The following is a 72,089-nucleotide window of genomic DNA, read 5'->3' as shown; positions in this document are numbered from 1 at the left end:
TCACACGACGGAAGGCATATTCTGTTACATGAAAATGCCTTTTGGTTTGAAGAATGCAGGAGCAACATATCAACGACTTATTGATATGGCGTTTAAGGATCAAATTGGACGTAATTTGGAAGCTTATGTTGATGACATTGTCATCAAAAGTCATACTGAAGAGAAGATGTTGCGAGATATACAAGAGACTTTTGCATCTCTACGAAAAATCAATATGAAATTAAATCCCATGAAGTGCACGTTTGGTGTGAAAGAGGGAAAATTCTTAGGTCATATTGTCACAGAATGTGGTATTAAAGCTAATCCTAAGAAAATTCAAGCAATTGAAGACATGAAGTCACCAACTAGCAAGAAAGATGTTCAACGGTTGCATGGATGTCTAGCAGCATTAACAAGATTCTTGTCTAGAGCAGCTGAAAAGTCGCTTCCATTCATGAAAGTGTTAAAAGGCTGTTTAACTAAAAACGATTTTGTGTAGACGGCGGAAGCTGAAAATGCATTTCAAGAGGTTAAGCAGTTGCTAAAAATGTTACCTACATTAACAGCACCAAAAGAAGGGGAAACCTTAATTTTGTACTTAGCTGTCTCAAAAGAAGCGATAAGTTCTGTCTTAATCGCAGAACGGAACGGCGTGCAAATGCCTATTTATTTTGTTAGCAAAGTGTTGCAGCTTAGTGAAACAAATTATCCACCACTTCACCGCATGGTTTATGCCCTTGTGCATACTGCACAGCGTTTACGAAGATATTTTCAAGGTCATCCTATCTTAGTGTTAACAGATCAACCGTTGAAGCAAATACTCTGGCGTCCAGAGTCATCTGGCCGTTTAGCAAAATGGGCCATCGAGTTGGGGGAGTATGAAATCCATTTTGCTCCCCGGAATGCAGTTAAAGGACAAATTTTGGCAGATTTCCTCTTGGAAACAAATGAAAAAGTATAGTATGACAACAAAATGGCACCACAACAGCATGTGTGGGAGTTATACACTGATGGAGCATCCAGTGAAGAGGGAACAGGGGCAGGACTAGTTTTAACAAGTCCATACAGAGAAGAGTAAACTTATGCATTGAAATTTTGTTTTTATGCTTCAAACAATGAAGCAGAATATGAGGCATTACTCTCCGGCCTCCGCATAGCGGCAGAAATGGGCATAACAAATTTACGAGCATATGTTGATTCTCAAATCATTGCCCAGCAGGTTAATGAAACGTTTGATGCAAGGGATACATCCATTAGACAATATGTAAAGTTGGTGGACGCAATTTCAAAGAAATTTGATAACCTTGAAGTCGTGCAAATACCTCGAAATAAGAACAAAAAGGCTGATCTCTTGAGCAAGTTAGCTACTTTAACATTTGATCATTTGCACAAACGAGTGTTGGTTGAAGAACTTAAGGAGAAATCAATACATGAAAAACCAATTATGGCAATTGATAATGCTAAAAACGAACATATATTTCATAGCATTATTCCTCAAGAAAGACAAGCTTTTAGTTGCAATTGTTCTATTTAAAAGTGATATTCGTTTAAATAATAAAAGGTGAAGACAAAAGACAGATTCGACGAATTGAAGACGCAAACAACCAAAAAGCACAAAAGTACAAAATACAATCAAAGAGGTTCCAATTATTGATAAGAAACGTCTCGAAATTACAAGAGTACAAGATTCAAAACGCAAAGTACAAAATATAAAATTGTACGCAAGGACGTTCAAAAATCCGGAACCGGGACATGAGTCAACTCTCAACGCTCGACGCAACGGACTAAAAATTACAAGTCAACTATGCACATAAATATAATATAATATTTAAATAATTCTTATAATTATTTATATATTATATAATATATTATAAACCGTCGGCAAGAAAGACTCCAAACTTGTGTGAGCTGTAAAAGAAAACTCCGCGAGTTGCGGAGTTTGCAGTGCAAAAACTACGCGAGTCGCGGAGCCCCTAATTTTGAAACTGCCTATAAAGCTCGCGCATTCTGATCGTAAAAAACATCCAATATATCCATCTCTCTATCTATATCGTAATATTTATATTTATAATTTATATTTTAATTTTAATTTTAATTTTAATCCTAATAATAAGGGTATGTTAGCAAATGTTGTAAGGGTGTAAGTCGAAATTCTGTCCGTGTAACGCTACGCTATTTTTAATCATTGTAAGTTATGTTCAACCTTTTTACATTAATGTCTCGTAGCTAAGTTATTATTATGCTTATTTAATCCGAAGTAATCATGATGTTGGGCTAATTACTAAAATTGGGTAATTGGGCTTTGTACCATAATTGGGGTTTGGACAAAAGAACGACACTTGTGGAAATTAGACTATGGGCTATTAATGGGCTTTATATTTGTTTAACTAAATGATAGTTTGTTAATGTTAATATAAAGATTTACAATTGGGCGTCCCTATAAATTACCATATACACTCGATCGGACACGATGGGCGGGGTATTTATATGTACGAATAATCGTTTATTTAACCGGACACGGGAATGGATTAATAGCCACTAAAATAATTAAAACAGGGGTGAAATTATGTAAAAGGACACTTGGCATAATTGATAACAAAATATTAAAACCTTGGATTACACTCAGTCGACATCCTGGTGTAATTATTAAACAAAGTATTAAAATCTTGTTACAGTTTAAGTCCCCAATTAGTTGGAATATTTAACTTCGGGTATAAGGATAATTTGACGAGGACACTCGCACTTTATATTTATGACTGATGGACTGTTATGGACAAAAACCAGACGGACATATTAAATAATCCAGGACAAAGGACAATTAACCCATGGGCATAAAACTAAAATCAACACGTCAAACATCATGATTACGGAAGTTTAAATAAGCATAATTCTTTTATTTCATATTTAATTTCCTTTATTTTATATTTAATTGCACTTCTAATTATAGCACTTTTATTTATTGTTATTATATTTAATTGCACTTTTAATTATCGTACTTTTTAATTATCGCAAGTTTATTTTATCGCACTTTTATTATTCACAATTTCATTATCGTTATTTACTTTACGCTTTAAATTAAGTCTTGTATTTATTTATTATTTTATATTTGGTTTTAACAGCGACTAAAGTTTTAAAATCGACAAACCGGTCATTAAACGGTAAAAACCCCCCTTTATAATAATAATATTACTTATATATATATATTTGTATTTTTATAAAAGTAAACTAATATAGCGTTAAGCTTTGTTTAAAGATTTTCCCTGTGGAACGAACCGGACTTACTAAAAACTACACTACTGTACGATTAGGTACACTGCCTATAAGTGTTGTAGCAAGGTTTAAGTATATCCATTCTATAAATAAATAAATATCTTGTGTAAAATTGTATCGTATTTAATAGTATTTCCTGCTGAAATTTAAAGCTATTTTTTATACACCTCGCATAACCATCAAGTTATTTTTGGCGCCGCTGCCGGGGATTAATCTAGCTTAAAAGCCGGAAGCGCAACGCTAATTAAAAAAAAAACGTCGAATAAAAAAAACTGTACCTGAGTTGAATTCTGGAACCCCGCGACTCGCGGAGCCACTCTTACACCGACAGAAACCCTAATTTAGCATTTATTACGGTTAATTATTAATTATTATTATTATTAACCCTAATTATTATTATTATTATAATTAGTTTTATTTTAAGTTTTACTTTTTATTTAATTTATATTTTAGTTAAATTAGTTTAATTAAATTGTAAAATTAATAGTTTTAATAAATAATTAATATAAAAATAATATTTTTATAAAAATTGTACTTTTTACAACTTTTTATATATTTTTATATTTTGTCCCTTTTATTCGTTTTAGCGTAATATTTGTATTTTTAGCTCATATTTAGTTTTAAACTTAGTTTTTGCCATAGTTATTTTTACTTCTAGATTTTTAGGCTTTACCGTAGAATTCCTTAAGTGCTTTTTCTTTAGACTAAGGTTTAGGTACTTTAGAATTTTGCGACGCCTTTTTAAGTTTTAGTTTCTTTTTAAGTTATTTCCATTTGGGATTTAGTTTTTCCTGTAAGCTTTAATATTTTTAGACGACTTTTTCCTATGTATCAATTATCATTCCAATTAGTAATCTCAATTTGCGATTATAATTTTAAGTTAGTTGTAGTAATAAGGTTAGGTTAGTCAAGTGTTTTTAAGTTTTATAAGTTTCTTTTATTTTTCCGTCACCTTTTATTTTTCAACCATTTTTCTTTTTCAACCTTTTTCGACACGCTCTTTTTCTTTCTTATTTATCGCTATTCTAGTTTTTAGGACATAGATTTTTATTCTACTTCTTATCTAAATTTCTTAAAATTATGAAAATTTATTTTAAGTGGTTAAATTGATAGACATCAAAATTTTCTGGTTCGTAGTAATAGTTGGATTTGTACGTGGACCGGGTTATTGGAGCCAAACAGTCCTCAATTATATTGAGACCAAACGAATCCTGCCCCTCTGCTGCATCTTTTGGCTATTCGAAACGTGGGCAAAATCAGAAAAGTCTATTGATTGGATAACTTATTATAATTTTTCTTTCCTTTTAAAAACTAATAGGATATTCAGTGAATGCACCGAGCAAGACGTTCATCACCTGTAACTAGATCAAGACATCTAGCTAATATTGTCACCGTTGATAATCCATTTTTTGAACCCGACCTCACAATTGAGAATCCGGAGAATATTCAGGAACGATTCGTAGATCCTGAACCACTAAACTTTCCTCCGGAACCACCAATCATTCAAACAGAGATTGTTGAGGAACGAACCATTAAATCAGAATCCTCTAGTGATTCCGATTTAATAAATTCAATTATGGAAGTAACAGAACCTTTAAGTATGGAAGACCGAATGAGAGCTAAACGCACTGGCCAAGGTCATGCAATTACTCATCCAGACATTAATACGCCAGATTATGAAATCAAAGGACAAATTCTACACATGGTGACTAATCAATGCCAATTTAGTGGTGCACCGAAGGAAGATCCAAATGAACATCTACGTACCTTTAATAGGATCTGCACACTATTTAAAATCCGAGAAGTGGAGGATGAACAGATATATCTCATGTTATTTCCCTGGACTTTAAAGGGAGAAGCCAAAGATTGGTTGGAATCGTTACCTGAAGGGGCGATTGATACATGGGACGTTTTAGTTGAAAAATTTCTTAAACAATTCTTTCCTGCATCTAAAGCCGTAAGACTTCAAGGAGAAATTGTTACGTTTACACAGAAACCAAATGAAACTCTATATGAGGCGTGGACAAGATTTGGAAAGTTGTTAAGAGGATGTCCGCAACATGGTTTAGACACCTGTCAAATAGTACAAATATTCTACCAAGGATGCGACATCACTACAAGGAAAGACATAGATATAGCAGCTGGTGGTTCTATTATGAAGAAAACCGAAACTGATGCTTACAAAATTATTGATGACACTGCTTCCCACTCACATGAGTGGCACTAAGAAAAAGATATCGTTAGATCATCTAAAGCAGCTAGAGCCGATTCTAGCCATGACTTAGATTCCATTTCCGCAAAGATAGATGCTGTCGAGAGACGAATGGAAAAGATGTGAGCAGTGTGGAGGACCACATTTGACAAAAGATTCTCTCAGTATTGAATTAACAATGGAACAAAGAGAGAATATTTCATACATAAACCAAAGGCCTGGAAATAATTATCAGAATAATTATCAACCGCCAAGACCGATTTACAATCAAAACCAGAACTATAACCGAAATATTCCATACAACAATCAAAAGGTCCTAGCAATCAACAAGTATCCAATAATACTTACAACCAACAAAGACCTAATTTTCAAAACAAACCACCACAACAAACCGATGATAAAAAGCCGAATTTAGAAGATATGATGACGAAGCTAGTTGAAACTCAAACGCAGTTTTTCACATCTCAGAAACAAACCAATGAACAAAATGCTCAAGCATTTAGAAATCAACAAGCTTCTATTCAAAATCTGGAACAAGAAGTAAGTAACCTAGCAAGGTTAATAGGTGAATGAAAACCGGGAAGTCTACCTAGTGATACAAATGCTAACCCCCGGAATGAAATAGCTAAAGCCATTACCACAAGAAGTGGTACAACACTTAAACCACCTGAAATACCTGTAACTTCTGATGAAGCTATTCCTACTCCACAAGAACCACAACCTAATCAAGATAAGGAAAAAGAACCGGTAGTTGAAAAGGTTAATGAAGATAACACAGTTAAGGATAAACCTTATGTTAGACCATACCAACCACCACTTCCTTACCCGAGTAAAATGAAGAAAGAGAAACTTGAAGCCGAGCAATCCAAATTCTTGGATATGTTTAAACAGATAAATGTAAATCTTCCTTTCATTGATGTGATTTCAGGAATGCCTAGATATGCTAAATTCTTGAAAGATCTAATCTCAAATAGAAAGAAAATGGAAGAACTCTCGGCTGTTACTATGAATGCTAATTGTTCAGCAGTGCTGTTGAATAAGATACCAGAAAAATTATCTGATCCAGGAAGTTTCACAATTCCATGTTTTCTGGGTAGTCTTAGTTCAATAGAAGCATTGGCAGACTTAGGTGCTAGTATAAATCTAATGCCGTATTCACTATACACTAAACTAGACCTTGGAGAATTGAAACCAACTAGAATAAGCATACAACTAGCCGATAGATCAATAAAATATCCTAGAGGGATAATGGAGAATATGCTAGTTAAAGTTGGTACTTTAGTATTTCCAGTAGATTTTGTTGTTCTGGACATGAAAGAAGATTCTCAAGTTCCTCTCATATTAGGAAGACCATTCTTAAACACGGCTAAAGCAATGATAGACGTGTTCGGTAAGAAATTGACCCTAAGTATAGAGGACGAGAGTGTTACCTTTTCAGTTGATAGAGCAATGCAACAACCACAATCTGCAGATGATACATGTTATTATATTCAAACTATAGATGCACATGCAGAATTATTAGAAGAATTTCCAGAATTACAAGGAACAGGAGAATGTTCTTTAGGAGAAGGTAATGAACCAATTGATGAAGCTGAAATGTTAGCTACACTTATAGCTAATGGATATGAACCAACAATAGAAGAAATTCAAATGCTAAAAGAAGAAGACAGATATCGATACAAATCATCGATAGAAGAACCACCGAAATTAGAGTTAAAGCCACTTCCAAACCATTTGGAATACTCTTATTTACATGGTGAATCTGAATTACCTGTAATAATATCGTCTTCTCTTACTGAAAATGAGAAATCACAACTCATTTCTGTGTTGAAAGCTCATAAACCAGCCATTGCATGGAAGATTCATGATATTAAAGGAATAAGTCCTTCGTATTGCACACATAAAATCCTTATGGAAGAAGGTCATAAAACGTACGTGCAACGCCAACGAAGACTAAATCCTAATATGCAAGATGTAGTTAAGAAAGAGATTATTAAACTGCTAGATGCAGGTCTAATTTATCCAATCTCTGATAGTACATGGGTAAGCCCAGTTCAATGCGTGCCTAAGAAGGGTGGCATGACTGTCATTACAAATGAGAAAAATGAGCTTATTCCTACTAGGACCGTAACAGGATGGCGTGTGTGTATTGATTATATAAAATTAAATGACGCCACCAGAAAAGATCACTTTCCCTTACCTTTCATTGATCAAATGTTGAAAAGATTAGCCGAAAATAGTTACTATTGTTTTCTAGATGGATTTTCCGGATATTTTCAAATTCCAATAGCACCCGAAGATCAAGAGAAAACCACATTCACGTGCCCTTATGGTACTTTTGCTTACAAACGCATGCCATTTGGACTTTGTAACGCCCCTGCAACCTTTCAAAGGTGTATGATGGTTATTTTTCACGACATGATAGAAGAATGCATGGAAGTTTTCATGGATGACTTTTCAGTCTTCGGTGATACATTTGAATCATGTCTAGTTAATCTGGAATGAATGCTTATTAGATGCAAACAATCAAATCTAGTACTTAATTGGGAGAAATGCCATTTCATGGTTAAAGAGGGCATCGTTCTTGGACATAAAATTTCAAAAGAAGGAATTGAAGTGGATAGAGCTAAAGTAGATGTAATTGCTAAACTTCCACATCCCACCAATGTTAGAGGAGTTAGGAGTTTTCTAGGGCATGCCGGTTTTTACCGACGTTTCATAAAAGATTTTTCTAAAATTGCCACTCCTATGAATAAACTCCTAGAAAAGGATGCTCCTTTCATCTTTTCAGATGAGTGTATCAAATCTTTTAATATTCTTAAAGAGAAACTCACTAATGCGCCGATCATGATAACACCAAATTGGAATCTACCATTTGAACTAATGTGCGATGCAAGTGATTTTGCAATGGGAGCCGTTTTAGGACAAAGGATTGAAAAACGATTTCAACCTATATATTATGCTAGTAAGACGTTACAAGGAGCACAAACGAACTATACAACTACTGAAAAAGAACTCCTTGCTATTGTCTTTGCTTTTGACAAATTTCGATCATATCTCGTTCTAGCAAAAACGGTGGTCTATACCGACCATTCTGCTCTTAGATACCTATTTTCGAAACAAGATGCTAAACCAAGATTAATCCGTTGGATCTTACTCTTACAAGAGTTTGATATTGAAATCCGAGATAAAAGAGGAGCAGAAAATCTCGCCGCTGATCATCTTTCTCGTCTTGAAAATCCCGAATTAGAAGTTCTAAATGAATCGGCCATACAAGACAACTTTCCTGATGAATATCTATTGAAGATAGATTATAAAGAAATTCCATGGTTTTCAGACTATGCAAACTACTTAGTTTGTGGATTCCTTGAAAAAGGATTATCGTACCAAAGACGAAAGAAATTCTTCAGTGATATAAAACACTATTTTTGGGAAGATCCACATCTGTTTAAAAGTTGTCCCGATGGAATAATACGCCGATGTGTATTTGGAGATGAAACTAGTAAAATTTTAAACCATTGTCACACAGGACCAACAGGAGGGCATTATGGGCCTCAACTAACAGCAAGAAAAGTTTATGATGCTGGATTCTATTGGCCTACAATTTACAAAGACTCACACCTTCTTTGCAAATCCGGTGATGCTTGTCAAAGGGCCGGAAAAATAAGTCAACGTGATGAAATACCACAAAATGTCATCCAAGTATGTGAAGTATTTGACATTTGGGGTATTGACTTTATGGGTCCATTTCCAAAATCTCATAATAATCTATATATACTCGTAGCCATTGATTATGTATCTAAATGGGCGGAAGCACAAGCTCTCCCAACTAACGATGCACGAGTTGTAGTCAACTTTTTAAAACGTCCTTTTGCAAGGTTTGGAACACCGAAAGCTTTAATAAGTGATCGGGGTACTCATTTCTGTAATAATCAACTTGAGAAAGTTCTTAAAAGATATGGAGTAACTCATAAAATCTCCACCGCATATCATCCACAAACAAGTGGACAAGTTGAAAATACCAACCGAGCTTTAAAACGTATTCTAGAGAAAATCGTAGGATCAAATCCGAAGGAATGGTCCATTAAATTGGAGGATGCACTCTGGGCTTTTAGAACAGCCTACAAAACTCCAATTGGAACCACACCTTTTAGACTTGTTTATGGAAAATCATGTCATCTTCCAGTAGAAATTGAACACAAAGCATTTTGGGCTTTGAAGACATGTAATCTTGATTTACATGAAGCCGGACGTCTACGATTAAGTCAACTAAACGAATTAGAAGAATTAAGACATGAAGCATATGAAAATTCGTTAATCTATAAAGAAAGAACGAAGAAATGGCATGATAAAAGAATCAGAAGTTCAAAAGAATTTAAAGAAGGAGACAGAGTTCTTCTTTTCAATTCACGATTCAAGCTATTTCCTGGAAAATTGAAATCAAGATGGTCTGGACCATTCATAGTCAAAAGAGTTTTCCCATACGGAACGATAGAATTAATAAATTCAAATGGGATTGAATTTAAAGTTAATGGTCACAGAGTTAAACATTACATACATGGTCCGATGGAAGTTGACAACGAAGTTAATCACAATTTCGATACCACAGCTAACTAAGTGTGGGGAGAATCAAGTCTTTAAAGGATAATATGTATTTCTGTTAGAGTTAGATTGTCTGTTTTCGTGTAGTTCTCGAAAATGGAACCCGAATGGTCTTTCCCTAGCAGACCCTAAAGAACTAGTCTTCTCCCCCCATTCTGAATTTTTATTTTTTTAGGTTTTTACAAAATGAAGACTGCCTGTGAACTAAACCATGGTCTAATACTACACGCTTTGATCACTAAACGTAATAATGACACACTACCAAGTGAAATAGTATCAGTAATCAGAGAAAGATTGGACGGAGTTAGAAAAGAATCCAGATGCGAAGATAATAAGTTACAATTTGGTAAAGGAAAATCAAAATCCGCAGCGAAAAGAAGAGCACGACACCTAGAAAGATGTCACAAATGCGGAAAATGGTCACATGGAGGTAAATCTCCAAATAATCAAACCTATACAAACACTAAATTTGTTACTTTATGCAGAGACGGACCGTTCGTATGTTTAGAAGAAAAAACACTGAATGCTCGAGGTTACGCCTATGTAGCCATGGAAAACCAATTAAACCGACTATCTTATGAATGGGATAGATCATATAACTAAGAAATCTATTTCACAGGTAAGTCTGTACAGACTTTTTTTTTTATTTTTAACCTTTTGATAATAAACGCTAATTTGTTCACTATAAAGTATTAAATTGGTATTGAATAAAATTAGGTTTGGCGACCGAAATTATTGATATCATTCAAAAATTTATTACATCACTGCGAAATTTAACGTTTATTCTTAAGGTATAAATATCTTTAATCAATCAACCCAAAATATTTCAAAAATTCGTCATGAGTTAAATTAGGTCTTGGAACCGAAATTACTTTACCGAAAAGAGGGGCGCATATTTTTGATAATATTTGATTGATTAAAGTGGGATAAAAAGCCAAAAAGATTTTTAATTTTATTTTTACCATGTTTTTAAAATTAATATATAAATCTTAAATTAATATTGTAAACTTTGTAAAAACAATATATTTAAAATTGTAAATATTTGAAAAATTAATATAAGTTTGGTGTGAATTTATAATATGAATTTTTAAATTAAGTTTGGTGTGAATTTTTAATTTTTAAAATATGAATTTTTAATTTTATGCATTTCAAATTTTAAGTTTGGTGTGAATTTTTAATATTAATTTTGAATTTTATATTTAAATTGTGTGAATTTAAAAACAAAAATTTACTTTATCTCATTAAGTTAAAAATATGATTTTTAAAATTCGTCGTAAGTTGAAGACTAGGTCTTTAAACCGAAATTGCTTTACCCAAGGGAGGGACGAGAACTTTTATTATCATTATTTTTAATCTTATTGAATTAAAGTAAGCCAAAAACATTAAAAAACCCAAAAAATCTTAGCTTTTAAAACAATCGCTACAAAAAGACAAATTTTAAAATTTTGTCGAAGGATGGACTAGGACATCGATCCGAAATGACCTCGTCCTAAATAACAAGGGAAACAAAATTTCAAAATTAATTACTTAATTGTTTTAATTAATATAAGATGTTATAAAAAATAAAAAAAAATAAAAAACTCCGCGACTCGCGGAGTTTGAAGAGTAAAACCCCACGACTCGCGGAGGGACCAAATTACAGAAAAAAAATAAAGCTGAACGAACAGCTCAAACCACACACCACAAAAACATACAGCGAAAACACTGCGCAAAAACCCGCAAAAACACCCCCAAAATCACAATTTTTAACCGTTAATCATCAAATCTTTTACTAAAATCATGTTGAGAAGGATGCTATCAAGGAATTACTCAAGAAAAACGGTAAATTTCTACACCTAAACACCATTTAATCCGAAAATTAGTGTTCTTGAGCAATTTTTTCCCCAATTTGATTTTGATGCTTTTTAGTGTAATTATGCTTAAATTGTTTATGTATTATGCTTGTATAACCTAGATTGATGCTATTTAACATGATTAGAAGCCTTAAACTTCAAATTTAGAGTAATCTAGGGTTTGTGTTCTTGAGCAATTTGGGGCTTTTTGATATAAACAGGTTATGGCCGATTTTTGTCATGAATTGTTGCTAAATTAAGTAGTGTAACATGTTTAGGTAGTTAAATGATCCAAACTTTGAGCCTAAACATGATTTTGAGAATTAAAGTGGACTTTTTCAAGTCTAAAAATTCATGAACTTGATTTTTGAAAGATAATGCCATTTGAAACATGTTTAATTGCTAGTAATGATTATTTTGACATGTTATTTGAGTTGAATGCTTATGAACTTGGCGAACATTTTCGTACATGCTTATTTGAAAAAGTGTAGATTTGATGAAAATATGAAAATGAGTTTAAGTTTGATATAAATTGATCATGTCATTATAATTATTTTGATTGATGATTTTGCTGACACTAATGCATATTTGGATGCACAAAAATTGTGTTTGATGTGTTTTGCAGACTGAAAAGGGTGAATCTTCATCCCAAACTCGCAATGCTCCTGTTGAGAATGCGGAACAACAAGAGGTGGATAACTACTACAAGCAAGATATACCTCATCCAGTCATGACATTTTCTGATATGCACTTGGAAGATTTGCACCTGAACCTGAGATTTGACAGACATTGGATAGATTATCCAAAATACCAAAGGGGTTTGCATACTCTTCATTTTAAAGTTGTTGAGGTACCGAGGGTCATAGAATGGGGATCATTAGAAGCTGTAGAATTGGCCGGGCCAATTAGGGAATTACTTGCACAGAGGTATGGTAATTCTACTTTTAACGACTGGGTACGTTTATTCACCATGCGTAGACCTGTATATAAAGTATGGTGTGAAGAATTGTTGTGTAGTATAGAATTAAATGATCGGGTAGCTAGTTTAACCGATCGATCTTTTATTAGATTTTTGTTAGGAGGTTCGATGTGCCACATGTCTTTACTAGACATGGCTCAGGCTTTACGTATATATACGCTTGAGGAGTTAGCATCTGCTGATTGTAGAGGGTTGATACTAAATGGTAGAAAGATAGATGAAAATTTTGATACACATGGTGTATGGAGTCAAATGACAAGCCATCACCGATTCAAAGGGGGAAATTACTCTTATTTGGATATAGATAGAGCTGAATTAAGAGTGATTCATAGGTTTTTAGCTAATTCGATTACACAAAGAGGTAAGAACAAGGAAAAGGTAAATGAACAGGATTTGTTTTACCATATGTGTATTCGAGACCCACAAAGCGCTGTAAGTATACCTTATTGTGTGGGTTATTATTTATCAGCTATGGTTAGGGGGATGAGACCGCATAGCATAATAGGAGGTGGTATTTTTATTACTTTGATTGCTGAATATCTCGGTGTGGATATAAGTCGGGGGGGATTATTAGTCGAAGAACCAGAACCCCGCGATATAATAGGTTTAAATGTATACCATGGTGCGAAAGTTTTGAAGAGGCGAAATAAAGCCGCAGTACAATACCATGGTAGACATCCACAGGTTGAGAGAAACCAACAGCAAGGTAATGTAGGAGGGGGAAATGAAATGCAAGAAATGCAAAGGTTTATTGCTTCACAGGAGTACGAAAATGCTAGACAGAGAGCATTTGAATATTGGCAAGTTCATCGAAACCAAATCATAGCTCATTGCCAACATATAGGTAGAAACTATATTCCTACGCTAAAATCCATATTCCCTCCCTGGTCTATAGAGATGCAACCACCGTATCCTACGTATAACCCAGCCGAAGCATTTTATAGCACCTATGGTTATGCATGGAACCCCTATTGGTATCAGTATCATCCCTAGTCTACTTAGTTTTATTTATTTTGTAATTTGTAATGTTGATACGTTTAATACTTATGTTAATATTGTAATAGTTTTTATAATTTTCTAACTTTTATTCTTGGATGTTAATAATTTTTGAATGTGGGGTAATATACCAAACTTCAAAAATATGTATATATGTTTGCAGTTTATCTTATGTACACAACAGGGTAAAACAACGCATTTTCAAAGACTGGCATTAAGTTCAGCAAAAGCAACTAATTTTGACGACAAGATGCAAAATATATGTGAAATAACAACAAGACGGAATGAACAAATGATGTGCACCATTTATCATTCAGCAAACAAACACAAATATGTTTGGAAACTTTGGTAAAATTTAATCATTTTCATACAAATCACCCTCAATAATTTAAATTGTTACAGATTTCTTGCAAATGAGGGCATTGCAAGATCTTAAGTGTGGGAAGGGGTTAAATTCTTTCGGATTTTAAAATTTTTTTCTTAAACACTGGGTTACCATTAAAAATACTAGTAAAGCAGTAGTTGTATTAGAATCTAGTGCTCTCTGATAATAAAGAACAGCCCTAGTCTTATATACTGACTACCCAATTCTAGTAAAATTTTTCAAAATTTTCAATTAAATGAACTCAAAATCATGTTTATACATATTTGTGAACGATAAAACTAGGTTTTAACACCGAAATTATTGTTACCTCAGAAAGGACATAAATTGAGAAACAAACCAAAATGTTAAAATTCATTTAAAATGGAATAGAGGACAATAAAAAGGAAAATAAAAGCCAAGTGTGGGAAAATTCTCCAAGTTATTCAAAACATATATCACATATTTTTGTACAAATAACTGAAAATACTTTTGCTTTGGACTAAACTAAAAAGTTTTACCTGATTTACTGTAAGAAAGATGGATCTACACGATGAATCAATTCCATCATTAAAAGGAAGTAAATTCTTCCGAAAAAGACACGCGCTTCTTGATTTAGGTCAGGAAGTTGTCGTCCAGACCAGCTGTAGGTTGACGAAAAATCTAGAAAAGTCATCACTAAAATCAGCAGGAAATCGACGGACCTCGGCATTAAACAGGGTCGCCAAGTGGTCAGATTTATCCTAACCATGAGAAGGATTTATCTCGTACAATGGGGGGGCACCATGCAAATTAGCTGGATAAGACTAATGAATCAGATCCCCAGAAAGGATAATCTCTTTAAAAGATCAAAAATCAGCTTTTAAGCCTGATATTACTCAATCCTTGAGATTGACCTTAAAGATTGAGAATTACAAACTCATGGAATTCAATGATATCTAAACTCGAGCTTGAATGAGAAAATATTTTGATCAAAATTACAAACCGATTTGTTTTCTGAAAACCTTATTTTCAATGCGTTCATTACCATTGAACGTAAAATCCTAGGAATTCACCTGGAATTCATTAGGTCACCTGAACCAAATCGGGTGTCAACCGTAAGAACGGTGGTTGCATAGTGGTCAAAGACAGGACCTTGTGCCAGACCGAAAAATCATAAGGGTGAGCTTTACTATTGCTCCTACCAAGGATAGTAATTGCGTCCGACACGTTATAGACCATAATTAAAAGCATGTCAGGGGACATTGCCTTAACAGTTGCTTGTTCAACACTTTCCTTTACAACCGGACGGTAGTTTACCGAAAGGTAATATACGGGACAAGTAAACTGGATGTGTTGCTTTCCTAATACAAGGTTAGCAAGTGGGTGACACAAAACTGAAAGTATTGAGCTAAAATTTTCAAATCTGAAACCCACCAAACCCACAAAAATATTTTGCAAACACCGGTAAAGGGTTATTCCGGAAAACTTATCTATGGTAAAAACTAGATTTAATTTTCAAAAGATCAAATGTTTTCATAAAGATCCAATTTCCTTAATGGATCTAAATTTTTATAGTCATGTGAGACTGTAAACCATATCGTTACTACCATTGTTTATACCGCCGTATAGAAATCACTGATGTACAAAGTGTGAAGAATAAAGAAGTGATTCTAGTATTTCAAGACGATATTGCTTGAGGACAAGCAACGCTTAAGTGTGGGAATATTTGATAATGCTAAAAACGAACATATATTTCATAGCATTATTCCTCAAGAAAGACAAACTTTTAGTTGCAATTGTTCTATTTAAAAGTGATATTCGTTTAAATAATAAAAGGTGAAGACAAAAGACAGATTCGACGAATTGAAGACGCAAACGACCAAAAAGCTCAAAAGTACAAAATACAATCAAAGAGGTTCCAATTATTGATAAGAAACATCTCGAAATTACAAGAGTACAAGATTCAAAACGCAAAGTACAAAATATAAAATTGTACGCAAGGACGTTCGAAAATCCGGAACCGGGACATGAGTCAACTCTCAACGCTCGACGTAACGGACTAAAAATTACAAGTCAACTATGCACATAAATATAATATAATATTTAAATAATTCTTATAATTATTTATATATTATATAATATATTATAAATCGTCGGCAAGAAAGGCTCCAAACTTGTGTGAGCTGTAAAAGCAAACTCCGCGAGTTGCGGAGTTTGCAGTGCAAAAACTACGCGAGTCGCGGAGCCCCTAATTTTGAAACTGCCTATAAAGCTCGCGCATTCTGATCGTAAAAAACATCCAATATATCCATCTCTCTATCTATATCGTAATATTTATATTTATAATTTATATTTTAATTTTAATTTTAATTTTAATCCTAATAATAAGGGTATGTTAGCAAATGTTGTAAGGGTGTAAGTCGAAATTCTGTCCGTGTAACGCTACGCTATTTTTAATCATTGTAAGTTATGTTCAACCTTTTTACATTAATGTCTCGTAGCTAAGTTATTATTATGCTTATTTAATCCGAAGTAATCATGATGTTGGGCTAATTACTAAAATTGGGTAATTGGGCTTTGTACCATAATTGGGGTTTGGACAAAAGAACGACACTTGTGGAAATTAGACTATGGGCTATTAATGGGCTTTATATTTTTTTAACTAAATGATAGTTTGTTAATGTTAATATAAAGATTTACAATTGGGCGTCCCTATAAATTACCATATACACTCGATCGGACACGATGGGCGGGGTATTTATATGTACGAATAATCGTTCATTTAACCGGACACGGGAATGGATTAATAGCCACTAGAATAATTAAAACAGGGGTGAAATTATGTAAAAGGACGCTTGGCATAATTGATAACAAAATATTAAAACCTTGGGTTACACTCAGTCGACATCCTGGTGTAATTATTAAACAAAGTATTAAAATCTTGTTACAGTTTAAGTCCCCAATTAGTTGGAATATTTAACTTCGGGTATAAGGATAATTTGACGAGGACACTCGCACTTTATATTTATGACTGATGGACTGTTATGGATAAAAACCAGACGGACATATTAAACAATCCAGGACAAAGGACAATTAACCCATGGGCATAAAACTAAAATCAACACGTCAAACATCATGATTACGGAAGTTTAAATAAGCATAATTCTTTTATTTCATATTTAATTTCCTTTATTTTATATTTAATTGCACTTCTAATTATAGCACTTTTATTTATTATTATTATATTTAATTGCACTTTTAATTATCGTACTTTTTAATTATCGCAAGTTTATTTTATCGCACTTTTATTATTCGCAATTTCATTATCGTTATTTACTTTACGCTTTAAATTAAGTCTTGTATTTATTTATTATTTTATATTTGGTTTTAACTGCGACTAAAGTTTTAAAATCGACAAACCGGTCATTAAACGGTAAAAACCCCCTTTATAATAATAATATTACTTATATATATATATTTGTATTTTTACAAAAGTAAACCAATATAGCGTTAAGCTTTGTTTAAAGATTTTCCCTGTGGAACGTACCGGACTTACTAAAAACTACACTACTGTACGATTAGGTACACTGCCTATAAGTGTTGTAGCAAGGTTTAAGTATATCCATTCTATAAATAAATAAATATCTTGTGTAAAATTGTATCGTATTTAATAGTATTTCCTGCTGAAATTTAAAGCTATTTTACATACACCTCGCATATCTTCTGGAACCCCGCGACTCGCGGAGTTTGCAGCATCAAATACCGCAACTCGCGGAGCCACTCTGACACCGACAGAAACCCTAATTTAGCATTTATTACGGTTAATTATTAATTATTATTATTATTAACCCTAATTATTATTATTATTATTATTAGTTTTATTTTAAGTTTTACCTTTTATTTAATTTATATTTTAGTTAAATTAGTTTAATTAAATTGTAAAATTAATAGTTTTAATAAATAATTAATATAAAAATAATATTTTTATAAAAATTGTACTTTTTACAACTTTTTGTATATTTTTATATTTTGTCCCTTTTAATCGTTTTAGCGTAATATTTGTATTTTTAGCTCATATTTAGTTTTAAACTTAGTTTTTGCCATAGTTATTTTTACTTCTATATTTTTAGGCTTTGCCGTAGAATTCCTTAAGTGCTTTTTCTTTAGACTAAGGTTTAGGTACTTTAGAATTTTGCGACGCCTTTTTAAGTTTTAGTTTCTTTTTAAGTTATTTCCATTTGGGATTTAGTTTTTCCTGTAAGCTTTAATATTTTTAGACGACTTTTTCCTATGTATCAATTATCATTCCAATTAGTAATCTCAATTTGCGATTATAATTTTAAGTAAGTTGTAGTAATAAGGTTAGGTTAGTCAAGTGTTTTTAAGTTTTATAAGTTTCTTTTATTTTTCCATCACCTTTTATTTTTCAACCATTTTTCTTTTTCGACCTTTTTCGACACGCTCTTTTTCTTTCTTATTTCTCGCTATTCTAGTTTTTAGGACATAGATTTTAATTCTACTTCTTATCTAAATTTCTTAAAATTACGAAAATTTATTTTAAGTGGTTAAATTGATAGACATCAAAATTTTCTGGTTCGTAGTAATAGTTGGATTTGTACGTGGACCGGGTTATTGGAGCCAAACAGTCCTCAATTATATTGAGACCAAACGAATCCTGCCCCTCTGCTGCATCTTTTGGCTATTCGAAACGTGGGCAAAATCAGAAAAGTCTATTGATTGGATAACTTATTATAATTTTTCTTTCCTTTTAAAAACTAATAGGATATTCAGTGAATGCACCGAGCAAGACGTTCATCACCTTTTGTACGTTCACCACCTGTAACTAGATCAAGACATCTAGCTAATATTGTCACCGTCGATAATCCATTTTTTGAACCCGACCTCACAATTGAGAATCTGGAGAATATTCAGGAACGATTCGTAGATCCTGAACCACTAAACTTTCCTCCGGAACCACCAATCATTCAAACAGAGATTGTTGAGGAACGAACCATTAAATCAGAATCCTCTAGTGATTCCGTTTCAACAAATTCAATTATGGAAGTAACAGAACCTTTAAGTATGGAAGACCGAATGAGAGCTAAACGCACTGGCCAAGGTCTCGCAATTACTCATCCAGACATTAATGCTCCAGATTATGAAATCAAAGGACAAATTCTACACATGGTGACTAATCAATGCCAATTTAGTGGTGCGCCGAAGGAAGATCCAAATGAACATCTACGTACCTTTAATAGGATCTGCATACTATTTAAAATCCGAGAAGTGGAGGATGAACAGATATATCTCATGTTATTTCCCTGGACTTTAAAGGGAGAAGCCAAAGATTGGTTGGAATCGTTACCTGAAGGGGCGATTGATACATGGGACGTTTTAGTTGAAAAATTTCTTAAACAATTCTTTCCTGCATCTAAAGCCGTAAGACTTCAAGGAGAAATTGTTACGTTTACACAGAAACCGAATGAAACTCTATATGAGGCGTGGACAAGATTTGGAAAGTTGTTAAGAGGATGTCCGCAACATGGTTTAGACACCTGTCAAATAGTACAAATATTCTACCAAGGATGCGACATCACTACAAGGAAAGACATAGATATAGCAGCTAGTGGTTCTATTATGAAGAAAACCAAAACTGATGCTTACAAAATTATTGATGACACTGCTTCCCTCTCACATGAGTGGCACCAAGAAAAAGATATCGTTAGATCATCTAAAGCAGCTAGAGCCGATTCTAGCCATGACTTAGATTCCATTTCCGCAAAGATAGATGCTGTCGAGAGACAAATGGAAAAGATGACTAAAGATATTCACTCAATACGAATTAGTTGTGAGCAGTGTGGAGGACCACATTTGACAAAAGATTGTCTCAGTATTGAATTAACAATGGAACAAAGAGAGAATATTTCATACATAAACCCAAAGCCTGGAAATAATTATCAGAATAATTATCAACCGCCAAGACCGATTTACAATCAAAACCAGAACTATAACCGAAATATTCCATACAACAATCAACAAGGTCCTAGCAATCAACAAGTATCCAATAATACTTACAACCAACAAAGACCTAATTTTCAAAACAAACCACCACAACAAACCGATGATAAAAAGCCGAATTTAGAAGATATGATGACGAAGCTAGTTGAAACTCAAACGCAGTTTTTCACATCTCAGAAACAAACCAATGAACAAAATGCTCAAGCATTTAGAAATCAACAAGCTTCTATTCAAAATCTGGAACAAGAAGTAAGTAACCTAGCAAGGTTAATAGGTGAAAGAAAACCGGGAAGTCTACCTAGTGATACAAATGCTAACCCCCGGAATGAAACCGCTAAAGCCATTACCACAAGAAGTGGTACAACACTTAAACCACCTGAAATACCTGTAACTTCTGATGAAGCTATTCCTACTCCACAAGAACCATAACCTGATCAAGATAAGGAAAAAGAACCGGTAGTTGAAAAGGTTAATGAAGATAACACAGTTAAGGATAAACCTTATGTTAGACCATACCAACCACCACTTCCTTACCCGAGTAAAATGAAGAAAGAGAAACTTGAAGCAGAGCAATCCAAATTCTTGGATATGTTTAAACAGATAAATGTAAATCTTCCTTTCATTGATGTGATTTCAGGAATGCCTAGATATGCTAAATTCTTAAAAGATCTAATCTCAAATAGAAAGAAAATGGAAGAACTCTCGGCTGTTACTATGAATGCTAATTGTTCAGCATTGCTGTTGAATAAGATACTAGAAAAATTATCTGATCCAGGAAGTTTCACAATTCCATATTTTCTGGGTAGTCTTAGTTAAATAGAAGCATTGGCAGACTTAGGTGCTAGTATAAATCTAATGCCGTATTCACTATACACTAAACTAGACCTTGGAGAATTGAAACCAACTAGAATAAGCATACAACTAGCCGATAGATCAATAAAATATCCTAGAGGGATAATGGAGAATATGCTAGTTAAAGTTGGCACTTTAGTATTTCCAGTAGATTTTGTTGTTCTGGACATGGAAGAAGATTCTCAAGTTCCTCTCATATTAGGAAGACCATTCTTAAACACGGCTAAAGCAATGATAGACGTGTTCGGTAAGAAATTGACCCTAAGTATAGAGGACGAGAGTGTTACCTTTTCAGTTGATAGAGCAATGCAACAACCACAATCTGCAGATGATACATGTTATTATATTCAAACTATAGATGCACATGCAGAATTATTAGAAGAATTTCCAGAATTACAAGGAACAGGAGAATGTTCTTTAGGAGAAGGTAATGAACCAATTGATGAAGCTGAAATGTTAGCTACACTTATAGCTAATGGATATGAACCAACAACAGAAGAAATTCAAATGCTAAAAGAAGAAGACAGATATCAATACAAATCATCGATAGAAGAACCACCGAAATTAGAGTTAAAGTCACTTCCAAACCATTTGGAATACGCTTATTTACATGGTGAATCTGAATTACCTGTAATAATATCGTCTTCTCTTACTGAAAATGAGAAATCACAACTCATTTCTGTGTTGAAAGCTCATAAACCAGCCATTGCATGGAAGATTCATGATATTAAAGGAATAAGTCCTTCGTATTGCACACATAAAATCCTTATGGAAGAAGGTCATAAAACGTATGTGCAACGCCAACGAAGACTAAATCCTAATATGCAAGATGTAGTTAAGAAAGAGATTATTAAACTGCTAGATGCAGGTCTAATTTATCCAATCTCTGATAGTCCATGGGTAAGCCCAGTTCAATGCGTGCCTAAGAATGGTGGCATGACTGTCATTACAAATGAGAAAAATGAGCTTATTCCTACTAGGACCGTAACAGGATGGCGTGTGTGTATTGATTATAGAAAATTAAATGACGCCACCAGAAAAGATCACTTTCCCTTACCTTTCATTGATCAAATGTTGGAAAGATTAGCCGGAAATAGTTACTATTATTTTCTAGATGAATTTTCCGGATATTTTCAAATTCCAATAGCACCCGAAGATCAAGAGAAAACCACATTCACGTGCCCTTATGGTACTTTTGCTTACAAACGCATGCCATTTGGACTTTGTAACGCCCCTGCAACCTTTCAAAGGTGTATGATGGCGATTTTTCACGACATGATAGAAGAATGCATGGAAGTTTTCATGGATGACTTTTCAGTCTTCGGTGATACATTTGAATCATGTCTAGTTAATCTGGAACGAATGCTTATTAGATGCGAACAATCAAATCTAGTACTTAATTGGGAGAAATGCCATTTCATGGTTAAAGAGGGCATCGTTCTTGGACATAAAATTTCAAAAGAATGAATTGAAGTGGATAGAGCTAAAGTAGATGTAATTGCTAAACTTCCACATCCCACCAATGTTAGAGGAGTTAGGAGTTTTCTAGGGCATGCCGGTTTTTACCGACGTTTCATAAAAGATTTTTCTAAAATTGCCACTCCTATGAATAAACTCCTAGAAAAGGATGCTCCATTCATCTTTTCAGATGAGTGTATCAAATCTTTTAATATTCTTAAAGAGAAACTCACTAATGCGCCGATCATGATAACACCAAATTGGAATCTACCATTTGAACTAATGTGCGATGCAAGTGATTTTGCAATGGGAGCCGTTTTAGGACAAAGGATTGAAAAACGATTTCAACCTATATATTATGCTAGTAAGACGTTACAAGGAGCACAAACGAACTATACAACTACTGAAAAAGAACTCCTTGCTATTGTCTTTGCTTTTGACAAATTTCGATCATATCTCGTTCTAGCAAAAACGGTGGTCTATACCGACCATTCTGCTCTTAGATACCTATTTTCGAAACAAGATGCTAAACCAAGATTAATCCGTTGGATCTTACTCTTACAAGAGTTTGATATTGAAATCCGAGATAAAAGAGGAGCAGAAAATCTCGCCGCTGATCATCTTTCTCGTCTTGAAAATCCCGAATTAGAAGTTCTAAATGAATCGGCCATACAAGACAACTTTCCTGATGAATATCTATTGAAGATAGATTATAAAGAAATTCCATGGTTTTCAGACTATGCAAACTACTTAGTTTGTGGATTCCTTGAAAAAGGATTATCGTACCAAAGACGAAAGAAATTCTTCAGTGATATAAAACACTATTTTTGGGAAGATCCACATCTGTTTAAAAGTTGTCCCGATGGAATAATACGCTGATGTGTATTTGGAGATGAAACTAGTAAAATTTTAAACCATTGTCACACAGGACCAACAGGAGGGCATTATGGGCCTCAACTAACAGCAAGAAAAGTTTATGATGCTGGATTCTATTGGCCTACAATTTACAAAGACTCACACCTTCTTTGCAAATCCTGTGATGCTTGTCAAAGGGCCGGAAAAATAAGTCAACGTGATGAAATGCCACAAAATGTCATCCAAGTATGTGAAGTATTTGACATTTGGGGTATTGACTTTATGGGTCCATTTCCAAAATCTCATAATAATCTATATATACTCGTAGCCATTGATTATGTATCTAAATGGGCGAAAGCACAAGCTCTCCCAACTAACGATGCACGAGTTGTAGTCAACTTTTTAAAAAGTCTTTTTGCAAGGTTTGGAACATCGAAAGCTTTAATAAGTGATCGGGGTACTCATTTCTGTAATAATCAACTTGAGAAAGTTCTTAAAAGATATGGAGTAACTCATAAAATCTCCACCGTATATCATCCACAAACAAGTGGACAAGTTGAAAATACCAACCGAGCTTTAAAATGTATTCTAGAGAAAACCGTAGGATCAAATCCGAAGGAATGGTCCATTAAATTGGAGGATGCACTCTGGGCTTTTAGAACAGCCTACAAAACTCCAATTGGAACCACACCTTTTAGACTTGTTTATGGAAAAGCATGTCATCTTCCAGTAGAAATTGAACACAAAGCATTTTGGGCTTTGAAGACATGTAATCTTGATTTACATGAAGCCGGACGTCTACGATTAAGTCAACTAAACGAATTAGAAGAATTAAGACATGAAGCATACGAAAATTCGTTAATCTATAAAGAAAGAACGAAGAAATGGCATTATAAAAGAATCAGAAGTTCAAAAGAATTTAAAGAAGGAGACAGAGTTCTTCTTTTCAATTCACGATTCAAGCTATTTCCTGGAAAATTGAAATCAAGATGGTCTGGACCATTCATAGTCAAAAGAGTTTTCCCATACGAAACGATAGAATTAATAAATTCAAATGGGATTGAATTTAAAGTTAATGGTCACAGAGTTAAACATTACATACATGGTCCGATGGAAGTTGACAACGAAGTTAATCACAATTTCGATACCACAGCTAACTAAGTGTAGGGAGAATCAAGTCTTTAAAGGATAATATGTATTTCTGTTAGAGTTAGATTGTCTGTTTTCGTGTAGTTCTCGAAAATGGAACCCGAATGGTCTTTCCCTAGCAGACCCTAAAGAACTAGTCTTCTCCCCCCATTCTGAATTTTTATTTTTTTAGGTTTTTACAAAATGAAGACTGCCTGTGAACTAAACCATGGTCTAATGCTACACGCTTTGATCACTAAACGTAATAATGACACACTACCAAGTGAAATAGTATCAGTAATCAGAGAAAGATTGGACGGAGTTAGAAAAGAATCCAGATGCGAAGATAATAAGTTACAATTTGGTAAAGAAAAATCAAAATCCGCAGCGAAAAGAAGAGCACGACACCTATAAAGATGTCACAAATGCGGAAAATGGTCACATGGAGGTAAATGTTCAAATAATCAAACCTATTCAAACACCGAATTTGTTACTTTATGCAGAGACGGACCGTTCGTATGTTTAGAAGAAAAACACTGAATGCTCGAGGTTACGCCTATGTAGCCATGGAAAACCAATTAAACCGACTATCTTATGAATGGGATAGATCATATAACTAAGAAATCTATTTCACAGGTAAGTCTGTACAGACTTTATTTTTTTTTTATTTTTAACCTTTTGATAATAAACGTTAATTTGTTCGCTATAAAGTATTAAATTGGTATTGAATAAAATTAGGTTTGGCGACCGAAATTATTGATATCATTCAAAAATTTATTACATCATTGCGAAATTTAACGTTTATTCTTAAGGTATAAATATCTTTAATCAATCAACCCAAAATATTTCAAAAATTCGTCATGAGTTAAATTAGGTCTTGGAACCGAAATTACTTTACCGAAAAGAGGGGCTCATATTTTTGATAATATTTGATTGATTAAAGTGGGATAAAAAGCCAAAAAGATTTTTAATTTTATTTTTACCATATTTTTAAAATTAATATATAAATCTTAAATTAATATTGTAAACTTTATAAAAACAATATATTTAAAATTGTAAATATTTGAAAAATTAATATAAGTTTGGTGTGAATTTATAATATGAAATTTTAAATTAAGTTTGGTGTGAATTTTTAATTTTTAAAATATGAATTTTTAATTTTATGCATTTCAAATTTTAAGTTTGGTGTGAATTTTTAATATTAATTTTGAATTTTATATTTAAATTGTGTGAATTTAAAAACAAAAATTTACTTTATCTCATTAAGTTAAAAATATGATTTTTAAAATTCGTCGTAAGTTGAAGACTAGGTCTTTAAACCGAAATTGCTTTACCCAAGGGAGGGACGAGAACTTTTATTATCATTATTTTTAATCTTATTGAATTAAAGTATGCCAAAAACATTAAAAAACCCAAAAAATCTTAGCTTTTAAAACAATCGCTACAAAAAGACAAATTTTAAAATTTTGTCCTTCGACGGACTAGGACATCGATCCGAAACGACCTCGTCCTAAATAACAAGGGAAACAAAATTTTAAAATTAATTACTTAATTGTTTTAATTAATATAAGATGTTATAAAAAAAAACAAAAAAAAAAAAAAACAAACTCCGCGACTCGCGGAGTTTGAAGAGTAAAACCCCGCGACTCGCGGAGGGACAAAATTACAGAAAAAAAAATAAAGCTAAACGAACAGCTCAAACCACACACCACAAAAACATACAGCGAAAACACTGCTCAAAAACCCGCAAAAACACCCCCAAAATCACAATCTTTAACCGTTAATCATCAAATCTTTTACTAAAATCATGTTGAGAAGGATGCTATCAAGGAATTACTCAAGAAAAACGGTAAATTTCTACAACTAAATACCATTTAATCCGAAAATTAGTGTTCTTGAGCAATTTTTTCCCCAATTTGATTTTGATGCTTTTAGTGTAATTATGCTTAAATTGTTTATGTATTATGCTTGTATAACCTAGATTGATGCTATTTAACATGATTAGAAGCCTTAAACTTCAAATTTAGAGTAATCTAGGGTTTGTGTTCTTGAGCAATTTGGGGCTTTTTGATATAAACAGGTTATGGCCGATTTTTGTCATGAATTGTTGCTAAATTAAGTAGTGTAACATGTTTAGGTAGTTAAATGATCCAAACTTTAAGCCTAAACATGATTTTGAGAATTAAAGTGGACTTTTTCAAGTCTAAAAATTCATGAACTTGATTTTTGAAAGATAATGCCATTTGAAGCTTGTTTAATTGCTAGTAGTGATTATTTTGACATGTTATTTGAGTTGAATGCTTATGAACTTGGCGAACATTTTCGTATATGCTTATTTGAAAAAGTGTAGATTTGATGAAAATATGAAAATGAGTTTAAGTTTGATATAAATTAATCATATCATTGTAATTATTTTGATTGATGATTTTGCTGACACTAATGCATATTTGGATGCACAAAAATTGTGTTTGATGTGTTTTGCAGACTGAAAGGGGTGAATCTTCATCCCAAGCTCGCAATGCTCCTGTTGAGAATGCGGAACAACAAGAGGTGGATAACTACTACAAGCAAGATATACCTCATCCAGTCATGACATTTTCTGATATGCACTTGGAAGATTTGCACCCGAACCTGAGATTTGACAGACTTTGGATAGTTTATCCAAAATACCAAAGGAGTTTGCATACTCTTCATTCTAAAGTTGTTGAGGTACCGAGGGTCATAGAATGGGGACCATTAGAAGCTGTAGAATTGGCCGGGCCAATTAGGGAATTACTTGCACAGAGGTATGGTAATTCTACTTTTAACGACTGGGTACGTTTATTCACCATGCGTAGACCTGTATATAAAGTATGGTGTGAAGAATTGTTGTGTAGTATAGAATTAAATGATCGGGTAGCTAGTTTAACCGATCGATCTTTTATTAGATTTTTGTTAGGAGGTTCGATGCGCCACATGTCTTTACTAGACATGGCTCAGGCTTTACGTATATATACGCCTGAGGAGTTAGCATCTGCCGATTGTAGAGGGTTGATACTAAATGGTAGAAAGATAGATGAAAATTTTGATACACATGGTGTATGGAGTCAAATGACAAGCCATCACCGATTCAAAGGGGGAAATTACTCTTATTTGGATATAGATAGAGCTGAATTAAGAGTGATTCATAGGTTTTTAGCTAATTCGATTACACAAAGAGGTAAGAACAAGGAAAAGGTAAATGAACAGGATTTGTTTTACCATATGTGTATTCGAGACCCACAAAGCGCTGTAAGTATACCTTATTGTGTGGGTTATTATTTATCAGCTATGGTTAGGGGGATGAGACCGCATAGCATAATAAGAGGTGGTATTTTTATTACTTTGATTGCTGAATATCTCGGTGTGGATATAAGTCGGGGGGGATTATTAGTCGAAGAACCAGAACCCCGCGATACAATAGGTTTAAATGTATACCATGGTGCAAAAGTTTTTGAAGAGGCGAAATAACGCCGCAGTACAATACCATGATAGACATCCACAGGTTGAGAGAAACCACCAGCAAGGTAATGTAGGAGGGGGAAATGAAATGCAAGAAATGCAAAGGTTTATAGCTTCACAGGAGTACGAAAATGCTAGACAGAGAGCATTTGAAGATTGGCAAGTTCATCAAAACCAAATCATAGCTCATTGCCAACATATAGGTAGAAACTATATTCCTACGCCAAAACCCATATTCCCTCCCTGGTCTATAGAGATGCAACCATCGTATCCTACGTATAACCCAGCCGAAGCATTTTATAGCACCTATGGTTATGCATGGAACCCCTATTGGTATCAGTATCATCCCTAGTCTACTTAGTTTTATTTATTTTGTAATTTGTAATGTTGATACGTTTAATACTTATGTTAATATTGTAATAGTTTTTATAATTTTCTAACTTTTATTCTTAGATGTTAATAATTTTTGAATGTGGGGTAATATACCAAACTTCAAAAATATGTATATATGTTTGCAGTTTATCTTATGTACACAACAGGGTAAAACAACGCATTTTCAAAGACTGGCATTAAGTTCAGCAAAAGCAACTAATTTTGACGACAAGATGCAAAATATATGTGAAATAACAACAAGACGGAATGAACAAATGATGTGCACCATTTATCATTCAGCAAACAAACACAAATATGTTTGGAAACTTTGGTAAAATTTAATCATTTTCACACAAATCACCCTCAATAATTTAAATTGTTACTGATTTCTTGCAAATGAGGGCATTGCAAGATCTTAAGTGTGGGAAGGGGTTAAATTCTTTCGGATTTTAAAATTTTTATCTTAAACACTGGGTTACCATTAAAAATACTAGTAAAGCAGTAGTTGTATTAGAATCTAGTGCTCTCTGATAATAAAGAACAGCCCTAGTCTTATATACTGACTACCCAATTCTAGTAAAATTTTTCAAAATTTTCAATTAAATGAACTCAAAATCATGTTTATAAATATTTATGAACGATAAAACTAGGTTTTAACACCGAAATTATTGTTACCTCGGAAAGGACATAAATTGAGAAACAAACCAAAATGTTAAAATTCATTTAAAATGGAATAGAGGACAATAAAAAGGAAAATAAAAGCCAAGTGTGGGAAAATTCTCTAAGTTATTCAAAACATATATCACATATTTTTGTACAAATAACTGAAAATACTTTTGCTTTGGACTAAACTAAAAAGTTTTACCTGATTTACTGTAAGAAAGATGGATCTACACAATGAATCAATTCCATCATTAAAAGGAAGTAAAGTCTTCTGAAAAAGACACGCGCTTCTTGATTTAGGTCAGGAAGTTGTCGTCCAGACCAGCTGTAGGTTGACGAAAAATCTAGAAAAGTCATCACTAAAATCAGCAGGAAATCCACGGACCTCAGCATTAAACAGGGTCGCCAAGTGGTCAGATTTATCCTAACCATGAGAAGGATTTATCTCGTACAATGGGGGGCACCATGCAAATTAGCTGGATAAGACTAATGAATCAGATCCCCAGAAAGGATAATCTCTTTAAAAGATCAAAAATCAGCTTTTAAGCCTGATATTACTCAATCCTTGAGATTGACCTTAAAGATTGAGAATTACAAACTCATGGAATTCAATGATATCTAAACTCGAGCTTGAACGAGAAAATATTTTGATCAAAATTACAAACCGATTTGTTTTCTGAAAACCCTATTTTCAATGCGTTCATTACCATTAAACGTAAAATCCTAGGAATTCCCCTGGAATTCATTAGGTCACCTGAACCAAATCGGGTGTCAACCGTAAGAACGGTGGTTGCATAGTGGTCAAAGACAGGACCTTGTGCCAGACCAAAAAATCATAAGGGTGAGCTTTACTATTGCTCCTACCAAGGATAGTAATTGCGTCCGACACGTTATAGACCATAATTAAAAGCATGTCAGGGGACATTGCCTTTGGCGTAAACGTTTAACACGTATCTTTATTAGCTCCTTTGGCGTTGTTGTTACCGAAAATCACTTTGCAATCCCTTTCCAAAGAAGCCAATTTTATCACAGTTTCAGCAAATCAATTTCAACTTTTCATTCGAATAAGTCTTATTATAACTTTCATATATACATTTTCCCCTTCATCATCGTACCGGAGAACATCTTATATTCCACCACATCACCAGCAGACGTACCAGCAACCTCGTTGCTCCTTGGTATAAATCGCTCTGAGCAAATCACAAGGACTAAAGTTGTACATAAAGAATCCAGATGATTCTGTTTCTGATGAAATCTTTAGCGAATATCTTGCTTCTGACTCTAAACCTTTACGGACAAATCATCATCATCATCCTTTGTTATTAGAAATTCTAAGATATCATCGTATCTTTCTTTATAAATATCCTCGATATTTCTGAAGATATTTTCATAACTATTCGTATCCGAAATCATTTATCTCTTCGCGATATCAGTGTTACATCAGAAAGGAAACTGTTTTAGTTTCTAAATTCTGAAAAATTCAAATTTAAAATATGAATGTTTTTGAAGTAGTGTTGGGAACTGAAGCATGAGTTAGTATAATATAATGACACTTGATCAACGTGATTATATTACAGTAAGTCATGCTGAGTTTCTAATGAAATGTGATGATTCACAGATCATAACGTCATCATGTGCCATGTTACACGACTCTTACATTCTACTTAATCTCTAAACATATCAAGAACATATCTTCCTGATAGTTATATCTATTCTCTTGAATTCTAGTAATTTAACCAATCAAGATCGTGCTATTACAATTTATCCCTTAGAACATTAGTCATGTTCATTCAAAATTTCATACCTATGAATTTTGGACCATTATTCGCTTGACTAAAAGTTGGGAAGAGAAAACAAAAGTATGAGTTAAGAAAGAAAGAAGGTATGAGCTATTAAAATAAGGAAATGAAGAGGGTGGATTTAAAATGAAATATCCGACAGAGCAATCAAAACAGATCATCGCAGTTAACCAAAGAGGATTATAATTTCCTTAATTATCGAAGAATCAAATCTTATTACAAAGATTTTCTCTAAATCCCTATAACTTCGGAAATAAACCTTATCTACGTCAAACAATATGACGAAACTTTACTCTTCTCATTTCACTCTTTTGTAATAGCTTCAGTCGTACTCTTCACAAAATCAAAATTGTTTTATCCATATTACTCAATGATGATAAAACTCTATTTTCAACTCGTATGCGTCATGAAAACATACTTATTATCAACCATGATGATCCCACTCAAATTTCAGGATGAAATTTCTTTAACAGGTAGGTACTGTGACGACCAGAAAATTTCCGACCAAATTTAAACTTAATCTTTGTATGATTTAAACATGATAAGCAAAGTCTATTAAACCGAGTCTCAAAGTGTTGGAACTATTTTTTTTCATGAATGCATTTGACCTTGACTATTCCCGACGATTCATGAACAATTGTTTGTAAATAAATATGTATATATATATATATATATATATATATATATTATGTAAATATAAGTATATATAAAAATCTGAAATTTATAGAATACAATTGAAACACTAGAATGAAATACGTAATGTATGATACAAAATAATTAAACTGTTATTTAGAATGAATCTATGTGTATATATATATATATATATATATATATATATATATATATATATATATATATATATATATATATATATATGATTTTTGTATACAATAAATATACTATGTATATTGTATTAAATATTCGAATATGTTATATGAATATTACATAATTAATAATATGTAATGTTAATATATAAAATACAAGATAGTTATTATATTAATGAATATTACTTTCATTATTAATATTGATATCAGTAGTATTAATATTATTAATTTAATACATAATATATAGATATGAGGTTTGATAAGTATAATTCATTATATCAATATTATTAGTATTACTATCATTATTAGTATTACCATTATAAATTATTATTATCATTATTATTGTTATTAGAAAATAATACATTGTAATAATATTATTATCATTTTTATTATTAGTAGTATCATTATTATTTATTTTTATTATTATCAATATAATTATTATCATTATTTATATAATTATTGATTATTAATTAATATTATATATAAAATATAAAATCAATAAGATAGTACAAAGTTGTTACTAGTTGCAATCGAAACTGTATTACATTTCTGTTTTTGTAGCCAATCTGGATCACAAATAGAATTTAATCACAGGTAACTTCCAAAAATCTGTTACCAATTCTTGTCCACTTTAATTTTATGTTCTTCCACTTTATCTATGATTAAACTTGTCCACACACTCAATTATAGATGAATCATTTTTTTTATTGACAGTACATTTGATTTTTCTCTATCATCTATATCAAATATAGCTGTAAGTATCTATTCCTATTTAATTAAATTAATCAGTATTTTTTTTAAGCTCATTACCTCTGTTCTTCCACTTTTTAGACATATCACGAATTCGATTCAAACTTCAAAAAGTAATAATGCCAAGTTGTTAAGAATCGTTCACTTACACCACCTGCAAAATTTGAGGTTCCAATTCATTGTATTGAATGAGAATTTTCGAGTCAAAGTTTTTAAAATAAAAAGTCAAACAAAGTTCTTTGATCGAATTCGAGTTCTATGTTGTGATTCAAGTCCAATTAATGATTTCAAAAGTTTCCATGAGTGATTTATAATCTTTTTCGTGTAGAGATCAGAACCTAAAACGATCTAGATTTTAAAAATTGAATTTGTGTTCTTCCTTTTCTATGCGCAGTACCAGTTTTTTTTTTCATTGTCTAAATAAACCAATCACTGCATATTGGTATTTTCTAATTAGTAATGAGCCTAAAATAGTTTTGTAATCGATTCTGTGGTGGAATTTATGTTTGGACGATTTGGGTTAATGAAGAAGATGAACAGATCAGTAAGTATGCGAGTTATATTTTTTAGGCTGGGTTATTAAAACAGAAATAGAGAGAAGGAGGAGTGGTTCGAGTGTGGGATGGGGTAGCGAGTGGTCTCGGGTTCAAGCCCGGGCAAGGGCATTCCTTTTTGCTGATTTCTTAAAGGTAGCAAACTAATTATTCTTATTATTATTCTTATTATCTATTATTATTATTATTATTATTATTATTATTATTATTATTATTATTATTATTATTGAGATTATAAATTATTATTGTTATGTTATTATTACTAATTTTAGAAATAAAATTATTATTATCATTAATGCAATTAGTATCATTATCATTATTATTAGTAGTAACATCATTAATATTATTATTATTGTTATTATTATTGTTAGTGTTACTATTATTATTATCATTAATATTAAAATGATTAATAAAATTATTGTTATTACTAATGTTAGAATATGGTTATTAGTATAATTAGTATTATTATTATCACTATTATTAGTATTATAATTATCATTAATATTGTTATCATATTTAGATTTACAAGTATTAGGAACATTAATATCATTAGCATTTTTATAAGTAATGTTATTATCAACCAAAGTAATATTAATAAAATCACTATTATTGGTAATATGACTATTAGTATAGTTATAATTAAACTTATTATCATTATTATTATTAGTAGTAAAAATTGGTATATTCATAATTATTATTACTACAAATAAATATTTTTATATAAAAATACATTACCAGAATATAAAAATCACATATCACTATAATTTTATTATTAACGATATAATAACTAAGCTATATATATAATATATAAATTAATATATACATATATATTTTTTTATATAAACCCTAATATAAATTATTACTATTAATATGTGATAATGAAAGATAAACGCTAGTTAAATAAAATAGATAAATCAAATATACCTATATCTATATAACAAATAATTTAACAAGTATATATTAAAAATAATATAAAGATTTAATCGTTTACGAGTATATGTTTTAATATATATACAAATGATATAGGTTCGTGAATCCGAGGCCAACCCTGCATTGTTCAATATAGTCATATGTATTTTTATTACAAAATACATTAGGTGAGTTCATTTGATTTCTGTTTACTGTTTACATTTTTGGGACTGAGAATACATGCGCTATTTTTATAACTGCTTTATTAAATGCTTTTGAAATATATTTTGAACTGCGAATACATGAAATGCTTTTATAAATGTTTGACGAGATAGACACAAGCAAAACATTCCTCGAATGAATTATTATGCAGACAAATGTTCTGTGGATTATTATTGAATTAGTTGGACATTATAATTGCCACTAATTGTTGTGAATATTTCCCCTGATTATTATTGCTTGGTAACCTAAGAATTAGAATCGGGTATGGCCCTAATTCACGAGAATCCTAAAGGTAGCTACCGGGTTTAACACCCCCACCCAGAATGTTCACTAGACGGAAGGGCTAGTGGGCGTGGTGTTTAGTACTTCGAAGTTTATATGATTATTATACAGACGAGATGTTCTGTTTTGGGGATATTATTTATGCGCATTATATGTTAAGGTCGATTACCAAGCCAAGCTATGAAAGCAATGAAAAAGGAATGTTATGTATCGAGAGAATGATTTTATTCACAGGTTATGTGTATGTTAATTTTTGTGCACGAGATATGTGTACGATTACTAAGATTTATGAAAGATGATTTTGTACACGAAAAAGGTGTACTGTATTTAAAAGATATCGCATGTATTTAAAAAGGTGTACATGCAGGATTTAAATCTTGTGGTCTATCAAAATGATGAATTTTATTGTTTTATGATAAACCTATGAACTCATCAATCTTTTGGTTGACACTTGAAAGCATGTTTATTCTCAGGTATGAAAGAAATCTTCCGCTGTGCATTTGCTCATTTTAGAGATATTACTTGAAGTCATTCATGACATATTTCAAAAGACGTTGCATTCGAGTCGTTGGGTTCATCAAGATATTATTAAGTCAATTATAGTTGGATACATTATGAAATGGTATGCATGCCGTCAACTTTTGATGTAATGAAAGTTTGTCTTCTCAAAAGTGAATGCAATGTTTGTAAAATGTATCATGTAGAGGTCAAGTACCTCGCGATGTAACCAAATGTAATGTATTCGTCCAGATAGATTAGGACGGGTCATTAGACTAATAATAGAAAAGATCAGACAGAGGGATGGTGGAGATGTTTGTGTTCAACCGAGAGGTCTCGGGTCCGAGCCCGGCTTGGGGCATTTTTTGTTTATGAGGGCTTATTTAAGGTAGTTATTCTTTTTAAAAGTATTATTATTATTATTATTATTATTATTATTATTATTATTATTATTATTATTATTATTATTATTATTATTACTATTAGTTATTGTTATTATTACTAGTATTATAGTTATTATTATTATTACTAGTACTAATAAAAGTATTAGTTACCATTTATTATTATTTTCATAATTATAATTACAATTATGATTATTATTATTGTTATTACTAATATTATTATCATTACTAGTATTATTATCAAAAATTAACATAAAGTATAATTGTCATTAGTAGTATTATTATTATAAAAAAAAGGAATTATCATTATTATCATTCTTACAAAAATTATTATTTTGTTAACATTAAAACTATATTATTATTATTATTATTAGTATTATCGTTACTATTATCATTATTAATAAAGGTATTACTATTATAATTAACATAAGTATTACTATTATTAAAACTAGAAAGTTACCGACCGCGCGCTGCGGCGGTGGCGTTCGGGTCTAGAGGAAAATACGGGTTATCTTTGTGTTTAGCCCTTTTTTTAAAAAGTATCCGTTTCGAACGTAGTCCTTATCATTTTGTTCATAAAATTATTTCGAGTAAGACGCTACTGTCGAAAAATTTTAACTCGCGGCGAGCGGAAAGATACGGGCTGTCGTTGTGGTTAACGTTTTTAAAAAGTCTCCGTTTCGAATGTAGTAAGTTTCTTTTTGTGCACAAAAATATTTCAAGTTTAACGGTGCTGGCGGAAAAATTTAACTCGCGGCGAGCAGGAAGATACGGGCTGTCGTTGTGTTTAGCATTTTTTAAAAGGTGTCCGTTTCGAACGTACCTTTTATCGTGTTGTTCATAAAATTATTTCGAGTACGACGGTGCTTTCGGAGAAATTTAACTCGTGGCGAGTGGGAAGATACAGGCTGTCATGTGTTTAGCGTTTTTTAAAAAGTGTCCGTTTTGAACGTAGTTAGTTTCGTTTTGTTGACAAAAAAAATTTCGAGTTTAACGGTGCGATCAGTGAAATTTAACTCAGAGCGAGGAGAAAAATACGGGCTGTCGAAATGTTTGGGTGGAGTTTTTATTTTAATTTACGAAACTGACATTTTACCCCCTGGAGTTAAGGGTAGTTTTTGTAAGTTAGTTATAGTTTAGGGGGGGTTTTTGGAGTTTTTGTGTGGAAGTTTGGCCCAATGTCATTTTGGGCAGTTTTTGGGAGGGGGTGGGGGTGAAACGACCAAAACCCCCATGTACTTTAGTATATAGGGTAATGACTATTAAATTTTATAAAAACTATCATTATTATTAAAATTAAAAATAGTATTTTCATAAAAACTATCATCAATAATATTAAAAATTTCCATTTTAAATTATTATTATTACTATCATTTTTACTATTACCAGTATCATTATTATTATTATACGAACTATATTATTATTATTAATAATGTTACTATTAATATTATTATGATTATTATCATTTTTACTACTAGTATTATTATTGTTATTACAAAACAATACAACTCTTTATTCATTATCATTATTTAAAATCATTTTATCAAACAAATACTTATATATAGAATATATATATATATATATATATATATATATATATATATATATATATATATATATATATATATATATATATATATATATATATATATATATATATATATATATATATATATATATATATATAGAAATATATAACAAGTGAAATAATATATATAAACTTATTCGATTACAAGTATATGTGTTAATATATATACTTGATATAGGTTCGTGAATCCGAGGAAAACTCTGCACTTGTTCAGTGCCATCCTATGCATATTTGCTACAAACTATCGTATCGTATCGTGAGTTTTCATAGCTCCCTTTTTATATATATTTTTTTGGGCTGAGAATACATGCAATGTTTTATATCTGTTTTACAAAATAGATACAAGTACTAAACTTAATTCTACGTGGGTTAGAATCACAAATATTCCCCTAGCTTGGTAACGTAATCTATTGGTCTCTGTACTGTAGGCGCTAATCCTATTGATAGATCTATCGGGTTTGACAACCCCATTCGGGCTAGTCGCGCTAGCAGTCAACGGATGTTTAGTACTTCGAGGGTATTTATCGCACTTGATTCGGTGCTTTATAGACATCAGGGGTATTCATTATTATATTATTATCGTTAAGGCTGTTACCAGATGCCCATGGTTGTAGAATCTTTTTATTACACTGCGGTGTAAGGATATTTATGGAAACTGAAATCTTGTGATCTATTACTATCATCAAAATCATTAATTATGACAAACCTATGAACTCACTCAACCTCGTGTTGACTTTTTAAGCATGTTTATTCTCAGGTACTTTTTGCTTCCGCTGTAAAACTTTGCTGTTACATAGAAGTCAAGCCAAGCACTGGGACCAGAGTTAACATCGTCGTTAATGGTTTTTGACGGGGTGTTAAAAACGAAATTCCAGCCAAAGTCAAAGTACAATCACGATAAACCTTATCAGCACTCATTTGATTACCATTTCCTATCTCTATAGAATATAAGTTTTCTAATGACGATACAGGATTCTTAAGATTATGGAAAAAATCTCTAGACACAAAGCTTCTATCAGCTTCGGAATCGAAAAGTACATAAACATGTTGATTATCTAGAAGAAACGTACTCGTGACTAGCTTCGGATCATCACGAGCTTCACTGGAGTTAATGTTGAAAGCCCTTCCTCTTGCAGGTTCATTAGTCTTGCTAGCAGTTGGGCAATCCTTTCGGAAATGACATTCTTTTCCGCACCCATATGTCCACTCTTCTTGCACTTATCACACCTTTTCAAACAATCCCCCGGATGATGCCTATTTCACTTAGAACATAACTGGAATTTTCCCTTATAACTAGAATTAGCATTCGAAGTTGCAGCATTACTCTTAGCAGTATCTTGTTTCTTATAGGGCTGCTGATTGTAATTCTTCCCTGAGTTATTGGTATTATTGTTCCATTTCCTCTTGTTATCATGAGTTTTAGTCTCGGTTAAGGCAGGAGTCTTTCCTCGCTGTTCGACTTGATCGATTAGCTCACTAGCCATCTCAACAGCTTCTTGTATAGTTCTCGGCTTCGAAGTAGTTACACCACTTTGAATCTTCTCGGTCAAACCTTTCGCATAAAGATTGATCTTGAGACGTTCAGGAGTAACGATATGCGGACGCATGAGAGCCAACTCAAAGAATCTCTTGTTGTAACTGGCCAAATTAGTACCTACTAACTTTAAGTTTTGGAGTTCCCGCTCCATCTTAACAGTTTCTGTGTAGGGACAATACTCTTCGATCATCCGTCATTTCAAATCCTCCCATGGAGTCTCAAAAGCCTGATCCATACCTACGGAATTTGCATAAGTATTCCACCATGTCAGGCACCATCTGATAACTTAGAAGTTGCAAACTTCGTTCTATCCGCATCTCTACAACCACTGCTACGGAAAACTGACTCAAGCTTCTCAAACCAACGAGTCAAACCAACTGGACCTTCGGTGCCATTAAACGAGTGTGGTTCACAACTCAAGAAAGTCTTGTACGTACACCCTACTTGTCCATTGTTTTGAGTATTAGTCGCATCTTGGTTTCGCTGATTCGTGGCGTTCACATTGTTACTATTGGTTCCATTACGAAGTTCTGCCACAGCCTCGGTTAATCCTTCGGTGAACCACCGACGAACATCAGCTTGGGAATCTTGCTTGGGCGGCATTATCTTTCTGGTCAAGATAACACATTCGGTTAGCGTCAATGAAATCGACATATAAAATATACAACAATGAAACGATGCATAGTAACTAATATTAAATCATAGCGATTTTAGTAGCACTAGTGATATGTAATAGCGATACATAGCGTTTAGTAGTAGCAGTAGTAAGAACAATGTACACTAGTATCATTATCACTAATTAGCAATAGTAGTAGCAACACTAAGCATAAATTGTCATTAATAAACCAATACTTAAAGAAATAAACTTTTCGTTCAATAATCATGCATAACCAACGAAAGTAACATATTCCACATGTCATAAGTAAAACCACATAAGTAAAGCCACATCTAACAATGTATGTGCGAACATCATATAATAAACAATAATAATCAAATAATATTTAATAGCGTGGAACAAGTCTAGTCGAGCGATCTCTATTTGCGTTTCTAGAGTTCCTTCAACAAGTACTCGACCATTTTCTCCAAATTTTCGACTCGCAACGTGAGGTCACTAGGGTTGTTGTCATTAGCAGCAGCAGTGGAGGTACTAGGTTTAGAAGTAGATGTAGAAGCGTCATAGGGATGAAAACGGCGACACATCTCAAGTGACTGGTTATCATAGCGAAAACTCTTACAAAAGGGGTTATTGAGTCGAACTGGTCCTTTCGGTATCCTACGGTGGCCTCTAGGTCTGTAGGGGTTAACACAATCGGGTTTAAAAAAAGGTGATTGGAGTGAATCGGGTACATCAGGTTCAGATTCGGATTCGGGTTCCGATTTTTCCTCGGAATCCGCTGTCGGTTCCTTTCCTTTAGGCTCATTCTCATGCTCGGTTTCCATCTCGGATGCCGATTCGGTATCATCCACAAACTCGAGTATTGTATTTCCTTGCGATTGCACGGTTTCCTCGGATTCCGTGTCAGAGTCGGTAAGAATGATAGGATTAGAAGAAGTCATCTAGCACTCAAAGAAAAACACAGAGTTAGTCACTTAGTAATCATGCCATAATAGATACCAAGTAACATAGTAATTTATTTAACTAGGGTTCATGTAACTTAACAAGTCTAAGGTTACAGTTTAGAGGCACTAGTTGTCCTAATGTTCGACTCTCTAATGCAGCCTAGTCCTAGGTAACCGATCTGCTCTAATACCAAATGTAATACCCCGTCAGAATCCACTAACGGAGTATTTACTCCTGGTCCCACAGTTTAGCAATCACGCCCTCTATATGAGACGTTTCCAAAAAGTATTCGCATTAATCATTAAAACAAAGTCATTTATTAAAGAAAATGTAACTGAAAACATTTGACGTCAATGACTAATGTAAATGAACCTAAACATCTTAAAAGAAAACTTGTTTAAATGCGAATATTTGTTCTTGAAATGAAAATGATAAACATGCTGGACGCCATCCAGTTCTAGCAGTAAACAGCATATAACTTCAATTAAGCGGAAGCACTAGCTCTATGTACCTGAGATGAAACATGCAAAACGTCAACGAAAAACGTTGAGTGAATCTACAGGTTTAGTAAATCATTTCTTAAGTTAAGCCACAAGATTTTTCTTAGAAAACATCGTAGAAAAAGTATATATTATATGAGCACTTGATTATAAAGCTTTAACCTTTGCGTGAGCCGAATACACGTCATAGTTTACCCTATCCTGGCGATAAACTGATCAAGTGTACGAGTAACAACTACATAAGCACCTATTTATGTTGCGGTGAGGTTTGTCAAACCTAACGGTACCGTCCCTATAAGTCGAGCTTACAAAGTAATTAATATAATCAAGCTAAGGGATTTTTGATCTGAACTCATATGTATATTCTTAGTAAGTTACTTGTGCCAAACACGTAAAACATTTGTAAAAAGCATGCATCTCATCCATGTAAAAATATAGTAGGGACTGTAGACTCACCTTAGCAAAAGCACTCGTAAAGATCTTAGCAAATCGTACTGTTGTCGAAACTCTCGATGGAACAACGCAACCTAATCAAGTAAATCATCTTAATTATACACTAATAGGTCAAACTTCATCAACCCATATTGTACGCAAAGTCCTAGTGCTCAGACTGACTCAATGAACAAGTAAAAGTCAACTAATTCAAGCAAGTCAGCAAAAGTCAACCAAAGTCAAACCAAAAGTCAACTCAGTCAAAGTGGTCAACTAAAGTCAAACAACTCAGTAGGTCATACAAACACGGTCAACAAGTCAAACCTAGGTCATATAACATGTTATAGCTCGTAGTTTAGCAAATCGCATTTTCCGCTTCTTAGCGCATACCTTAGAAATTCGTACGTTGTAAAGAGATACGTCTATAGCACATAGCACATAACTCATAAAATTATGATCAACTTCAGATCATAACTATACTAAAAATCAATTCCAAAAAGTCCATCCAAAGCCTCATATGATAATTAAAAGTCAGAAGTCAGAAGGGATCAAGTCTGAGTTCATTACAGAAATTTCTGCTCGCGCGTCAGTTTTTAAACATTTTTCAAAAAATATAGAAAATAGATTTTGACAAACGGCCAATAGGTTCCATCTCAAAACATCACAAATTTTTAGTGATAAAATAATAAGAAGCATTGCTTTATCCAATTTGTACAGTTTCGCAAACACTACATACCTTCCAGTTTTTGACAAACAATCGGACATATCATTTAGATGAGCATATATCTCATGGAAATTCACATTCTCGCAAGTTTGCATACAAATGAAACATGTCAAGTAACATATAAACTAACATATTCCAGAATATCATAGTCTAATTCAAATCCTAGTTCATTCTAGAAATTTTTATGTGAACTTAAAAACTGATTCATTATAATTTACAAATCAAATCTTCGTTTTATCATATCGGGAGCATTACATAACCTTTCGACGCAAATCTTTAGTCCAAATTGCATAAAGTTTCACAAGGAATATAGTAGCATACTTTTCATAAGCTAAAACACAAAGCATGCAACTCAGAAAATTCGGATATCATGTGAAACCCTAACGAAACTTCGATTAATCATATCTTGAGCATACGATAACGAAATCAAGCAAAATCGGAGTCTAAAATTAATAACTTTTCGATATATTTCTATTTAAACACATTACAAGATCAGATCTCATACCATTTTAATCAGATCAACAAGAAACAAATTTGTTTTTCGAACATACAACGTTAACAAGCAATCAATCAACAATTAACAACATCAATCACCAGTAATTGAGCACTAGACTTGATTATACTATGTAATTGAACAAAAAAACTGAATTAATGAAATTAGGGTTACTATTTATACCTCAAACGATTAAATTGAGCACACTAACGCGTAGAGAACGACACAAGAAGATTTGATCTAATTTTGAGTTTTAGTAATGATGGTGGTGTGGTGGTGATCGATGGCCAAAGAGAAGGAGAGGGGAGGGAGATGTCGACTAAACAAGGGAGAAGAATGAGGGTTTCTAATTCTATTTTTGCTTTTATAGTCCCCTTAGGCCCTAATCTCACCACTAATGACCCAATTAGCAACTTTAGGTCCAACATGGGGTCCCATGGGGGGGTTCGGCCGATAGCCCATCTAGGGGGGTCATTGGGCTCATTTTGTCTACTAGCTCGTACGCGCGTGGTCCGTTTCGAGTGCCATTAACCGTACCGGGTCTCCGGAACGTTAACCATGAAGGTATTTCATATGCCCGAGAGACATAATTAATTAATGTGGCCAATATGTTATGATCCAAGTCGGGTCATACCCAATAACAAACCGTCAACACTTTTATGTATTTGTTTTAATGAGTGGATCTTTAAAATGAATACTTGACACTTAGACTTTAGAAATTGGTTTTCCAAAGATGAAATGTAAGAAATAATTATTTGGATGATTATAAGTACAAGTTTAATTATTAATGATTAAACTTATAAGTGTGTTATAATTTTATAAAGTGGTTTATAAAATTATACATATATATATATATACATGTGCAAGTAATATATTTAACCTTATAAGTGGTTTATGAAGGTTAAAACATGTACATGTATTTATATTAATAATGTGCAAGTAACATGGGGTTTTAACTAGACAAGTTTATTAAATGGAAAAAAAAAAAAAAAAGGTGGGAAGGTGGCGGTTTTGGGGACTCCAAGAGAGCCTCCCCATGCTTGCCTTTTGTTATTACTACACTCCACCTACTTGCACATTCCAACACAAAACATTATTACTTGCAAATTTGAAATTAAAACTCTCTCCTTGTTCATCCTTTGGCCGAAATTTTGGGGAGGAAGAAAGGGATTCTTCAATTGATTTTTGCTTGCATTTGGTGTCTTAAATCCTAACCAAAGAAGGGTGTTGATACATAAAGGTTTGTGGGTATCAAAGGCTTGAGGTTTCAAGTGAGAAACTAGCTAGTTCATCATCTTCATCTTGCTTCTTCAACCTCCATTTTAGGAGAAGGTATAAACCCTAACTAGCTCTATTTACATTTTAGTATATTTTCAAGACTAGATCTATAAATGGAATTCATGTTTAAAAGGTTTATATTCACATGCAACTTAAAATTGCTTCCGCTTGCTACACATATATACACGAATATATATACATTCAAAATGGGTTTTGCAACTTGTTAACATGTGTTGAATTCCATCAATGGTATCTAGAGCCAAAGTCTTGTTAATATGCTTCTTTTTTTGGCTAGTAAACTCATTTATTTTTACAATCTACCAACATGCATGAAAGTAGAATGTGAAAATCTTGAGTTTTGGTGGGTTTGATGGCTTGGCCGAATTTTTGGGCTTCCAAAATGGGTTTGGAGCTTCAAGTTTGGCCAAGATTTGTTATTGTTTTGGTTCACAATCATGCCTTGACCTTGTGGTTGGATTTGTGTGTGATTTGGTTGATTATTCATTCTTATGGCTTGTAATAATTATTCATTCATTTTGGTTTGTAATAAGTTGTAATTATTCTTGTAATTTTGATGTAATTTATTCTATTTTGGTTTGTAAAATAGAATAGGTTGTTATTTCATTTTCTAGAAAAGAATTGTATTAGGATATAATTTTGTAAAGAGAAATGAAGATTCATGAAGAAGATTACAAGATGGAACTTTGAAGATTACAAGATTTAGTGGGAGATTTTGCTTAAAATCTTTTACTTGTTTAACCCTTTAGGTAACACTTGTTTTGGTTAAACAAGTGCTTACCACTTTGGCATGATTGTGGACTTTTATTTTGCTTGCTTGTATGGTTTTGTGTATGTGTTTGGTTGCTACAACAATTTCACATGTTTACAACTTGTAAAATACATTATAAATGGTTATAATAAAAATAACAAATGACACTAATAATTGGTTATTAGACCTAAATAAAATGGTTTATTTAAAAGGTAATGAAATGGTTTATAACTAGTAATTGGTTTACTAAAAGGACATGAAAATAGGTTTTTCATAAAACACTACACACCAAATGCATGTTGGTGTATAGCATTTTGTTTTCTAAAACTAGAATGTAGAAAACATAAAATCCCTTTAACTAAAACAAGGTAAACAAGTTAAACGCCATCCTTTTGTGGAAACACTTAGACATATTAGGAATCTCTTGATGGGATAAAGGTCACCTAACCGTCATGAGTGAACTAATATGAATAAGGTACACTTCGCATAAATGTGGGATAAAGGTCACCTAACCACTTGTATGTTAAGTCTACATGTTTACACAAGTAGGACGACTTGATTTGGAAATCATGAACTTAGGGTCACCGAAGCATGAGGAACAAATAGGCGTTGATGGGATTAATATGCCATGCAAAAGGATTGCATGATCCCATAACTTAGAAGTTGCAAAAGGATTGCAATTGTCATTATGACTACCTAGCTAAATCAAATGACGGGATAAAGGTCACCTAACCGAAATTTGATTTACCGTTGGATTCTAATATTTAATAAAACAAATTAAAAGGGTATTGTTTATTAAATTTAAAATCAATACTTAAATGAACTTTGTTAATTTTGTAGATGGCCGCTAATAACAACAACAACATGCAAAACGCACCACTTAACATGAACAACCTATCGTTACGGTCTCTCCTCGAGAAAGACAAACTCAACCATACCAACTTTATGGATTGGTTCCGCAATCTTCGGATTGTCCTCAAACAAGAGGATAAAGCGTATGTACTTGAGGACCCCATTCCCGATCAACCGGATGAGAATGATGTGGAGGCAATGGCCTCTTACGATAAGTATTGCCACGACTCCCTTCAAGTCTCATGCTTAATGCTTGGGACTATGATACCCGAACTCCAAAAGGATTTCGAGCACCATAGTGCATACGACATGATAACGCAATTGAAGGAGATGTTCCTTCAACAAGCGCGTGTCGAGCGCTTCGAAACGGTTCGGGCGCTACATGCTTGTCGTATGGACGATACCCAATCTTTTTCATCTTATGTACTTAAGATGAAAAGCCTTATCGATCGTGCTAACCGTCTTAACCTAAACATATCTAATGAGTTAGCCACCGATCTTATCCTTAACTCCCTATCAAAAAGGTTTGATCAATTTGTAATTAATTACAATATGAATGGGATGGATAAGAGCATAGGTGAGCTTCACGGTATGCTTAGAACGGCGGAAACTAGCATGGGTAAAAGGGCTTTACCCGTGTTAGCAATCGATCAAGGTGGATCCAAAGGTAACACCTCTAAGCCTAAGGTGGCTAAGAGAAAAGGACCCGCCCATCAAGGCAAAGGGAAGGGGAAGATGGTTACCCCAACCATCAACAAGGCTAAGAAGCAAAAGGTAGCCGAGAAGGCAAACCCCAAGGAAGACCCATGTTTCGGTTGCGGTGAGATGGGTCATTGGAAATGAAACTGTCCGGTCTACCTTAAGGAGTTGAAGGACAAGAGGGATGCAGGGCAAACCTCAGGTAATATATATATGGTATATATAGAGCTTAGTATTACTTCTTCTAATACATGGGTATTAGACACTGGATGTGGAACTCATATTTGCAATTCTTTGCAGGGGTTCAAAAGAAGTGATCATAAGGCGGGAACATCAAGTCTCTATATGGGCAATGGTGCAAAGGTGCATGTTAAAGCTCAAGGAGATTTTATTTTGAAGCTTCCAAGCAGATTGGAACTTATTTTAGAAAATGTTTTGTATGCTCCGGATTTGTGTAGAAACATTATTTCTATTTCTCGCTTAAAACAATGTGGTTACGTTGTTAATTTTATTGATGATGATATTCATGTTTCTAAAGATAATGTATTCTATTTCAAGGCTTCGCCTTCAAATGGAATTTATGAATTGGTTCATGATGACGCATCATCGAGCTCTATATACCATACTAGCACCAAGAAACTCAAAAGGGATTCGAGTGATTCCTATTTATGGCATCGTCGCCTTGGTCACATAAACAAGAACCGAATGCATACACTTCAAAAGAATGGACTTTTGAAATCAAATGAAATGGATTCGTTTGATGTATGTGAATCTTGTTTACAAGGCAAGATGACTAAAGCACCTTTCAAAGGGACTTATGAAAGGGCTAAAGATTTATTGGGATTAATACATTCGGATGTATGTGGACCCTTTAAACCCATGACTAGGAATGGTGAAAGATACTTTGTTACTTTCATTGATGACTTTAGTCGTTTCGGATATGTCTACTTATTAAGACACAAGGACGAAACGTTTGAAGCATTCAAAGAATATCAAAACGAAGTACAAAATCAACTCAATGGGACAATTAAGGTACTTCGTACCGATAGAGGAGGTGAATACCTAAGCGATGCCTTCCAAGATCATCTTAGGAGTTGTGGGATTATCTCACAACTTACTCCACCCGGAACACCCCAACTTAATGGAGTTTTCGAAAGGAGGAACCGAACCCTAATGGATATGGTTCGATCTATGATGGCAAGAAGCTCGTTACCTCTATCATTTTGGGGTTATTGTCTAAGCTCCGCGGCTCGTATTTTAAATATGGCCCCAACTAAGAAAGTGGAACGAACTCCTCATGAGATGTGGTTTGGAAAACCTCCTTCTCTTTCATACTTAAAAGTATGGGGATGTGAAGCTTATCCTAAGCGTTATGTAGCTAATAAGCTACATGCTCGATCCACAAAGTGTATCTTCATAGGATATCCCAAAGATGACATGGGATATTACTTCTATGATCCATCCGAGCAAACCGTATTTGTTGCTCGAAAAGCGGAATTCCTTGAAACCAAATTCCTTATGGAAGGTGATGGTGAAAGGAAGATAGATCTTGTAGAGGTACAAGATCAAGCCGATGATACACAATTGGTTGGCACTAGTACTCAACATGAGGATGTTGAAAATGATCAAGTGGATGATCAAGGTACACAAGACGTTCGAAGATCTAGTAGGATTAGTAATCCTCCCGAGAGATATGGGTTTCTCGTGGATGGTTGCTATACCGTTGATTTGGATGAACCGACAAACTACAAAGATGCTTTATCAAGGATTGATAAAGATAAATGGCAGGAAGCCATGAACGCCGAGATGCAATCCATGTATGAAAACCAAGTTTGGGAACTTGTTGTGCAACCTCCTAGCTCTAAGCTAGTTGATTGCAAATGGCTTTTCAAGAAGAAAACCGACATACATGGAAACTTGGATACATACAAAGCTAGACTTGTAGCAAAAGGTTTCACTCAAACTCAAGGGGTTGACTATGATGAAACTTTCTCGCCAGTGGCAATGCTAAAGTCTATTAGGATATTATTTGCCATTGCTGCTCACTATGACTATGAAATATGGCAAATGGATGTCAAAACCGCTTTCCTAAATGGATATCTTGAGGAAGATGTCTATATGGTATAGCCCGAAGGTTTTGTTGATCCGAAAAATCCTAAAAAGGTATGCAAGTTAAAGAAATCAATCTACGGATTGAAACAAGCATCTAGAATGTGGAATCATCATTTTAATGAAGAGGCAAAGAAATTTGGCTTCATTAAAAATGGTGATGAAGCTTGTGTATACAAGAAGGCTAGTGGGAGCTCTATAATGTTCCTTGTGCTATATGTGGATGATATATTATTGTTTGGGAATGATATTACCACAATGCAAGAAGTCAAAACTTGGCTAAAGAGTTACTTCTCCATTAAGGATCTTGGAGAAGCACAATACATATTGGGGATTGGGATCTATAGGAATAGATCTAAGAGATTGATAGGTTTAAGTCAAAGTACATACATTGATAAAATCTTGAAAAGGTTCAAGATGGAAAACTCTAAGAAAGGTTTGGTACCTATTCAAAATGGAACCATTCTCAGTTCATCTCAGTGTCCTACCACGAAAGATGAACAAGAGAGAATGAAGAAAGTCCCATACGCATCTGCTATTGGGTCTTTCATGTATGCAATGATATGTACTAGACCGGATGTGTCATGCGCTTTAAGCTTGACAAGTAGATACCAGAATAACCCAGGAAATAGTCATTGGACTGTGCTTAAATGTATATTGAAATACCTTAGAAGGACTAAGGATATGTTTCTAATATATGGGTCTGGTGAGGAGGAACTCGCTGTAAAAGGTTACGTGGACGCGAGTTTCCAAACTGATCGAGATGACTCTCGATCACAATCCGGTTATGTCTTCATGTTGAATGGTGGTGCGGTCTCTTGGAAGAGCTTAAAACAGGAAGTTGTTGCGTTATCCACTACAGAGTCGGAGTACATTGCCGCCTCATTGGCAGCCCAGGAAGCTGCATGGATGAAGAAATTCATCGACGACTTAGGAGTGGTCCCTTCCATTCAGGACCCTCTTGAGATCTTTTGTGACAACTAGGGTGCGATTGCTCAAATCAAGGAACCTCGTGCTCATCAAAAGACTCGTCACATTGAGCGGAGATTCAACTACATTAGGGATGAGGTTGAAAAGGGAAAGATATGTATTCACAAAGTTCACATAGATCATAATGTTGCGGATCCACTCACGAAGCTTTTACATGGGCCAAAACATGAGGGACATGTTTGTGCATTAGGGCTTCAATATTCTAGTGATTGGAAATGATCTATTTTATGTATTGTAACGGAACGAATTTGTTCAAACTCATTAATATAATTATAGTATTAATTTATTTATGAGTCATGTTCCAATTTTGCATATTTTATCCATGAATAAACTATTATTCTGAATTCCGTAGTTGATCACATTTGTGGGAACAAGTGTGAGGTCTAGACTATTATGAACTTGGATTGGTTAGCATTCAAATGGTGAATGTGAGGCAAGGTTGCGACCAAGGTTCATAGATATTTGTGGGACACAAATATTGGAAGACCCGCTCTCAAGATTTACTATATGGAGCCTTTGTGGTTGATCACATGTAATCTTGAGTAAAGGAGAATATCATTATATCCTCTGACCTGAGACACATATTAGGTTCAGATATTCACCAAATATTGTGCCTTGATTCTTTCCTTTTCTATTCTGAAAAGGTAGCTCATAAGGGAGGCTTCAGGTATGGTACAAGGTGTAGTGTCTGGAACGTATGTAGTCAAGATGGAATTTGTCCCTCTTATTCGTTGAGAGTCGGATGTCTAAGGCCTGATAAAGTTAAATCTATATGAGAGTGATCATTCTATGTCTCTTGGATTTAACATGACATCTAGGACGAAAGGATATATTGAAAGATTCACCTAAATCATATTCGAGATGTGAACTGGAAAGGGATGATGTTATTGAATGGCACCAAGTCATAACACATTGGGGGTGATAGACGGTCGTTAGGTGGTATCCGTCACTTGCATTAATTCTTTATGTTTCTCGTGCAAGTGGGAGATTGAAGGTATTTCATATGCCCGAGAGACATAATTAATTAATGTGGCCAATATGTTATGATCCAAGTCGGGTCATACCCAATAACAAACCGTCAACACTTTTATGTATTTGTTTTAATGAGTGGATCTTTAAAATGAATACTTGACACTTAGACTTTAGAAATTGGTTTTCCAAAGATGAAATGCAAGAAATAATTATGTGGATGATTATAAGTACAAGTTTAATTATTAATGATTAAACTTATAAGTGTGTTATAATTTTATAAAGTGGTTTATAAAATTATACATATATATATATATATACATGTGCAAGTAATATATTTAACCTTATAAGTGGTTTATGAAGGTTAAAACATGTACATGTATTTATATTAATAATGTGCAAGTAACATGGGGTTTTAACTAGACAAGTTTATTAAATGGAAAACAAAAAAAAAAAAAAAAAAAGGTGGGAAGGTGGCAGTTTTGGGGACTCCAAGAGAGCCTCCCCATGCTTGCCTTTTGTTATTACTACACTCCACCTACATGCACATTCCAACATAAAACATTATTACTTGCAAATTTGAAATCAAAACTCTCTCCTTGTTCATCCTTTGGCCGAAATTTTGGGGAGGAAGAAAGGGATTCTTCAATTGATTTTTGCTTGCATTTGGTGTCTTAAATCCTAACCAAAGAAGGGTGTTGATACATAAAGGTTTGTGGGTATCAAAGGCTTGAGGTTTCAAGTGAGAAACTAGCTAGTTCATCATCTTCATCTTGCTTCTTCAACCTCCATTTTAGGAGAAGGTATAAACCCTAACTAGCTCTATTTACATTTTAGTAAATTTTCAAGACTAGATCTATAAATAGAATTCATGTTTAAAAGGTTTATATTCACATGCAACTTAAAATTGCTTCCGCTTGCTACACATATATACACGAATATATATACATTCAAAATGGGTTTTGCAACTTGTTAACATGTGTTGAATTCCATCAAAACAGTCGTTGAAACGCAATCACCAAGTTTAATTCATTAAATAAATAATAAATTAAAAATAATTTTCTTAAAGTCAATAATTATCGAAAATAATTATTGTGTCGTTTATCTGAGTTCCATAAACTGAAAAGCTTTCTAGACGATAAACTTAATCGTATCGTTTTCTAGTTATTTCGCTAACCGAAATAAGTTCGTAAATTAATATAGCATATTAATTCAAACATTTCTCTAATAAGTATGTATTTAATTCTATTAAACACACAAATCTAAGTAACCACCGTTAAATACTTAACGAACAATTAACGATAGTATTTGAAAAAGTCGGGTTGTTACAATATATATATCATCATATAGTTTTTACAAGTTTTAACGTTCGTGAATCGCCGGTCAACTTGGGTGATCAATTGTCTACATGAAACCTATTTCAATTAATCAAGTCTTAACAAGTTTGATTGCTTAACATGTTGGAAACATTTAATCATGTAAATATAGTTTTCATTTAATATATAATCATGGAAAAGTTCGGGTCACTACAGTACCTACCCGTTAAATAAATTTCGTCCCGAAATTTTAAGCTGTTGAAGGTGTTGACGCATCTTCTGGAAATAGGTGCGGGTATTTCTTCTTCATCTGATCTTCACGCTCCCAGGTGAACTCGGGTCCTCTACGAGCATTCCATCGAACCTTAACAATTGGTATCTTGTTTTGCTTAAGTCTTTTAACCTCACGATCCATTATTTCGACCGGTTCTTCAATGAATTGTAGTTTTTCATTGATCTTGATTTCGTCTAAAGGAATAGTGAGATCTTCTTTGGCTAAGCATTTCTTCAGATTCGAGACATGAAAAGTATTATGTACATTAGCAAGTTGTTGAGGTAATTCAAGTAAATAAGCTACTGGTCCATCACCAAGACAATCACCTTGAACCATCACCTTACACCCACTACCACCATCACAAGAACCTCCATCATTCACCCACCACCTTCACCATTTTCGAAGATGAATAACGAACATCACTGCTACTACTTTTGAACGACTGTTTATCTCCCTTGGTTCTTAATCCTTCGTGAACCCAGCTCAAATCAAACCACCTGCAACTATGTCTTCGTTTCAGTTGTGATAACACCCATCGATCACCATCATTTTCGTAAACTACCACTTTGAAAAACACTGTTGATTAATTGCTACTGCTTGATTGTTGTTACTATTGGGTGTTATTATTGTCCGTCTTTCGTTTTTACTTTATACGTTATCTAAATCCACCTCTATCTTTGTTATTCGACCTGCAACACAAGACAATACCCATTTGTGGTTTTACTATTACTCAACTGCTATTACTATTCAATACCTAAAGATAACCACCAATCGCCACCCTACAATCACCATAAACCAAGAACCATCGAGCCACCTTGATAATCTCCATCACCACAACCCATATCACCCACTTCATAGAACCACCACCTACAACTCACAACCACAACTCACACACCATCTACAACCTCACCTCTCCTGCTACTCTTCGGAAATCACTAAAACAGAAAACCACCAACTTATTATTATTTCTCCTCAATACCAAACCAAACCATCATAAACTTGCAGACCCATTTACTGTACCAAGATTTCTGTGTTTTTCCTCTTCTTTCTAATTCTATTCAAACCTCAAACATCACCAAATACCTACTGCGAGTTTCTATTTTTGTTTTAAGTCACGAACTCAAAACCCAGACACGAATTTGTTCGACACCTGCTGCTTTTTTTCTGTTTTAGTCGGAGACTCAAACCGCCATCTTTGTTGTGATACTCTTCGCTGCTATGTAACCATGATGGAATTATTAAAGTGGAAGTTATACCCGTGACTCTTACTCTAGTGGACTAGTATTTAAGTTCTAATCAATGATTATGAAAGAAAGCAAAGAGTTGAAGAAAGTGGAAACATGTAGACCCGCGTTATATTTTTTTTTGTTATTCCGGTACTTAATCGAATGGAGAACATACAGGTTATTAATTAGGCTTCCCTTTTTATATGAACTGTAGTATTCAGTATAAGGGTTAGAATAATGGACTTTTAAAAATTATAAGCTTATTAATAGACTAGTTATCGTTGGGCTGTTATTGGGCCGTAGGAAACCCATTAGCTACTCTTTTGCTAAACGCTATATGAATTCGGTTCCTGCCTTACTACTCTTGGTCGAATGAGATAACAGTAGTTGATGAAACAGAAGTCGATACATGGGGAATTGTTACGTGATATTTGATGACTCGTTGACGTGATGATGAAGTATGGATGATAATGATTATGATAAAGATGATAACAATATATGTAATCAAGATAACGATGTAGTAACCCGAACTTTTCCATGTTTATATATATTAAATGAAATTGTTATTTACATGATTAAGTGTTTCCAACATGTTAAGCAATCAAACTTGTTAAGACTTGATTAATTGAAATAGGTTTCATATAGACAATTGACCACCCAAGTTGATCGGTGATTCACGAACGTTAAAACTTGTAAAAACTATATGATGGCATATATATGATTATATATATAGTTAACATGATATTATGATAAGTAAGTATCTCATTAGGTATTTTAACAATGAGGTATATACAAAAAATTGAGTTTATTGAATTAAGAAACTCGAAACGATATATATAACGATTATCGTTATAACAACGTCTTACTATATACATATGAATCATATTAAGATATTGATACACTATGTTTAATCATGATAAATTATAAGTAAACATGTCATTAAGTGTATTAACAATGAACTACATATGTAAAAACAAGACTACTAACTTAATGATTTCGAAACGAGACATATATGTAACGATTATCGTTGTAACAACATTTAACACTATATATATCATACTAAGATATATTAATATATCGTAATATCATGATAATGTAATAATTTAACATCTCTTTAGATATAATAAACAATGGATTAACAACATTTAACAAGATCGTTAACCTAAAGGTTTCAAAACAACATTTACATGTAATGACTAACGATGACTTAACGACTCAGTTAAGATGTATATACATGTAGTGTTTTAATATGTATTCATACACTTTGGAAAGACTTCAAGACACTTATCAAAATACTTCTACTTAACAAAAATGCTTACAATTACATCCTCGTTCAGTTTCATCAACAATTCTACTCGTATGCACCTGTATTCGTACTCGTACAATACACAGCTATTAGATGTATGTACTATTGGTATATACACTCTAATGATCATCTCTTAGCAGCCCATGTGAGTCACCTAACACATGTGGCAACCATCATTTGGCAACTAGCATGAAATATCTCATAAAATTACAAAAATATTAGTAATCATTCATGACTTATTTACATGTAAACAAAATTACACATCCTTTATATCTAATCCATATATCAATGACCAAAAACACCTACAAACACTTTCATTCTTCAATTTTCTTCATCTAATTAATCTCTCTCAAGTTCTATCTTCAAGTTCTAAGTGTTCTTCATAAATTCTATAAGTTCTAGTTTCATAAAATCAAGAATACTTCCAAGTTTGCTAGCTTACTTCCAATCTTGTAAAGTGATCATCCAACCTCAAGAAATCTTTCTTATTTACAGTAAGATATCTTTCTAATACAAGGTAATACTCATATTCAAACATTGATTCAATTTCTATAACTATAACAATCTTATTTCGAGTGGAAATCTTACTTGAACTTGTTTTCGTGTCATGATTCTGCTTCAAGAACTTTCAAGCCATCCAAGGATCCTTTGAAGCTAGATCTATTTTTCTCATTTCCAATAGATTTATCCACAAAACCTGAGGTAGTAATGATGTTCATAACATCATTCGATTCATATATATAAAACTACCTTATTCGAAGGTTTAAACTTGAAATCACTAGAACATAGTTTAGTTAATTCTAAACTTGTTCGCAAACAAAATTTAATCCTTCTAACTTGACTTTTAAAATCAACTAAACACATGTTCTATATCTATATGATATGCTAACTTAATTATTTAAAACCTGAAAACACAAAAAACACCGTAAAACCGGATATACGCCGTCGTAGTAACACCGCGGGCTGTTTTGGGTTAGTTAATTAAAAACTATGATAAAATTTGATTTAAAAGTTGTTCTTCTGAGAAAATGATTTTTCTTATGAACATGAAACTATATCCAAAAATCATGGTTAAACTCAAAGTGGAAGTATGTTTTCCAAAATGGTCATCTAGACGTTGTTCTTTCGACTAAAATAACTGCCTTTACAAAAATGACTTGTAACCTGTATTTCCGACTATAAACCTATACTTTTCTGTTTAGATTCATAAAATAGAGTTCAATATGAAACCATAGTAATTTTATTCACTCAAAACGGATTTAAAACGAAGAAGTTATGGGTAAAACAAGATTGGATATTTTTTTATTGTTGTAGCTACGGGAAATATTGTAACAATTATATACAAATCATATCCTAGCTAACTTATATTGTATTATACATGTATTCTAATATATTATGTAATCTTGGAATACCATATACACGTATGTAAATGTTTTGACATATCATATCGACCCATGTATATATATTATTTGGAACAACCATAGACACTCTATATGCAGTAATGTTGGAGTTAGCTATACAGGTTGAGGTTGATTCCAAAAAAAATATACTTTGAGTTATGATCTAGCCTGAGACGTGTATACACTGGGTCATGGATTGATCCAAGATAATATATATCGATTTATTTCTGTACATCTAACTATGGACAACTAGTTGTAGGTTACTAACGAGGACAGCTGACTTAATAAACTTAAAACATTAAACGTATTAAAAATGTTGTAAATATATTTTAAACATATTTTGATATATATGTACATATTTGTTATAGGTTCGTGAATCGACCAGTGGCCAAGTCTTACTTCCCGACGAAGTAAAAATCTGTGAAAGTGAGTTATAGTCCCACTTTTAAAATCTAATATTTTTGGGATGAGAATACATGTAGCTTTATTAATGTTTTACAAAATAGATACAAGTACATGAAACTACTTTTATGGTTGAATGATCGAAGCCGAATATGTCCCTTTTTGCTTGGTAGCCTAAGAATTAGGGAACATCAATAATTTTGAGAATTAGTGCACGCCTAATTGACGCGAATCCTAAAGATAGATCTATTGGGCCTAACAAACCCCATCCAAAGTACCGGATGCTTTAGTGCTTCGAGTTTTATATCATGTCCGATGGATGTCCCAGAATGATGGGGATATTCTTATATGAATGATTTTTATCTCTATGTATGGGATGTATATTGAAATATGAAATCTTGTGGTCTATTATTACGATTTGATAAATATATAGGTTAAACCTATAACTCACCAACATTTTTGTTGACGTTTAAAGCATGTTAATTCTCAGGTGATTATTAAGAGCTTCCGCTGTTGCATGCTAATATATGGACAAGATTTGGAGTCAGAATGCTTGTATAATATTGTTTAAAACTGCATTCGAAATTTACTTTGTTGTAACATATTAATATTGTAAACCAATATGTATTGGTAGTGTGTAAGTGTGATATTTTTAGATTATCATTTCTGATATTCTAGGTGGTGTCCTTTCAATCTTGTTGATAAAATAAAGGTTATGGTTTGTTTTAAAAACGAATGCAGTCTTTGAAAAACGTCTCATATAGAGGTCAAAACCTCGCAATGAAATCAATTAATATGGAACGTTTATAATCAATATGAACGGAACATTTCAGTTGGTATCCGAGCGTTGGTCTTAGAGAACCAGAAATTTGCATTAGTGTGTCTTATCGAGTTTGTTAGGATACATTAGTGAGTCTGGACTTCGACCGTGTTTTCTTTAAAAACGATTGCTTAACACTTTTATTGGAAACTATATATTATTAACATGTAAATATTATGTGTTATATTAACCTCTTAATGTATTTGATATTGTGTGATAGATGTATACGACTAGTACAAATCCCATCGACTCACCTAATAATAATGAAGAGTCGAACATAATTTGGGAAGATTCACAAATTCCAGAAGAGGAACCGGAAGAAGAGGAACCGGAAGAAGAGGAACCGGAAGAAGAGGAATCAAAAGAGGAGGAATCGGAAGAGGAGGAACGGGAAGAAGAAGAGGTTCCGGAGGAAGAAATATTGATACCTACAGTAAATCGATTAAATAAAAGAAAATCATCAACCAACGGACCAAAGTTAAAAATGGTCAATGGTGTTTCCGCCGAGGAAGCAAAATATTAGGAAGATTACCAATTTTCTGATGAATCGGATCTCGATGAGGATTCCAATGATGTTATATAAATTACCTCGACCCAATTTAATAAAGCAAAAGAAAATAATAAGGAAAAAGGTATAAAAATAGAGAAACCTGATTCCAACCCCAATGAACTTTATATGTATCGGCAACGTCCGTATTTCCTAAATTGTAACAATAACCCGGGAACCTCTAAACCACCAGGTTTTTCTAAACCATTGTGGAAAACGACGGCTCGTATCAGAGGAACATCATATATCCCTAGAAAATTAGGAAAACGAACCAAGTCCGAAGAAGAAGAAACCAGTTATTCAGATTAGAGGGTTGTAATCATGTTGTGTATTATATGTATTGTAGTGTGCTTGTCCTTTTATGTTCTATGTAAAAATTGCTTGTATTGTTTGTTAATTATATTTTACGAATCTAATCCTTGTCTATTTTACAGTATAAAAATAAAATGGACGTTAAGGGTAGACAACCGAATATTTTAGAAGACCTACCAGAGGATATGATTGAGGAAATCTTGTCTAGAGTCAGCCAGAATTCATCCGCACATTTAGTTATGGCGAAATTAACTTGTCAAACATTTGAAAGACTTTCCAGAAATGCATTAGTTTATAAAAGGCTTTCCTTTAATAGGTGGGGTATATCACATTGGGGAGACTGTAAGTTACGCCGTGTTTTCTTTAAAGCGTTAAATGTGGGCAACCCAAATGCAATTTTACGCTACGGGTTAAGAACCTATTTTGACTCAACATATCCAAATATAGGATTTCGTGAGTTAGAAAGAGCTTCTAACATGCAACATAAAGAAGCATGTTATGCTTACGGGTTAATAACGTTCGCTTCTCATCAAATTGAGAAAAAGAACATTGGGTTGCAACTTTTAAATAAAACGTTCCCGTAAGTGACGGATTCTGTAGATGAGATGAGAAACAAGGTTTTTAGATTGTTACGGGGCTGTTGGGCATTACAAAACCCTCGTCCTTTTGATGACATTACAACTTGCTGCCTAGCCAATGGTCATAACGGTTACTTTCCACAAAACCAAGGATGGGAAGTCGTCTTAGTAAAACCAGAATGCATGACTTGTTTCTGGACTTATGAATTACGTATCTTTATTTGTTTTGCTGAACAACTTGCGTATTAACTAGAATTGCCTTTATAGCTGCCGAGTAGCAATGTTATTATGTGTTATATTTCATCCTATATGTATCATAGCGGTATTGTAAGTTTGTAATATTTTGTATAAGTTTGAACGCAAAATTTTATTATAATAAGTTTTTCATATAGAAGTGTAGTAGTTGAGTTGTATAGTAGCTAGTAATTATGAACTTAACGGGTAGGTACTACCCGAATTAAAACTATAAAATGCTAATATGAAGAAAAAGCTTTTATAAATAAGTTCATATAATGCTACGAAATACTATTGACTACTCTTAAATTCTATATGATTAACTCAATTCTTTTGGCTATTTTTGAAGGAAATGGCACCGGCAACTCGTCAGAACTTGAACATGAGTGAGGAAGACTTCCGTGTTTTCCTTGCAGCAAACATAGCCGCAGTACAAGCTACGATGCAAAATAACAATAACTCTGAATCTAGCAGTGGACCTAATTCCACAAGTAATCGTGTAGGATGCTCCTACAAAGAATTCACTACCTGCAAACCTTTGGAATTTTATGGAACCGAAGGACCAATTGGATTGACACGGTGGACCGAGAAGGTCGAATCGGTGTTTGCCATAAGTAAGTGTACTGAAGAGGACAAAGTTAAGTACGCTAAGCATACTATCACGGGTACGGCGTTAACATGTGGAATACCTATCTCGAGCAGGTAGGACAAGATGCTGCTTACGCACTACCATGGTCAGCATTCAAGCAATTGATGAACGAGCAGTATCGTCCCAGAAACGAGGTCAATAAGCTCAAGGTAGAGCTTAGAGGATTACGAACGCAAGGTTTCGATATCACCACGTACGAACGACGATTCACAGAATTGTGCCTATTGTATCCCAGAACGTTCAAAGACGAAGAAGAGAAGATCGACACATTTGTAAAAGGGTTACCGGAAAGAATTCAAGAAGATGTGAGTTCACATGAGCCTACCTCCATACAAAAGGCAAGTCGAATGGCTCACAAATTAGTGAACCAGATCGAAGGAAGGATTAAGGAGCAGGCGACCGAAGAGGCTAACATGAAACAAGTCAAGAGAAAGTGGGAGAAAAACAATGGCAAGAGTCACCAATACAACAACAACAATCACAACCACAATCGCAATAACTATCCCAATAACCACAACATCAATCGCAACAACAACTTCAACAAACATCCCAACAACAACTACAATAATCATCCCAACAACAATAACAACTGCAACAACAACAATAACCAGAAACAGCAATGCCAAAGGTGTGAAGAGAATCACCCGGAGTTCTGCACAACATTTTGCAACATGTGTAAAAGAAATGGTCATAGCGCGACAAAGTGTGAGGTCTACGGACCAATGTATAACAGAACTAAAGGAATAAATAATGCCGTAACGAGTAATGTCGGAACAAGTAGTGTTGGAGCAAGTACTGCCAACGTAGTCTGTTATAAGTGTGGAAAACCGGGTCACATCATTAAAAATTACCCAAATCAGGGGAGTACTAATGGGCAGGGCCACAGAAGAGTTTTCAATATTAATACGGCAGAAGCGCATGAAGACCCGGAGCTTGTTACGGGTACGTTTCTCATTGACAATAAATCTGCTTATGTTTTATTTGATTTGGGTACGGATAGAAGCTATATGAGTAGAGATTTTTGTGCTAAACTAAGTTGCTCACCGACGCCCTTGGATAATAAATTTTTATTCGAATTAGCAAATGGTAATTTAATTACAGCAGATAATATATGTCGGAATCGAGAAATTAAACTGGTTAGTGAAACATTTAAGATTGACTTGATACCAGTAGAGTTAGGGAGTTTTGATGTGATAATCGGTATGGACTAGTTGAAAGAAGTGAAATCAGAGATCGTTTGTTACAAAAATGCAATTCGCATTATACGAGAAAAAGGAATACCCTTAATGGTGTACGAAGAAAAGAGCAACACGAAGTTAAATCTTATTAGTAACCTGAAGGCACGAAAACTAATAAGAAAAGGTTGCTATGCTCTGCTAGCACACGTCGAGAAAGTCAATTCCGAAGAAAAGAACATCAATGATGTTCCCGTCGCAAAAGAATTTCCCGATGTATTTCCGAAAGAATTACCGGGACTACCTCCACACCGATCCGTTGAATTTCAAATAGACCTTGTACCGGGAGCTGCACCAATAGCTCGTTCTCCATACAGACTTGCACCTAGCAAAATGAAGGAACTTCAAAGCCAATTACAAGAACTTTTAGAGCGTGGTTTCATTCGACCAAGCACATCACCGTGGGGAGCTCCTGTTTTGTTTGTCAAGAAGAATGATGGTACATTTAGGTTATGTATTGACTACCGAGAGTTGAACAAACTTACCATCAAGAACCGCTACCCACTACCGAGAATCGACGACTTATTTGATCAACTACAAGGCTCGTCAGTTTATTCGAAGATTGATTTACGTTATGGGTATCATCAAATGCGGGTGAAGGAGGATGATATTCCAAAGACTGCTTTTAGGACGTGTTACGATCATTACGAGTTTATGGTTATGCCATTTGGGTTGATTAACGCACCAGCTGTGTTCATGGACCTCATGAACCGTGTGTGTGGACCATACCATGACAAGTTTGTCATTGTTTTCATCGATGACATACTTATTTACTCCAAGAATGATCAAGAGCACTCCAAGAAAAGTACTAGAGTTGCTGAGGAAAGAAAAACTGTACGCTAAGTTTTCAAAATGTGCATTTTGGTTGGAAGAAGTTCAATTCCTCGGTCACATAGTGAACAAAGAAGGTATTCAGGTGGATCTAGCAAAGATTGAAACTGTTGAAAAGTGGGAAACCCCGAAAACTCCAAAGCATATATTCCAATTTTTAGGACTAGCTGGTTACTACAGAAGATTCATCCAAGATTTTTCCAGAATAGCAAAACCTTAGACTACATTAACGCATAAAGGGAGAAAGTTTGAATGGAAGGATGAACAAGAAAAGGCGTTTCAATCGTTAAAGAAAAAGTTAACTACATCACCTATATTGTCATTACCTGAAGGGAATGATGATTTTGTGATATATTGTGATGCCTCAAAGCAAGGTCTCGGTTGTGTATTAATGCAACGAACGAAGGTAATTGCTTATGCGTCTAGACAATTGAAGATTCACGAGCAGAATTATACGACGCATGATTTGAAATTAGGAGCGGTTGTTTTTGCATTAAAGACTTGGAGGCACTACTTATATGGGGTCAAAAGTATTATATATACCGACCATAAAAGTCTACAACACATATTTAACCAGAAACAACTAAACATGAGACAGCCCAGGTGGATTGAATTGTTGAATGATTACGACTTTGAGATTCGTTACCACCCGGGGAAGGCAAATGTGGTAGCCGACGCCTTGAGCAAAAAGGACAGAGAACCCATTCGAGTAAAAGCTATGAATATAATGATTCACAATAACCTTACTACTCAAATAAAGGAGGCGTAACAAGGAGTTTTAAAAGAGGGAAATTTAAAGGATGAAATACCCAAATGATCGGAGAAGCATCTTGATATTCGAGAAGACGGAACCCGGTATAGGGCTGAAAGAATTTGGGTAACAAATTTGGAGATATGAGAGAAATGGTACTTAGAGAAGCTCATAAAACCAGATACTCAATACACCCTGGAATGGGGAAGATGTACAAGGATCTCAAGAAACATTTTTGGTGGCCGGGTATGAAAGCTGATGTTGCTAAATACGTAGGAGAATGTTTGACGTGTTCCAAGGTCAAAACAGAGCATCAGAAACCATCAGGTCTACTTCAATAACCCAAAATCCTGGAATAGAAATGGGAAAACATTACCATGGATTTCATCACTAAATTGCCAAGGACTGCCAGTGGTTTTGATACTATTTGGGTAATAGTTGATCGTCTCACCAAATCAGCACACTTCCTGCTAATAAGAGAAGATGACAAGATGGAGAAGTTAACACGATTGTATTTGAAGGAAGTCGTCTCCAGACATGGAATACCAATCTCTATTATCTCTGAAAGGGATGGCTGATTTATTTCAAGATTTTGGCAGACATTACAGCAAGCATTAGGATCTCATCTAGACATGAGTAATGCCTATCATCCACAAACTGATGGGCAGAGCGAAAGTACGATACAAACTCTTGAAGACATGCTACGAGTATGTGTTATTGATTTCGGAAACAGTTGGGATCGACAACTTCCGTTAGCAGAATTCCTACAACAACAGCTACCATTCAAGCATTGAGATGGCGCCGTTTGAAGCACTTTATGATAGAAAGTGCAGGTCTCCGATTTGTTGGAGTGAAGTGGGGGATAGACAGATTACGGGTCCCAAAATAATACAAGAAACTACCGAGAAGATCATCCAAATTCAACAACGGTTGAAAACCGCCCAAAGTCGAAAAAAGTGTTATGCTGACATTAAAAGAAAAGATATATAATTTGAAATTGGAGAGATGGTCATGCTTAAAGTTGCACCTTGGAAAGGCGTTGTTCAATTTGGTAAATGGGGGAAATTAAATCCAAGGTATATTGGACCATTCAAGATTATTGATCGTGTCGTACTAGTTGCTTACCGACTTGAATTACCACAACAACTCGTGGCTGTACATAACACTTTCCACGTCTTGAATTTGAAGAAATTTTTTCTAAAGAAGATCTCACTATTCCGTTAGACGAAATCCAAATCAATGAAAAACTTCAATTTATCGAAGAACCCGTCAAAATAATGGATCGTGAGGTTAAAAGACTTAAGCAAAACAAAATACCAATTGTTAAGGTTTGATGGAATGCTCATAGAGGACCCGAGTTTACCTGGGAATGAGAAGATCAGATGAAGAAGAAATACCCGCACTTATTTCCAGAAGATACGACAACACCTCCAACTGCTTAAAATTTCGGGACGAAATTTATTTAACGGATAGGTACTGTAGTGACTCGAACTTTTCCATGTTTACATATATTAAATGAAATTGTTATTTACATGATTAAGTGTTTCCAACATGTTAAGAAATCAAACTTGTTAAGACTTGATTAATTGAAATAGGTTTCATATAGACAATTGACCACCCAAGTTGACCGATGATTCACGAATGTTAAAACTTGTAAAAACTATATGATGACATATATATGATTATATATATAGTTAACATGATATTATGATAAGTAAGTATCTCATTAGATATTTTAACAATGAGTTATATACATAAAATTGAGTTTATTGAATTAAGAAACTCGAAAAGATATATATAACAATTATCGTTATAACAACGTCTTACTATATACATATGAATCATATTAAGATATTGATACACTATGTTTAATCATGATAAATAAAAGTAAACATGTCATTAAGTGTATTAACAATGAACTACATATGTAAAAACAAGACTACTAACTTAATGATTTCGAAACGAGACATATATGTAACGATTATCGTTGTAACAACATTTAACTGTATATATATCATACTAAGATATATTAATATATCATAATATCATGATAATGTAATAATTTAACATCTCTTTAGATATAATAAACAATGGGTTAACAACATTTAACAAGATCGTTAACCTAAAGGTTTCAAAACAACATTTACATGTAACGACTAACGATGACTTAACGACTCGGTTAAAATGTATATACATGTAGTGTTTTAATATGTATTCATACACTTTTGAAAGACTTCAAGACACTTATCAAAATACTTCTACTTAACAAAAATGCTTACAATTACATCCTCGTTCAGTTTCATCAACAATTCTACTCGTATGCACCCGTATTCGTACTCGTACAATACACAGCTTTTAGATGTTTGTACTATTGATATATACACTCCATATGATTTCGATACGATAAGCAAAGTCTGTAATGTTGAGTCTCAAAAATTTTGAAACTATGTTTATATATTCAATTGACCTTCGACTGCTCTCGACGATTCACAAACAATTAATTGTAAATAGATATATTGTATATGTATATATAAATAATAATTCAAAATATAATTTGAAGTATTATATGTTGTTGTTATTAAAAATTAATAAAAATAAAAATAAAAATAGGATATTATAATAATTATTATTTAAAATATATCTCTATATATAAATAAAGTATATTAAAAACAAATATTAAATGATTGTAATACTCGTTTGATGTTCGATTGATAATAAGCAAGCTAAATTCCAACTTATGTAATTTTAAAATAAACGGTGATCCGAAAATAAGTAATATAAATTTTAGACTTATTAAAAATGTATTTAGAAACTATTTATTGAATTTCAAAACTTTTATATTTTACTTAGGGGTTGGGAGTGAATAATTAATGTAATTTTTATTTAACATTTAGTAACGGAATTTTATACCTTAATGGCCGAAATAAATAATTGATCTTAATTTAAAATTTAGAAATTTTTAGGAACACTTTATAAGTTAACTATTTAACAATGGACCACTATAAAATACTTCGTTAGAAAGGTGTCAGTAGAATGAATATGTCCAAAGTACCGATGACTAACTGTTCCTTTCCTTTCCTTGATTAGTATTTTACTTTTCCAAATTCATCCACTAACCTATTAATATATAGATGTAGAGATATGCACATTTATAATTCAACTTGATATATCTATCTTCCACTAACTTTATCTATCTATATTATATGATGAGATGATATATATGCTAACAATAATATATCTAAACTATATATATAATATGTATATGTACGTACTAGTCACCATAACTAACCCCACATTATGATATTGGATCTCCAAATCATCACCATTATCCGGATCGAATTGTGCTTACTACTGTTTCTTCCACTAACCCCCACTCAAAATAAATGACTAGTTACAATTTTACAAATGATTGTTTCACTTTACAGCCAAAAACCACACAAACATTTTCTAATATGTACTATTTGACGAATCACCTACAACCATCACCAAACTGAAATTTGATCTCAGCTGTTATTTAAACTTCGAACCCTAAACATAGTTGTTGAACCAAGGTAGAAAACCAACATAATCAAGAATACCAACAACCTACACCACCGGCGGCCATCACAACCACGACACCACCACCTATGTCTTCCCATTGAAACCCACAACCAAACCCCATCATCCAATCCATACGAACATATATGTTCTCTGTTTATTTTCGAATCAACCACCGGAGACCCCACTTCCTGCAACTACCAGGAACCGCCACCATTACCCCCATCTTTTTCCACTCTCTCTCTATGTCTCTCTCTCTCTCTCATGTTTTTATTCGCTGAAACCATCAATGCAACCATAGCCAAATACTCACCACAACTTCCTGTTTTTCGTACCTGCTGCTACTGCTATCATGCAGCTGTTTTCTGTTCAAAGTCGACCCATAACAACGCCATTGTTCACTGCTTTGCTGCTACAACGTTTCTGTTCCAAACAACCCAAACTACCACCTCGTTACTTCTGTCTACGGCTGTGTTGTTGTTAGATTATTACACTTAGTTTTCTGTTTTGAACCAGCTCCAAAAACCCATTTAACTTCCGCTAGTTGTTACCGATACGGTACCAAATTCTATTTTTTTTTCTGTTCGAATAAGCAGTTTTTCACTACTATTATGCACCGGTGATCGTGGTTATGATGGTGACTGAGATGATGATGATGATATTACTAGGAGACTGATAGTGATCGTGATATTGTATGATGATGTTATACATGATGTTAAAGATCGATGATATTGATTAATGAAGAAGATGGTTTTATGTAATGTCACGATGACGTCTAAGATGATGATGAAGACGATCGTTAAGTGAGGAAGATGATGTTATGATTAAGAGATGATAATGATTCGTGAATGGCAAGGATAAAATGAGAAAGCGATGATGAAGTGAGAGACGTTTGATTTTATGGAGAAAAAGAAAAACTGACAGACAGATACATAAATTATATAGTTTATTTTGGAGATTAAATCAGTAATGAAGAAGCAGCAGAGTGGTTTCAAGTATTGGGGTTAAACGACAGGTCCTAGGTTCGATTCTCGTATGTGCAGTTTTTCTTTTTATTTATTTCTATTAAACATGCTTGGGTCAATTTGACTGTAAATGGATTGGGCTGGATGGGCCGAAAGTTTATAGTTCATTTGGGACATGAACTTAATTAGTTGTTGGGCCGTGTTCCATATTATAATTGTTGAACCTGGAATCGAATTGTTGGGCTTAGAGGAGACAGATTAGTTGAATTTAAAAAGTTAATGGGTCGATAAATAAGAGAAATCGAGATGGATTAAATGGTTTTGGTTGTTAGTGGTGAACAGGTGGTCGCGGGTTCGAGTCTTGTCTGGGCCAATTCTTTTTAGAAAAAGATTATGAAGGGTATACAATTTTAATTATCATTTATTTACTTATTATTATTATCATTATTGTTATTATTATTATTATCAAATTAGTATTATCTTTAAGTATTATTATTGTTGTTATTATCATTATCATTATTAAAAAAATTATTAGTAATATCATTATTATTATTTTTATCATTACTAATATTATATTTAATACATATAACTTAACGAAATTATATATATATATATATATATATATATATATATATATATATATATATATATATATATATATATATATATATATATATATATATATATATATTAATAATGAATTATATAAATTACTAATACAAAAATTATAATAATATATACATATAATTGTTCGACTACCAAGATATGTATTAATATATATATATATACAAATGATATAGGTTCGTGAATCCGAGGCCAACCCTATACTTGTTAAATGACGTTATATGTATTTTTGCTACAAAATACATTAGGTCAGTTTCATTTGCTCCCTTTTACTCTTTACGTTTTTGGGCTGAGAATACATGCAAATGCTTCATTAACTGTTTTACAATATTTATGTGTGTGAGTTTCATTTGCCTTTTTACCCTTTATATTTTTGGGCTGAGAATACATGCGCTGCTTTTATAACTGTTTTACGAAATAGACACAAGTACTTAAAACTACATTCTATGGCTGGATTATTAAACCGAATATGCCCCTTTTTATTAAGTCTGGTAATCTAAGAATTAGGGAACAGACACCCTAATTGACGCGAACTCTAAAGATAGATCTATCGGGCCCAATAAGCCCATCCAAAGTACCGGATGCTTTAGTACTTCGAAATTTATATCATGTCCGAAGGAGGATCCCGGAATGATGGGGATATTCTTATATATGCATATTGTTAATGTCGATTACCAGGTGTTCAATCCATATGAATGATATTTTTGTCTCTATGCATGGCACGTATATTTATGAGAACTGAAAATGAAAATCTTGTGGTCTATCAAAATAATGAATTTTATTGTTTTATGATAAACTTATGAACTCACCAACCTTTTGATTGACACTTGAAAGCATGTTTATTCTCAGGTATGAAAGAAACATTCAGCTGTGCATTTGCTCATTTTAAAGACATTATTTAGAGTCGATCATCGCACTGGGACCGATGGATTAGGACGGGTCACTACAGTTGGTATCAGAACGGTGGTCTTAGGGAACCAGGTCTTGCATTAGTGTGTCTAACTAATAGTTGATTAGATGCATTAGTGAGTCTGAACTTCGACCGTGTCTGCATGTCAAAAGTTTTGCTTATCATTCCGTGTCGAAAATTTCATGCTTATCATTCTTAGGGAATCACTTGCTTATCATACTTAATCTAGACATATCTTACTGCCTGGATTGCATGAATAGTGTATAGACAAAAATTCATATCTTAGCCTATCTGTTAATTCATATCTTAGCATATCTGTTACTGTAAACTTTGCCTAACATATTCCGTAGATTCCTCCGTAACTTATGGGATTTTAGTATTATATATGCATATGTAAATTATGTATTGCAGGGTACTAATCTACATCCTATAATCTATTTCTTATCGAAAATTCTTCATCTGATCGTACGAGATGAATCTCTCAACCAGTTCGAATTCCTCGGATTCCGACAGCTATTCTAATATGGAGTTTCACCTAAGCTCCGAAAGTAGTGTCACCAGAAAGAATCAATTAATCATCCATTCCCAATTCATCTGATGGGTTTGTAGTCGACTTAACCGATGGAGACGAAGAAGGCGATCCCTTCCACCAACCGAATTTACCTATTGACGATGAACCTGAAGCACTTACCGGCGAACCAGTCCGAAACACCATTTTCACCCTCATTTTCCGAATATCTTAACAAGATTATATTCTATCCACAATTCTAAACCTTATTCATCCGCTCGTTCCAACCGACAATCATTCCGGAATAATAGAAGAAGTCAACAAGCTTCACGCTCGAGTAATCAATTTGCAGAATATGGTGCAAAACTTACCAGCTTCAGCAACAACATCAATACCATTACCACCAACAACCCAAGTTTCAATGTCACACGCCTCAATGTCTCAATTCGGTACCTCGAATATAATCATCGTTCTACGAATCGTTCTACATAAACTATCTTCGTCCTTCATGGAAATTATGTAATCTTTAATGTTTTAGAGATTATGTACTCTAGTTTTAGCCGTAAATCTGATGAGTTTAATATCACATTGACTCATTAAATCTTACGTCTGAAGAAAATATATATGTATATATGTTTTCATAAAGATTGTAATTACAAATTCTTTTGTACAAACTGTTAATGGTGAAAATATTTTAACGGGTAGGTAATACCCGAGGAATATTCAGATTTCACATTGATAAGTATATTGTACATTCTTCCAAATCTAATTCAATAGTCATTTACGAGCCTATGTACAACCACCGATATACGTATCCGTTCACCACAGAATAACCATTTTCATTCAATTTCATATTTAGATTTTGAACTATCAGAATCCAACAAGTGGCATAATGAAGAAAACACTGGATAAAATAAAACTTGTTAGAAACAAACAAATTAACTACGAGAAAAATGTTGTTAAGAATCCATGCAAACTGTTCCTAGCTAATTGTTCCTAGCTAACTGATTACATTTTTTTATCGCAATTTATTTATCGCAATTTACATTCTCGCAATTTTACCTATCGTCATTTAATTTCTGTTATTTACCTTACGCACTTTATTTACCGTCATTTAATTTCTGTTATTTATTTTTACGCACTTTAAATATTGGGACACGTATACAAGGTTTTGACATATCATATCGACGCATCTATATATATTATTTGGAATAACCATAGACACTCTATCAGAATCCACCAAGTGGCATAATGAAGAAAACACTGGTCAAAATAAAACTTGTTAGAAACAAACAAATTAACTACGAGAAAAATGTTGTTAAGAATCCATGCTAACTGTTCCTAGCTAATTGTTCCTAGCTAACTAATTACATTTTTTATCGCAATTTACATTCTCACAATTTTACCTATCGTCATTTAATTTCTGTTATTTACTTTACGCACTTTATTTATCGTCATTTAATTTCTGTTATTTATTTTTACGCACTTTAAATATCGGGACACGTATACAAGGTTTTGACATATCATATCGACGCATCTATACATATTATTTGGAATAACCATAGACACTATATATGTAGTAATGCGGGAGTTAGCTATACAGGGCTGAGGTTGATTCTACAATAATATCTATAGTTTGAGTTGTGATCGATTCTGAGACGTATACGGGTCACGAAACGTATTAATTAATTCAAATATTATGTATTAAACTATATATGAATTATTGGACTGTTAACTGTGGACTATCGACTGTGGACTAATAATATTGGACAATTAAAATGAATTAAAATAATGATTATAACATATGAAACTAAACATTTCTTCAAGTTTGCCACTTGATTTCATTTTAAACTTCATTTGTATCTTGGCGATTACAATCTGCGTTCAAACCTTTCATGATTCTTGAAAACACCTCAAACGAGAGGATAAACCAACCACACCTCATCCACAAAAGGAAAGAATGATGCCTATAGTTATGCATCTGAAAAACTCTCAGAAACTGATTAAACGTTTAACAAGTAGCTGTGCTAATTACTTTAGTGTTATTATTACCTAAAATAACTTTGCAGTTCTTTTTCAAAGTAGCAAATTTTGTCACAGCTCCAACAAGACAATTTCGATCTTTCTTTCAAAACAACCTTATCATAACCTTGATATATATGTGTGATCTTTTATTGTTACCGGGGAACCTTTTATATTTCACCATATTACCATCAGCGTTTAATCATCTAAAAATGCACAATTCTCTTGAAACCACCTCGGATTGATAACCAACGATTCAGATATGGCTGCATTATGCAGAGGAAACAGTAAAATTGTAGATGGCCTAAATGGTCAAGAGTTTGATAATAAAGAATGGAGTGTTGGGAACACTCGATAGAAAATTTAGTGCTGAGAAACGGATTGAGCTAACCATGAAGGAGACCAAGGACAAATACAACGACCAAACCCTATATTCAAAGAATCCAGGTAATTCTGGATCCGATGAAATCTTTAGAGAATATCTTGCTCCGTACCCACGTTAAAATCTTGCGAAAAATTTTCTCCATCAATCTTCGAACTTAGAAATTCTAAAATATCATCATAAATATCTTCGATATTTTTGAGGATATTTTCATAAATATTCTTGTCCAAAATTATCTACCTCTTCGTGCTTTCTGTATTCCATTATATCGAAAATTTATGTAAAACCTAAGTATAAATTATGAATGAATTGTGGAGAAGTGTTGGGAATTGAAGCATTGGTTAGTATAATATAATGACGCTTGGCTAACGTGATTATATTACAGTAAGTCATGTTGAGTTTCTATTGGAACATGATGATTCACAGATCATAACGTCACCATGTGCCATGTTACATAACTCTTTCATTCTATTTAACTTTTGAACATATCAAGAAAATGTATTCTTGATGGTTCTATCTTCCGTGATGTTGATAAATTTAAAAATCAAATCGTGTTATCACGTTCCTTCCTGCTTAAAACATTATAATCATTCGAAACTCTATATCTACAAATTCTGGACCATTATTCGTTTGACTTGGAGTCGGAAAGAGAAAACAAGAGCATGGGGCTCCGAAAAGTAAAGGAAAATACAAAGCCGATCACAAACACAGGAATTACAGACCGTGTATATCTATGTTTATCGCAACATAAAGACACGGGAGAATTAAAAACACTATAACCCCAAGAGCGAAGTAGAAGAAAACAGATTCCTCCGGTGGAAGTAGAAAAAGGAGAATGATTGTTGTGATAGTAAGGATAAGGAAAACGATTAGAACTGGATTAAGCATTTTCACAATCTTTTAGATGTATGAACTAAGAAAGAAAGTATAGGAATGGTGAGAATAATGGAACAGAAGAATTTAATTTATAATGGGAATATCAGATGGGGAAATCGAGGCAGATCACCATATTTAATTATAGAAATCTTAATTTCCTAAATTACTGAAGAATCAGATCTTTTAGATTTCGACGATTTTCTTTAAATCCCTTGAATTCCAGAATTTAAACGTGACCACGTTAGAAACTAAGGAGAATCTTTATTCTAAATTCACTCCTTTGTGATAGCTTCACTCATACGCTTCGAATAACCAAATTATCTTATCCATATTACTCTATGGTAATAAAACTCTATTTAACAACTCATATTCGTCATAAAAACATCTTTATTGTTAGCCATAACCACCTCACTCAAATTTCAGGAAGAAATTTCTTTAACGGGTAGATACTGTGACGACCCGGAAATTTCCGACAAAATTTAAACTTAATCTTCATATGATTTCGATACGATAAGCAAAGTCTGTAATGTTGAGTCTCAAAAATTTTGAAACTATGTTTATATATTTAATTGACCTTCGACTGCTCTCGACGATTCACGAAAAAT

Source organism: Rutidosis leptorrhynchoides, chromosome 1, assembly GCF_046630445.1.
Source record: "Rutidosis leptorrhynchoides isolate AG116_Rl617_1_P2 chromosome 1, CSIRO_AGI_Rlap_v1, whole genome shotgun sequence".
In the NCBI taxonomy this organism is placed as follows: Eukaryota; Viridiplantae; Streptophyta; class Magnoliopsida; order Asterales; family Asteraceae; genus Rutidosis; species Rutidosis leptorrhynchoides.
This window is presented reverse-complemented; position numbering follows the sequence as displayed.